Source organism: Salvia splendens, chromosome 4, assembly GCF_004379255.2.
Source record: "Salvia splendens isolate huo1 chromosome 4, SspV2, whole genome shotgun sequence".
Classification (NCBI taxonomy): domain Eukaryota; kingdom Viridiplantae; phylum Streptophyta; class Magnoliopsida; order Lamiales; family Lamiaceae; genus Salvia; species Salvia splendens.
In genome coordinates, this window is record NC_056035.1 from 35,957,012 (window position 1) to 36,029,100 (window position 72,089).

At 35.9% G+C, this 72,089-nt stretch overlaps 4 protein-coding genes and 1 pseudogene across 4 annotated transcripts; 2 read left to right on the forward strand and 3 right to left on the reverse strand.

Annotated features, from left to right (window-relative positions):
* Nucleotides 1-846: 846 nt before the first annotated feature.
* Nucleotides 847-4,918, reverse strand: LOC121799719 (3-ketoacyl-CoA thiolase 2, peroxisomal-like). Its single transcript, XM_042199172.1, has 14 exons — nt 4,699-4,918; nt 3,758-3,834; nt 3,559-3,643; nt 3,332-3,458; nt 3,135-3,233; nt 2,984-3,051; nt 2,794-2,901; nt 2,632-2,709; nt 2,392-2,524; nt 2,223-2,319; nt 1,638-1,761; nt 1,455-1,563; nt 1,217-1,300; nt 847-1,103 (listed from the first exon to the last, which is right to left on the reverse strand). The coding sequence occupies exons 1-14, from the start codon at nt 4,789-4,791 to the stop codon at nt 994-996; spliced, it is 1,392 nt and encodes a 463-aa protein (XP_042055106.1). The 5' UTR covers nt 4,792-4,918; the 3' UTR covers nt 847-993.
* Nucleotides 4,919-6,245: 1,327 nt separating this feature from the next.
* Nucleotides 6,246-10,057, reverse strand: LOC121799720 (probable voltage-gated potassium channel subunit beta). The gene is made up of 4 exons (XM_042199173.1): nt 9,285-10,057; nt 8,691-8,834; nt 7,227-7,391; nt 6,246-6,574 (listed from the first exon to the last, which is right to left on the reverse strand). Exons 1-4 carry the CDS (start codon nt 9,867-9,869, stop codon nt 6,461-6,463), a joined length of 1,008 nt encoding a protein of 335 aa, XP_042055107.1. The 5' UTR covers nt 9,870-10,057; the 3' UTR covers nt 6,246-6,460.
* Nucleotides 10,058-32,423: 22,366 nt separating this feature from the next.
* On the forward strand, nt 32,424-36,616 carry LOC121799721 (probable pectate lyase 8). Its single transcript, XM_042199174.1, has 7 exons — nt 32,424-32,667; nt 32,923-32,970; nt 33,620-33,700; nt 34,547-35,189; nt 35,283-35,386; nt 35,462-35,600; nt 35,695-36,616. The coding sequence occupies exons 1-7, from the start codon at nt 32,558-32,560 to the stop codon at nt 35,914-35,916; spliced, it is 1,347 nt and encodes a 448-aa protein (XP_042055108.1). The 5' UTR covers nt 32,424-32,557; the 3' UTR covers nt 35,917-36,616.
* A 15,513-nt stretch (nt 36,617-52,129) lies between these two features.
* Nucleotides 52,130-52,667, forward strand: LOC121800528 (glycine-rich protein 23-like). The gene has a single exon (XM_042200088.1). It carries the CDS (start codon nt 52,151-52,153, stop codon nt 52,538-52,540), a length of 390 nt encoding a protein of 129 aa, XP_042056022.1. The 5' UTR covers nt 52,130-52,150; the 3' UTR covers nt 52,541-52,667.
* Nucleotides 52,668-58,735: 6,068 nt separating this feature from the next.
* LOC121801073 lies at nt 58,736-61,099 on the reverse strand (annotated as a pseudogene).
* Between the last annotated feature and the right edge of the window lie 10,990 nt (nt 61,100-72,089).

Consider the following 72,089-nt stretch of genomic DNA (forward strand, 5'->3'; position numbering starts at 1 on the left):
ACGCATTAACGTAACAAAGTCGCTCTGACTTTGTTTTGTCTCACGTTCAACCTTTCCATATTAGGTTAATGTAACAAAACCGTTGTGATATTTTTTTTATCACGTTCATCCTTTGAAAAGTTGGCTGTGAACTAGTCTCTCCATCTAATTGTTACTCTTTTCCATTTTAATCCGTCCTAACTTAATTATCTTACTTCATTTTTACCATAACTCACTTTACTCACATTTTATTATAAAACTAATATAAAAAATGGATTCCACATTTCACTAACTTTTTCAACTAACTTTTCTTTATATTTCTTAATACTCCTGCCCACTTCAAGAGTGACAATTAAGTTGGGACATAGGGAGTATTTATTATCAGACAACGCCACCACTTGATGTGTATTTGCTATTCGCCTTGTTCTTTATCCGTTTCAAGCTGGGGAGTCTATATAGGACTTGATGTTTCCTTTCCATCTAGCGATATTCTAAACCTTCGCCCAACTATTGCCACACTTGGTATGAAAAATGATTTAACGAATGAAGTATTTTTCGATAATTTTATATTGAACTGAATTAAATATTGAAATATTAAAAATGAGAAAAAAAAGTAAAAATAACATTATAATTAAAGAAGTAGAAAAAAATTATTAAAATTTTTATTTTTATAATTTTTCGGATACATTTTTTTAATAAGACAAGACAAGACCAGACCAGACCGAGCAAGCGGGCGGCATTGGCCCTACATTTCTTTATTTTTCCTATAAGAAAACGATTAATCAAACTGGCCTCACACCCAACTTTGATAAATACATAGGAAATAAGTTAATCAATACGATTAACCATCTGTAAAATCATCACGAATTAACCATAACCTGTAAAATCATTATAGCATTAAGGATAAAAATGTGGTGAAGGACCTGAGAGCCCTCGTGTCCAGTTCTACATTATTACCATCCCAACAGTTGTTTCTTTTTTAGTTATCATCACAAATACCGAAACTTAAACTGCTCATTTAGCATCCTTGGACAGAAAATTCTGAGATTCGACTTTTCGGGTATTGCAAAGCTCGTCACATGAGTCGCCTCGTTCGAAAACAGCAGCAGCTCCCATGCCTGTGCCTGTAATTGAGATTCACACAGCAATAGCTTGAGAAAACTACACACACATACACATACACATACACATACACATACACATACACACACACACACACACACACACACACACAGACCTATGCACATCGACACCACCCCATAGCGGCAATCTTTGCCTCGCCGCTTCATCTCATGCAACAAGGTAGCTACACATCGAGCTCCTGCACTCAACAACCATGCACCAATAGATATAAGATACAAATCCTTCTGCTTATGAGTATATGTTGTTCGAATTTAATACTTTTACCATCATGCTAGTTACCGGTGAACAAATGGTAAGTTACATAAACTACATCATAATAAACAAATAAACACCTGTTGCGCCCAGGGGATGTCCAATAGCCATCGCGCCTCCGTTCACATTAATCTTCTCAGGGTCAAGTCCGAGCTTATTGCGGCAGTATAAAAATTGAGAAGCGAAAGCCTGAAGAATGTCTTCCAGAATCAAAAACCTTGCAGCAATAAACATTTACCACTTCCGCTTTTTCAGAATGTTACCTCATTTATCTCAAAAAGGTCTATGTCCTCAAGTTCAAGACCAGCAGATTTAACTGCAGCAGGAATTGCGACTGCAGGGCCAACACCCATGATAGCAGGGTCTACACCAACAGCAACAAAGGTCCTACACACGCATACAACGAGAATTAGAGAAGATAAGTCGCTCAAATAGCCTCAGGCCACTTTTACAACTGCAGTCGAACCCCATCCATCTCATGGCACAGCATAAAACAATGGTCCATCAAGAATTTTCATTTTCAATCAAAATGAAGAATTTCATGATAGAAGATGCACGCACAGTTTCGAAGGGATTTATACACTATTCAAACAAACTTATATAAGCCCAGAAGACATGATTTGGTGCATTTGCAGGTTCACAGTCTCTAGATATATATTACTCGAGAACTCGCTAAAATTGGCACAGCAAAACCATGGACATGGGGATAGAAGAATGCATCAAACCAAGTCGTTATTGTAAAGAAAGCAACATCTGGATAATTTTCAGATCCAAGTTCGTAATCTTAGCAGCTACTGCGAATATAGGTTTCCAGCTAACAATTAATTTATAAGATTTACAGCACAAACCTGAATACTCCAAGAATGGGAAGCCCCTTCTGCATGGCAACACTTCTCTTCATGAGAAGTACAGCTCCAGCACCATCACTCACTTGACTCGAGTTCCCTGATGCACCAAGATCAAAATTAGACAAGTACAAATATAGGCTCTACAGCACTCAGCAGCAATAACATTTACCGGCCGTTGTTGTGCCATCTTTCTTGAAAACAGGCTTCAGCTTGCCCAAGTCTGCCACAGAGGAGTTTGGTCGTATACCATCATCAACAGATATTGTGACTTCTTTCTCATCTCCAGATTTTGGGTCCACAATCTTTTTTATTTACAAAAAGATATGCAGATTCAAGTTCAGATCCCCCAGCATGATACAAGGACAGAAGGATAAAGAAAGAAGTGGTACACTAGAATGAAGCTTATTACCTTAGTTTTTACAGGAACGATCTCATCTTTGAACTTTCCTGAGGCGGTGGCAGCAGCTGCCTTTCTATGCGAGTCTACCTAAGGAAAGCATCCCAACAAATCAATAATGCACAGAGTGCGTACACTATGAAATTGTCGAGTGTATGCACATATTCAACTTACTGCAGCCTGATCTTGCTCCTTCCTTGTCACGCCAAAACGGTGCGCAACATTTTCTGAAGTAATACCCATTGGAAGAAGACAATCTTGCGCTTGCACCATTGTTTTCACCTGGAATGTGTACAGTGTTAGCCATTGCCTGTTGAAGACTCTCTTAATGGAAAGAACCAATACACAAGATGAGCAAATTTACCCGTGGATTGACTGATCCTTCCCAAGCCATGGGATTAATAGTCATTGATTCTATTCCAGCACCAATCCCTGATTGAAAATAAGCAGAATTTAGCAGATTGACAGTAGCAGAATTACTATGTTTTTAGGCAAACAGTATATAAACTACACACCTATATCATAAAACCCAGCTCTGATAGCTGCAGCGACATCAGCAACAGCTTGAAGGCCAGAAGAACACTGCCTATTCACAGTTCTAACCGGAACAGTTTCTGCGTGTGAAGTGGAATTTTCATTGTTATCACAAATAGACCCAATAGGATATAGGTGAAACCAGATATATAAATTAACGCCAATTACAACTTTATACCAGGGAAACCGGCATAAAACGCTGCCATCCTGCATTCACTGGCTCTTTGGGAGCCTGGTGCCAGGACCGAGCCTACAACAATATCCCCGACTTCACTTGGATTTACATTAGTTTTTTCCATCACTGCCTGTGACATTCAGCAGTTGCAAAATAAAATATTGTAAATTCTCAACTATATTGTATAATCGAAAGAGACTAGAGTATTAGATGAAGAGGCAGAAATAAACCCTCAGAACAGGAGCAAGTAAATCATCAGCATATGTATCTTTGAAGCCACCCCTCTTCGCCTTGCATAGAGCAGTCCGGTGGGCACTACAGAAGAAGTAGAAGGCCCTCAGGAAACAGCACATCAGTTAAACAAATATTTAACCATGTAACTCTAATATTATAAGGGTAGCTATGAATAAGTGAGGTTGGATCACTTACGCCACTATAACCACATCATCACCAAAGATAGAAGACCTCTGATATGCTGCACTGTCCCCGGCCGAACATATAGATGCCTGGTTAATACAGCAAAAACGTACATTAGTGTAAGGCGGACAAAAGAAAGAGAGAAGAGCAAAATAGATTAGAGATAAAGACAGCTTGTAAGATCATATGTGCTCATTGCATCACATTTGCAATGGCCAGAATGAGAAAATGGCATGCACACATAGAGGTTAAACATTAAATGCATAAGCAGAAGTTACACTATCAGTACTTCGGGTTTGAAAAAACAAAATTTCCTATAAGTTCTGCAAAGTGAGTAAATCTAAGCATAAAACATAAAACTTCAGTCAGTAGTAATATCCAAAAGCTTCAGCTTTCAGTACTGACAAGGTCTTGCATAACTGATTTTGCAATAATCATTCTCCCTCACTACACCCTTCTCCAACTTAAAATAAGCTTCATTTAACTATAATAAGCAGCTTCATATCCTGGATTACCCCAAACAAATCTCTTGATTCCTCTTAAACTCAAACATTTCTTGTTTACATTCCATATAAAGTCTTACAAAATCAATCTTTGTGAATAACAGTCACAATTATTAAAGAGATGGAGTTGATCATTACAGAATTAAGTCCAACCATATCCGAATTGTAATTGTCCTTTGACCACTATCCGCGCTGATAAAGAATAGAATGAGCAGAAACCAAAACCAACTTGTATTTGTTCCAATTCGAAGATTAATCATGAGCTAAATACCTCAATCTTAACAATTTCACCTAAACTCATTTGACACCAAATATTCGTAGAAATGGATTGCAAATATGAATTTCACCTAAAAATAAAAATTTGAGTACATGATTATTCAATTATCCGATACAAGTGTGAATTTCATATCCAATCAATTACACGGCTGACAATTTAGACGGGAAACTCACGGAAATAGAATCGACATCTTCGAGAGAGGAATTAGTGAACGAGGGTCGTAGATGCTGAAGCAAAATCCTCTGCCTCTCGGTTGCTTTGTCCATCGATATATAATCACAGCAGAAAATGGGTAAATGAAGAGTAGACAGTTTTGCGGGCTTGATGGTATTTATATAAGAATGGAGGTTTATAGGGAAGTGTGAAAAAGATAATGATTTAGATCACACACGCATTTGCCGTGTGTTATTATATCATTATACTATTATACTCCATATGGATAAGCTTTCAGATCTACTGTGTGTATGTATATCTATTTCGAATAGTCGTGGACTGGTTTTGGTCGGTGATTGAATATCAAATTGTAATTAAGACCATGAATGGCAAAATTAGGTTACCGTGTTTAACTTGGTAATCCTATTTCTAATCAATTCAACCGATTTGAACTAATTTAATTTTTAAATTGTGGATGGCATTCAGTCGTGGCGAACACAGGATTTTAAACGTTAGGCGAAGAAACTTATCAAGTGTGCTAAGTTACTATTTTATTCCTATGAATATTAATATGTGAAATTGTTGGGGTTTCATGGGTCCCCCAAACAATAAATTTTTAACGTTCTAACTTCAATTAATATGGAATTATATTAGTGTATTAAGATAAATTGGAACTATTTATTCAAATAAATGCCATGATGCTCAGCCAAATCAGTATGTAGCTGCTATAAACACTAGTATGAGATTGGAAAATTGAGATTTTGACACAATTATTTTAGGAAATAGTTATGAATATCAATAAATATAGTGATGTTTTCATTTATTTTGTCGTTAAACACTGAAATTTCTAGTTGCGTGTACAAATTCGTAGCGTATAGATTAGAGATATTAAAATTTGGAAACTTGACATATCTAGCTACTACCATCTACCGATAAAGACAAGCCAGCCATGATATAACTTTCGAGACTAATCAATCTATCAAAGCTCACTTTCCAATCTCTTTCTTGTATTTATTGACTTATTCCATTAAAAAATATTCCATATTATTATTACCAGTATAATACTAGTATAAATACGGGGCTTATATATTCCCGTTTTTTGCAAAGATGTGCGAGGCATATATATTCTCATTTTTCTATAAGCTACAAATTATAAACTTTTGAAGTGATACAATTTTAATGTACAATTAGATAAAGTAAAAGAGCTACTGTATAAAAAAGTATATGAAACATTGTTAATAGATAATAGGCCACACTTTTTTAGAGAAATTTTTTCTATATTAAAAGAGAGATTGAAAAGATAAATGACTTAAGTATTAGTGGATAATAGATCTCACTTGATTAGAGATTCATTAGAGAGAAAAATTTCAAAATTAGAAAGTTCGTAATTTTAAGTGTCGAACTAAAAGATAACTAGTTATAGTAATATTTTTAAGTGACGGATAGAGTATTTTATGAAAACATTATAGACAGTATGTTAATTGTTACTCAATATGAAAGCATTAGTAGTTTCAAAGCCCGAATGCGAAACCAACTGAAAATGAAGACAAAGAACTGAAAATATCTCTATAGTAACAAGTAACAGATTGATGAATTTGCCATGTTTCAGAATGTGATGATGTTGGAAAACTCATGACAATAAATCTCAGTACATATACAATAATCATAGTCTCAAGAATATCGAACACATGTCTATATGGAACAACAGGCAAATAACACAAAAAGCACACGAGGTGCTGCAACGCAGAAACACACACGAGATAGTTGCGGGAAGCATCATATCTATCTGTATGAATCGGGGCGCTTAGGTTTGCTTTGAACGACAGCCTCGATCTTCTCCATTATTGCAGGCGTAAGCAAAGGAATGACATTGATAGCCTTCATGTTCTCTTGAATCTGCAAAGCAGTAATCAAGAGGCAGCTGTTCAGCTTTTGCCATAAAAGTGCGAAGGTTTGGTCACAAGAAGCAGTATGGTGTCACAAGCCAACCCTCTCTCTCTCTCTCTCCCCTGTGCTTTATACTCATTTTTTGATGTTGAAGCTAAAGCTCCAACAAATTTCACATTTCAAAGAGATAAAGTGGACATGTCAGAGAGAGAGAGAGAGAGAGAGAGAGAGAGAGAGAGAGAGAGAATAGTGATAGGTAAGGACCATTAATGATAAAGCAAAAAAGAGAAGAAAAAAGAATGGTTATTTCATTTTCAATAGTTGAATACTTGGATAGTTAAATCAATAGATCTTTATTCGAATATAGATCTATCAATTGATTTTGCAACTCAATCTCATCATGGTATAGTAACTAAATCACTATAATTTCTAAGACTCTATAATTTAATAAAGTAAGGAATTCTGATATTAATTTTTACATTGAACTCAATATGAATAAATCGCACATAATACTCCTAAGGTTTCAAAAACAAACAACGTAAGAAATGTAACAGAAATGAAAACATACTAGCAAGGCTAAGTCTATAGATAACAGAAATGAATCCGGTAACTCAATAGCATAGAGAAAGGATGTGTAAAGGAAATGAGACATGATGCTGACCTGGGACTCCTTGGTGGCACCTGTGATAACCGAAGAAACGTTGGGATTCGAAGCACACCAAGCAATTGCAAGCTGTGATAATGGCACACCGAGCTCATCTGCAATTGGTCTTAAGCCATCTACTTTCCTCAGCACATCATCTACCAAGGATCTGCTCGCAAGATTCTGCATAATTTGCCACATACAGAGTTAACCAGAAGTAGAAGATGACGAAGAACTACAACATGGGAAAATTGTGAAGCACGAGCAAATATGAAGATAAATGAGCTAACTAGACATGACACTAACATAAATTGTTATAGAATTTCATATACAGGAAGGACACACAGGATTCGTTGCAAACTTCCCCACAAAATATAGAACCAATCAAAATGTAGAGGGTTATGGGTGAAGCAATAATACTCAAATTGATCTAAATTCATTCTTCTCTTAACAACTACTGTGTCCTCACTACCAAACTATACAGATATTTTGAGCACTAATTCAGTGTTGTTAGGAGCGGGGCCAGGGGCGTTTCGGTAAAAATCGGGGCGTGCTCCCTACAAATCGAGGTACTCTATCGAGTGTTCACATTAAGTCGTTAACAATTGGTATGAGTGTGAACCTTTCAGGACATAGATATTATAGACTACTAATTACTTTCTTTTTGGAATATCAACTCACATTAACTAGATTAATTAGGAGTGAATTAAGATAAATGACATTAAATGGGTGTAATTTTAAAAAACAGATACTACTCCATTAATTAGTATTCTAAAAAAGACACATATTGTTTCAAAAACCAATTAATGACATTATATGGGTGTAATATTGAAAACAGATATAATTAGTATTCTAAAAAGACACACTGTTTTAAAAAACCAATAAGGGACATTATAAAAGTGTAATTTACGAATAGCACTATTAAATATCATAACCCTTTTAAAAAAATTTACTGCAAACAGAAAATTCCCCATCAGCGCCCCAGCCACCCACGGAATGCTGCTCGCCCCAAGCCCCTCGGGGATGTTCTGGTGGAGACCCGGGCGATTTTAATAACACAGAGGCACTATCAAAGTCCCAGTCTCACTTTACTTCCATACAATGGCTTGTAATTGTTACGAGCTCAGCACAAAATAATAACGAAAATAAAGAACAAACACAAAAGTTGTTCACCAGTTCGTGACTACATGACCATACCTGAGGGAGTGTCAAGTCAAGGAGTTTTCACTAGAATATTTTGAGACACAGATAAAGAAATTACATGGCTATTTATATTAGGATTCATCCCTAATCCAACTCAAAATGATTCTACCAAAACTAACTAAAAAATAGTTCATAAAAAGACCTCATTCAGGCCAAAACTATAGATCTCACAGCAAAAACATCAATGTAGAGACATGCAGGTTGGCAACACAGGCTAGAGAATAAAATGTGAATAAAAAATTCCCATTATAGCTTTCAAACAGCAAATATTTTCTTTACCTTATAGTTTTCCAAAGCAAACCTACTGTCCGGAGGGATATTTCCCGATTTATACTTGCCGGTCAAAACTCCAGACGCAAGTGGACTCCATGTTGTGAGGCCAATACCATAGTTAGTATACAACGGAAGAAACTCGGTCTCAACCTGCGGAATTCAATGCAGAGGACCGCAATATAGGATCAAATACATATCAAGCAACAAAACCATCACAAACAATAAGAGACCAACTCTGACACATTCCCAACCTCCCAAAAAACAGACTTGCAAGAAAAGAAAGCACACTCCCCTGATACTAATTGGGATCGATCAGCAAATCCAAATTAGGGATTCAAAACTCTAACCGTGGATTAAAATCCCCTAATTGAGAATTGATAAACTACTATAAAAGTTTTTGCCGCGAGGAAACTCGATCCCACTGAAAAATCAGAACAGATCTTCCACAAAACAAGGGGCGTAATGAAATTTCAGATCTTTCACCTATCTAAACAGCTACATTTTGCAGATTAAGAAAAAAAAACAGATCTTTACATAATTCAATCGAAGCAATCATTAAGAAATACCCAAACCAAATCTTACAAATCGAAAAACCCTGACCTTATGCCTGGAGAAGAGATTATACTCGGGCTGCTCGACAATTGGCCCAACGAGATCGAGCCTCTGAGCAACGCCCCACGCCTCAGTGATCTGCTGCGCCGACCACTCACTCGTCCCCCAATAATACGCCCAGCCCTTATCAATCACGTGATTCATAGCCCTGACGGTCTCCTCGATGGGCGTGGAGATGTCGGGGCGGTGGCAGTAGATGAGATCGACGTAATCCATGTCCAATCGCTTCAAACAAGCCTTGGTGCCTTCGATGATGTGCTTGCGGGAGAGGCCCTTGTCGTTGGGGCCGGGGCCGCCCCAGAAGATCTTGGTGGAGATGACGATGTCGGAGCGCTTCCAGCCGAGCTCCTTGATGGCCTGGCCCATGATCTCCTCGGCGCGGCCATTGGCGTAGACCTCGGCATTGTCGAAGAAGTTGACGCCGTGGTCGCGGCAGCACTGGAGGATGGATTTAGCCTCCTTGACGTCAAGCTGGTTGCCGAAGGTCACCCACGCCCCGTACGAGAGCTGGGACACCTTCAGCCCCGATCGCCCCAAGTTCTTGTACTGCATTGTTTGGTCTGGGATTTTCATCGAACACTTGGTGGGGAGCGTGTACTGATGGTTTTTGTGGGTTTGGTTTCGTTAGAATCACTGGACTCTATTTTAACGAAATAGTAAGTGTGCTGTAAACCTCTGTCGTTAGAAATCAGTTATATCAAGCAGACATGTGAAGAAATCGAAAAGCAACTGATTTAGTAAGTGTGCTGTAATTGCAACCTCTGTTTCAGTTGGCATTTTATTCTTCTGAGGCGAATATTCGCATTTAAGTTTTAGCTTAATACTTCCTCCGTCCCATAAAAATATGGGCTATGGGCTGATGAGATGACACGTGAATTAAGATAAAATTGGTAAAGTAATAGAGATGAGGAGAATTGTATAATAAAATAAGATAGAAGAGGAGAATAATAGTAAAAGTAGAGTTAGTGGATAGTGGGACCTACGATATTAAATTGATACTATTACTTTCAAAAAATAGAATACATATTTTTATGGGACGGACGAAAATGGAAAGTGCACATATTTTTATGGGACTGAGGAGGAGTAAATTTAGGATATAAGTACCATCCATAAATGATTATATAAAATTTACAAGTATAAATTAGTAACTACAGTATATTATAATTTATTTAAAATAAGTGCTTTAAACTTTATATATTATGTGACTATAAATATTCCTCTGTAGATATTTCCTATTAATTTTACTTACCATGAGAAAATGCTGAATCTAACCATAAAATTTTTTTTAGCAAACCATGGGAAAATGCTAAATCGTAACATGCATTGCTTCTCTTTAAAATTTATAAATTGCGCAATATTATCGAGTTTGAATCATATACAGGTCTATCAAATACGTGGAACAGAAAAAAAATCAACATATTAATGAGTACAATTAATAGAACTAGAAATCCTAAGCTCTAGCCTTAGGGCTCGTTCGGTGATGACTAATTGGCCAGAATTGGGGTCAAATTAGTGCATTAATGACGATTCGGTGTTCAATAACTGAACAAGCATGGCCCTCAATATGACAAGGGCCCGCACTATTCCTTTTGACTTTTGGCAGAAATAATTATTGCAACCCACTTGATTTTGTAAATCTGGTCGCCTACCGTGGCAGCAAAATTGCGTGCAAGATTACCAATTTGCCCCATGAATTTTTCGTTTCCCCCCATCCCCAATTTGTTGTCATTTTGTAGGTACACACTTCCAACATACTTTCTCTCTCTAGTCCAAAAACTTCAGATCTGGTGTGGAGTGTGAAGCACCGTTCTAGTTCAACGGCACGCTCCAGCGATATCTCCGGCGAGCTTCAGCGTCTCGCGAGTGTACCGGATCCGACTATAAATATTCCTCGTAGATTTTTTCACATTAATTTTACTAACCATGAAAAAATGTTGAATCTAGCTAGCCATGAGAATTTTTTTAAATTAACCATGTGAAAATGCTAAATCCTAGCATGCATTGCTTCTCTTTAAAATTTATAAATTGCGCAATATTATCGAGTTTGAATCATATACATGTCTACCAATCACGTGGAACAGAAAAAAATCAACATATTAATAGTACAATTAATAGAACTAGAAATCCTAAGCTTGAGCCTTAGGGCTCGTTCGGTGATGACTAATTGGCCAGAATTAGGGTCAAATTAGTGCATTAATGACGGTTCGGTGTTCAATAACTGAACAAGCATGGCCCTCGATATGACAAGGGCCCGCACTATTCCTTTATACTTTTGGCAGAAATAATTATTGCAACCCACTTGATTTTGTAAATCTGGTCGCCTACAGTTGCAGCAAAATTGCGTGCAAGATTACCAATTTGCCCCATGAATTTTTCGTTTCCCCCCATCCCCAATTTGTTGTCATTTTGTAGGTACACACTTCCAACATACTTTCTCTCTCTAGTCCAAAAACTTCAGATCTAGTGTGGAGCGTGAAGCACTGTTCTAGTTCAACGGCGCGCTCCAGCGATATCTCCGGCGAGCTTCAGCGTCTCGCGAGAGTACCGGATCCGGCTATAAATATTCCCCGTAGATTTTTTCATATTAATTTTACTAACCATGAAAAAATGTTGAATCTAGCTAGCCATGAGAATTTTTTTAAATTAACCATGTGAAAATGCTAAATCCTAGCATGCATTGCTTCTCTTTAAAATTTATAAATTGCGCAATATTATCGAGTTTGAATCATATACATGTCTACCAATCACGTGGAACAGAAAAAAATCAACATATTAATAGTACAATTAATAGAACTAGAAATCCTAAGCTTGAGCCTTAGGGCTCGTTCGGTGATGACTAATTGGCCAGAATTAGGGTCAAATTAGTGCATTAATGACGGTTCGGTGTTCAATAACTGAACAAGCATGGCCCTCGATATGACAAGGGCCCGCACTATTCCTTTTTACTTTTGGCAGAAATAATTATTGCAACCCACTTGATTTTGTAAATCTGGTCGCCTACAGTTGCAGCAAAATTGCGTGCAAGATTACCAATTTGCCCCATGAATTTTTCGTTTCCCCCCATCCCCAATTTGTTGTCATTTTGTAGGTACACACTTCCAACATACTTTCTCTCTCTAGTCCAAAAACTTCAGATCTAGTGTGGAGCGTGAAGCACCGTTCTAGTTCAACGGCGCGCTCCAGCGATATCTCCGGCGAGCTTCAGCGTCTCGCGAGAGTACCGGATCCGGCTATAAATATTCCCCGTAGATTTTTTCATATTAATTTTACTAACCATGAGAAAATGTTGAATCTAACCATGGGAATTTTTTTAAGCTAACCATGTAAAAATGTTAAATCCTAACATGCATTGCTTCTCTTTAAAATTTATAAATTGCGCAATATTATCGAGTTTGAATCATATACATGTCTACCAAACACGTGGAACAGAAAAAAAATCAACATATTAATGAGTACAATTAATAGAACTTGAAATCCTAAGCTCGAGCCTTAGGGCTCGTTCGATGATGACTAATTGGCCAGAATTGGGGTCAAATCAGTGCATTAATGACGGTTCGGTGTTCAATAACTGAACAAGCATGGCCCTCGATATGACAATGGCCCGCATTATTCCTTTTGACTTTTGGTAGAAATAATTATTGCAACCCATTTGATTTTGCAAGTCTGGTCCGCTATAGTTGAAGCAAAATTGCGTGCAAGATTACCAATTTGCCCCGTGAATTTTTCGTTTCCCCCCATCCCCAATTTGTTGTCATTTTGTTGGTACACACTTCCAACATACTTTCTCTCTCTAGTCCAAAAACTTCAGATTTGGCATGGAGTGTGAAGCACTGTTCTAGTTCAACAACGCACTCCAGCGATATCTCTGGCGAGCTTCATCGTCTCGCGAGTGTACCGGATCCGGCTATAAATATTCCTAGTAGATTTTTTCATATTAATTTTACTAACCATGAGAAAATGTTGAATCTAACCATGGGAATTTTTTTAAGCTAACCATGTAAAAATGTTGAATCCTAACATGCATTGCTTCTCTTTAAACTTTATAAATTGCGCAATATTATCGAGTTTGAATCATATACATGTCTACCAAACACGTGGAACAGAAAAAAATCAACATATTAATGAGTACAATTAATAGAACTGGAAATCCTAAGCTCGAGCCTTAGGGCTCGTTCGGTGATGACTAATTGGCCAGAATTGGGGTCAAATCAATGCATTAATGACGGTTCGGTGTTCAATAACTGAACAAGCATGGCCCTCGATATGACAAGGGCCCGCATTATTCCTTTTGACTTTTGGCAGAAATAATTATTGCAACCCATTTGATTTTGTAAGTCTGGTCCACTATAGTTGAAGCAAAATTGCGTGCAAGATTACCAATTTGCCCCGTGAAATTTTCGTTTTCCCCCATCCCCAATTTGTTGTCATTTTGTTGGTACACACTTCCAACATACTTTCTCTCTCTAGCCCATAAACTTCAAATTTGGCATGGAGTGTGAAGCACCGTTCTAGTTCAACAACGCACTCCAGCGATATCTCCGGCGAGCTTCAGCGTTTCGCGAGTGTACCAGATCCGGCTATAAATGTTCCTAGTAGATTTTTTCATATTAATTTTACTAACCATGAGAAAATGTTGAATCTAACCATGGGAATTTTTTTAAGCTAACCATGTGAAAATGTTGAATCCTAACATGCATTGCTTCTCTTTAAAATTTATAAATTACGCAATATTATCGAGTTTGAATCATATACATGTCTACCAAACACGTGGAATAGAAAAAAATCCACAAATTAATGAGTACAATTAATAGAACTGGAAATCCTAAGCTCGAGCCTTAGGGCTCGTTCGGTGAAGACTAATTGGCCAGAATTGGGGTCAAATCAGTGCATTAATGATGGTTCGGTGTTCAATAACTGAACAAGCATGGCTCTTAATATGAAAAAGGCTCGCATTATTCCTTTTGACTTTTAGCAGAAATAAATATTGCAACCCATTTGATTTTGTAAGTCTGGTCCGCTACAGTTGAAGCAAAGTTTCGTGCAAGATTACCGATTTGCCCTGTGAATTTTTCATTTTCCCCCATCCCCAATTTGTTGTCATTTTGTTGGTACACACTTCCAACATACTTTCTCTCTCTAGTCCAAAAACTTCAGATCTGGTGTGGGGTGTGAAGCATCGTTCTAGTTCAACGACGCGCTCCAGCGATATCTCCGGTGAGCTTCAGCGTCTCACGAGTGTACCGGATCCGGCTGTTGATGAGGTCACGAGCTCTGAGCATGAGCAGGAGCCTTGTTACGGATTTCTACATAGAGACATTTTCGACGGAGAATCATTTTCAAGAGAGAAGTTAATGCCCTCTCTGAATGGAATCACCCCTAAATCCCCAAAACGAAAATCATTTTCATCTTTGTGCATCATTTCTTTTTCTCTAGACTCTCACCGTAAGGAAATTTGATCCGAGGCCAGTGTTCTTCAAGAGAGAATGGAACCGCTGCTGGACATTCCTAGTCGGATTCGGAGTCACTGCCAACTGACAAGCTCATATTTTCATAGGTGTAATTGGTAGGTTGAAGTGCTAAATGTCGACTTTATCACTCGAAATTGTCTTTATCCAGCCAATTATTCTACCTTTCGGAGTTTTATGTGTTTGTTAAGTGTTCTAGGAAAAACAGCTGAAAAGAGGAGAAAATGAGGCATATAGTGCTCAGAGGCAGAGGAGCCACGAAAACGAGGACCCGACCGGGTGAATTTACGGTCCAATAATTCAACCCGGCCGGGCAGAGCCAGAGGCCAGTTACGGGTCTAAAAGGCAGACCTGGCCGGGTGTATTTCTAGTGTAATAATTAGACCCGGCCGGGTACTGTGGTCTGACGCGTCTGAAAGCTGAAAACGCGATTTTTGAAGGGAATTAAATAGAGAAAAAGCCTAGGGTTAGGAGGATTCTACACCTACCGCCTCCAACACTCACACACACCCCGAAGAACACTTTGAGAGAGAGAATTGAAGATTGAAGACTTCCAATCGGAAGATTGAAGTTGACATTCCGTAGATTCATTCTTATAGGAGTATCTTAATCTTTTCTTCATGTATTTCGTAGAATCTTTTGTTTCAAACATGGTTTTTATGAAGAACATGAGTAGCTAAACATCTCTTGTAGACTCTTGGTGATGATGCACTGATTTCATAGTTTTTATCCGATTGATTTTGTTCTTGCCTTGCTCTTGTAGTTATTTGATTATTCTTGGGTTTATTCCTTTCAATTGCTTGATCACCAATTGCTTGTGTAGGACTAATTAGATTAATCGGGAGATGAAATAATTAATCTAGAAATAAGAATAATGCACACCTTAATATAATAGAACTCGGGAGAGTTGAGGTTTTGAGTGAGGTCATTGACCTAATCGAGCTTTTGGGAGTTAGGAGTTTAGAATTAGAAGGGGACTTCGATCCTAGTCCCTAATCTACAGGTTTCTCACCTCGGGAGGGGGTTTAATCTATAATTGTGGTCGGCTTAGTAACTCTAGAGACACCAAAAGGTAAGGCAAATCGATTGGATAAGAGCTTGGAATTGTGCATCGGATCCTTGAGTTCTGCAATTTTCTCCATATTATCTTTCCACATCCTTTTCACACCGTGTTTCCTTGTTCTTAATTGTTACTTGCTTACTATATGCTTTTATTAGTTGTTAGAACAAACCAAACTTTTCTTGATTGTCTAGATAGTAGTTGATTTTTGTTCGTGGTAGTTAAGTTGATATAAAATTGTCTATGTGGGATACGATACTCTTGCTTACTAATTGCTACACTAGTCCTGTACACTTGCAGGTATCACTTGTGTTAAAATAAGTTGAGTCACCACCATTGTCACTAAGATGTCCCTCAGTCTCACAGAGGAGGAGGCAACGAAATCTCACAGAGGAGGAGGCAACGAAAATATCCTAGTTGTGCTCTCTCTCTGTTATCGGTGGATGTGTTTGATGTTGATAGGTTCGTCGACTCCGAGCTTTGGCCACAGTCTTGAGCTCGCCGGTAGCGCTGTCGGATTAAGGTGGCAGCGGGGTGCAAGGTGTTGAGTGGCAGGGGCGTCGGGGAGCACCATAAACACGGCCTTGAGAGTTGAGCTGAGAGAGAAAGAATCGAGAGATGTTTTACTCTCAGATGCTGCCGTCGAAGAAGGGGGCTTTAGGCGTCATTTGGATGGCCTCTCATTGCCATAAACGCCTTAAGATGGATTAAGCCCACCATACCCACATTCCTTCTTCTGTCTGTCTCTCTCTGTTCAAAAAGTCCCTAAAAAATGAAGAAGGATAAACGATGGTATTTGACAAATTTCATGGGGGTATAGTTGGAAAATTAGGTGAAATATTAATGGTGATAGCATTGATGACACTCATTTCGGGTGTGCAAATGATGTACACCAAACGATGCATTTTATATCAATTATGTGGGACCCACAACAAATAAATCTTCCAATATTTATACTTGCTCAACTTATTTAGGACGAACCAAGCCCGCCCTAAGGCAGAAACTATATTAATGAGTACAATTAATAGGAAAAAAATATGTGAAATATTGGTTATCATATGGAATAAAAATAGAACTAAGTAGAAAAATAAATAAAGTCCAAATAATATTAACTATAAAATATGGTGCATAATTAAAATAAATTAAAGTTTTTTTAGTATCACAGTTGAGTGATTTTTTTTTTAGATTTACCCCCAAGTACCTTAATTACAATATACTAATGTATGTATTCATAGCCCATATTGGTTCTTTTGTCATTATATTGGTTCTAAGTTTTGAAAAGAATTATGCTGAACATCTTGACCCATCACCTGCAGTCCAACATCATCACCAAGCCCATGCAACCCAACAATACAAGCCCGCCCACCATCTCCTCAACAAACTATCGATCCACAAGTATGGCATGACATCCATGCGATATAAATCAATTTTGTTATTTTATAAATTCCTTCTAGGATTAAGATTTCCTATTTAATAGATTTTTTTTAAGATGATAAATTACTAAAAAATAATATTCAGTCGGTCATCAAACTATAAGTGAGACATTAATATCAAGGATAAGACAGTAATATCAAGATAGAAAATTATATATTCCCATTTCTAATTGTTTGATATCATAGGTAAGCTTAACTCAAAGCCCAACATAATAAATGGTCTGATACAATCTTACCAAAATTATAACTTTAACCATGTTTATAAAATCCACCAATTAATCAAGTTAAGCCAATGTTATCTAATTACACAAATCTATATAATTTCTTTTCTATCAAACAACAACAAAAAAGTCTTATCTACGCATAATCTGACACGAAGCCTGCATTTCTTATCTTGTTTTTGATATCTTTTTATATCCCGTCATTTGAGATGTATCACATTTCAAAAATAGAAACATTACTTTCTTTGTTTTTTTCTCTCTTTTACCCCAATTATAAGTTTGGAGAACTCATTCCCTTTCAACAATTGTTTCTATTGTGCATATACATGGACACATATCTTTGGTTTGGATTACGACATAAATTTTTACCGTAAAGGTAATCCTCGATCTGTATCTTTCAAAACCTAAAACCAGATCAGTCGAACTTCTCCATAAAAATCTTCTCTTTGATCCCACATGGTTTCTCTCCCTTGAACCCTAAGCTCTTGATGCCAATCGCCGGAAAATAAATACAACTAATCACAAATATAAAAGAGATACTCAATTCGATATGATGTACATCTACGTCTAAAGGCTATGCTAAAATAGGAATTTCACTATATAATATTAGGATTAGGGGTGTCGAAACGGGTAGCGGGTATTGGGTACCCGCACACCCGACCCGTTACCCGTCGGGTTTCGGGTACCCGCTACCCGACATAAGCGGGAACGGGTTCGGGTACGGGTATTGAGTTTCAGGTTTTTGCGGGTATCGGGTATACCCGATACCCGCTTATATACCCGTTTAAATATAAATATTCAATACAAACTCGAATTCAGTTTATAATGATTGCAAAACACGTCAAAAATTAAATATCAACAAAAAAAGACATTAATCCAACATAACAAAACACCAGATATAGACTTCCTATACAAAACCAACACATCTTTAAAAAAAATCAGTATTTTAACAATTAGAATCAAATCAAATGTTGATAGGCACTACACATTTTGAATTAGTATAATTAAATTTGAGATACTATGATTTTACTAGATCGTGACGGTTGTAAGCGCGGAGGTATCGCTCTTCTGCGACGGACTCTGCCAGAACCCGGCGTCGTAGAACTTATCCATCATCTGCTTCTCGAGCTCAACGTGATGAATATATTTTAAATGGGTCGGGTACGGGTACCCGCCTGTCGGGTACGGGATACCCGTACCCGACGAGGCGGGTACCCGTCACTGTGCGGGTCGGGTAACGGGACAAAGATTTTGGCTACAAACGGGTACAGGTACCCGGTTCTCCAGGTACGGGTACCCGCGAGTACCCGTTTCGACACCCCTAATTAGGATACAATTTACGAGCAACTCTATATACAAAGAAAATAAAAAAGTCTATTTCTAATCCTACTAAAAACATATTCCTAAAAATAGAATCATACTAAAAACACATTCCTAAAAAAAACAAAGCATACAATTTAATAATGCATGATTAAAACCAAAAAAGACATAGATTATCTATCAATTGTAATGCTTATTTAGAAATTTAATACAATAGCTATAAATATATGAAGGCGTGATCAATTGCTAATTTTTCTAAATTCTTACTTGTTAACTTATAAACGTAGTATATTAAAAATATCAATAAGATGTCATTAACATGTCAACCCATATTTAGTTGACATACTAAAACAGATGTCAACACAAAGACATAAGTATATCAACTAACTTTGTGTTTGACAAACTAATGTCATCGTGTTGACATTTATAATAAACTGTGTTGAAAAGTTAACAAAGTAAGCAATTTTTAAAAAGTTAGCATTATAACGCAACATTTAGTATATCTCTACATATTACAATTAAAAATATTTTATTTCTAATAATTAGAAAAAATTCGGAACCCCTAACCCTTATTATGTTCCGCTTGGAAGCCTAGAAGAATAATCATTTCTTAATTACTACTATTTACATATGTCACTCTTCTTATCTTATTTTCTCTGTCTATGAAAAATAGTCATATTTTGTATTTTAGGCTCTTCATAAGAAATAGTCTTATTTAATAAATGAAAACTTTATCTCATACTTAATCCATTTTTTCTCCTATATCATGTGTCCCCTACAAATCAGACTATTTTTTATCAATGAAGGAAATATTATATTTTTTATAAAAGTACATGCCGCGTTAGTTTAAAATTGAAATTCATATTTTCTCAAAAAAAGAAGATAGAATAGTTGTCCTCCAATGGACTCTATTTTCCCTGTTTGACTGGCAAAGTTGTTGGCCTGTAAAATAGAGATGTGTTAAGCACATATGCGTCAATCACTCAGCAACAAATTTGGCCATTCCACTTTTATTTAAATAAAGCTAAGTCAATATTTACTCAGCGGCGAATCTGAAAGCGTAATATAACCAATTAGCATTATTATTTAATTGAAGATTGTTTGACGATTGAATAAATTGAATGAAAGAATAAAATTTAAGTCTAACAATATTCATTGAGCGGCGGCCATGTGATTTTCTTGATAGGTGTGAGCTGCTAATTGTCGGGGCTATTACTACCAAATAATCAAGAAAATGAACAGAAAAAAGTGATATTGGGCTGGGTTTACGTTGAATAAAATTTATTATATGTACCATTATGATAATCGTGCATTCAACATTGTTTTTTTATAAGCTGAAGTGTCCATCTTTTTGATAGTTGATTTTGGAAATGAATTCTACTTGAAATGTTATAACATAATCAACCCCATACTCTGGTCCACTAGGGCATTCGGAATTGATAAATATAACTTGTAAATAAAATGACCTATATAAGTTAGTGAAAAGTTTTTATAAATAAATGTGAATTGAATTTATGTAATATATGAAAATGGTAAAAAAAATAAATAAAAACTAGAATATTTTTGTGAGATGAGATGAGATGAGATGAGATGAGTACAATTTTACAATCATAAAGCCTAATTTATAGGCCATAAATCATGACAGCCGTTTATTCCAGCATTGCTATTCTATTCCCATTGGTTTTACAGCATATAGAGAGACACAGATTCTCTTAATTGAATATAGCCTTTTTCTATTTTAATATTTGTGCTTGTTTTAGCGTATAAACTTTATTCAACGTAAGAGCATCCACAACGGTGCTCGCTGGGAAGGACAGTGTCCGTGTCGTTGGCGCGGCACCGATGTCGCCGTTGCTGCACTCCCGCCGCTGGCACGGCGCTGCTCGATGCATCGAGCACGTCCGTGCTGCTGAGCAGGCTACGTGGCGCGTTTCTATTGGCCAATGGATTATCCGTTGGAAATTTATTTTTTTTAAATCGAAAATAATACCAAAAAAAAATATCAGATTCCCAAAAATATGGCCATTTTATTACCGTTTTTCTGAAATTTTTTTATAATTTTTTTATTCCCAAAATCATCTATAAATACACACATTCATCATCCATTTTCACATCAAATCATCTCCCATTCATCTCTCATTCATATTTTTTCGTACAACTCATCTACATCTTCCTCTCTCACTCAAACCCTCTCAAATGGATTTCACCGATATCATGGCGGAAGCGGAGCGCGAAGAACAAGAATACTATGAACAATATTGTGTCGCCTATGAAGCCTATGTCGCCGCCACTACCCCCGCCCCTCCTCCTCGACCAACTAGATCAATTCGCCGCTACATCCCTCGTGACCGGGAGGGAGCCAACGAAAGGCTCGTTACTGACTATTTTTCCGACCAGCTGCGGTTTCCGGAAGATTACTTTCGGCACCGTTTTCGCATGTCAAAATGGTTGTTTATGCGTATTGTCAACACATTGTCCGCCCGCGTTCAATACTTTCAATCAAGTAGAGACGCAACCGGTCGGCAAAGTCTCTCGGCGTTGCAGAAGTGTACTTGTGCCATCTGACAATTTGCTACTGGGCAAACAGCTGACCTCTTCGACGAGTATTTGCATGGGTGAGTCAACTGGAATCCTATGCCTTAAAATTTTTTGTGACGACGTTCGTTCTGCTTTCGGTGAGGAATTTCTTCGGGCACCCACCACCGATGATTGTCAACGATTGCTTCGTCTTCACGAAACAGTTCACGGTTTTCCCGGTATGCTTGGCAGCATTGACTGCATACATTGGAAGTGGAAGAATTGCCCGACTGCTTGGAGGGGGAAACACTTAAGCGGCCACAAAAGCGACGGCCCAACACTTATCCTTGAAGCGGTCGCCGACTACCGCCTATGGATTTGGCATGCATATTTCAGTATTGCCGGATCCAACAACGACTTGAACGTGCTCTATTCTTCACCACTCTTCAATGATGTTTTGAATGGTGTAGCACCGACGATCGACTTCACCTTCAACGGAAATGCATACCACATGGGTTACTATCTCGCCGATGGTATCTACCCAATGTGGTCGACTTTCGTGAAGACGTTCAGCAATCCGCAAGACCCGACTCGGCAATCCGCACGGTCCTTCAAGGCCGATTCAACATTGTGAAGGCCCCGTCTCGGCTGTGATACGTTAAGAATATCGCCGACATCATGTACACGTGTATTATCTTGCACAACATGATTATAGCTGACGAAGGACCGAGGGCGGCTAACTTTTACGACGAGAATGAAGTCGGAAGCTCAACCGCGAGGTCTCCCCCACGCCGAGATGTGCATACGATGGTGGGCGAGAGGATCGAAACAAGAAACACAATGCGCGATATCCGAACCCACACTGAGCTACAAGAAGACCTAATCAAACACATTTGGGCGAAATTCGGCCACAAGTAGTGGGTTTTTTTAATTTTATGAATTTAATTATGTAATTTTTAATTTTTAGGATTTTAATTATGTAATTTTTAATTTTTGATGTACAGTATTTTGTAATATTATTCCGGGTATTTTTAATGCATTTTAATTTTGTGGAAATGTTTTTATTTAAATTGAATAATGGAATGGTGGGACCCTTGTGCTCGTCCTTGCGGAAGAGCACGAATGTGGGTGTTGTGCTCGTGCGTAAGAGCAAGTTGAAAAAGTGGGGCCGGGCCCACATCCGTGCTCATTGGCAAGAGCACGGATGTGGATGCTCTAAGTCAAGTTGAGCTAGTATTTTTTGACTTTGTGGTTTACATTTTTAACCTAACTTTGTGATGTTCATATGTATATGTAACTTTTTTAGGCAACGTAGTAGCAACATCCCAATTTTTTTCAACAAATTTGTTGTGCACCCTATGAGATGCAATAATGTAGTGTTACCTAAGAAATACCATACTTTTATTACTAAAAATCGAGAATGTCTAAAATTGGAAAACGGAAAAAAAAGAAGTAAATAATGTTATTAATTGATGTGTTTTAACTTATAAATGATGGTGACATAATAAATTCTAGATAAACATTATTGTATTGTCTCCAGGAAATTTAAGTGGCCTACAAATTTCAATTCGGTAAATAACAATATCTGAAGTTCACTTCAGACAAAACTAATTACTCTCCCCAAGTAAAAATAAATAAATACTCCGTATATATTATTTCCAGCAATTAATAATAATAATAATAATAAATAATGAGTGGTGATCCACGTGCCCATTTCTGAATTTTTGTTATATGTCACCATCTCCCATTTTATATAGGAGTATTTTCACAGACTTGTTGGAATCCCGTTAAGTTAGATGTTGCATGATATTTGGTCCCAAAATAGAGAATATTTATAGATGAAATTGTCATTTTACTAACGGCTCCATAAATAACGTAACGTCCCCAAATTCCAAGCTGTATCTGTATGTATCAATTTTGTGTTTGTTTGGAGAGGAAGCAACATCACACTCGCACTATTATCTCCAACTTACCTTTCATCCACTCAACTCTTATCTCTAATATTTTTTTATCAAATTCTAGTAAGCTCAAGTCATGACTTTCTAAAACATCAATCAAATTTAGTAATTTGTGATTTAAATTACAGTTATCTCTTCGTATTATTGAATGGCATGTCTTGATAAAATTGGTTCAACCCAAATGTGATAGGGATAAATTTATCTAAACTTGCTATATGGAGACCTCTGTTTGCCTTAATATTCTTGTTCTTCTTTTGACATTTCCTTGCCCGATAAATGGTCTTTTTACTATAAAGTTCATGACAAACTAGTAGAGAGTAAACTAATAATTACACCCAAAATTTACTTCTAATTTTATCTTAAACAAATTTATACTAGTTCAAAACAAACATGGTTAACGTATATCAAAAGAGAGTGATGCTCATATAAAATGCCCACACAAGTTATGTAGCATATCATTTTTCAATAGTATATTATTAAAATGAATTACTATACATCATATTATTATTTATCAATCGTACATTAATATATTACTATAGTATAATTGTGTATATTTCCAAATTTTTATAAACCAAAATAACCTTATTAACCATTTTCTGTTTAATTTTTTTTATCTGTTTTATTTTCTAAAAAAATGTGCCAAAATGATACATCATATTATATTTATCAATCGTACATTAATATATTAGTATATTTCAATTCTTTAAATTTTTAATTTACAACATTCACAGAAATCAAAGTTCAACATACACTGTATCACAAATTTATGTTGGTAAAAGAGTTCGTCAAACCTATACTTAATAATATGGACATTCTAACCCAAGGAGTGTGGTCGAGTGACATGTGACTTGTCCATCCTTAACCAAATGGTCAGGGGATCAGATCTTTGCCTTTGGGTATGGAGCAACTTTAAATCCTTGGGCCAGCTGTCCCATCATTTGGTGCCTACAAATCAGCGCGATAAATAGTCATTAGGCCCGTCGGTGGATAGCCTTAGTAATTAAAAAAATAATAAATTGGACATTCTAATTTACTACTTCATGTGGTTGTTCGATTTGTTAAACAAAATAATCATGAGATACAGTCTAGGATTGAATGAGGTTACTATAACTAATTATCACATGATTAATTATTAATCCAAGTTTGAGTTGTGAGATTCAATTTCATTTACCAAACACAATGCATATTTAATTATGAGATAAACTGTTGACCTAATCCAAGCTTCTTAGCTCAAGTGGTTGAGGGGTAAGGATACTGCGCCATCCTGGAGGTCACGTGTTTGACCTCTGATGGCGCATCTTGTGGATTAATTTCCCCTGGGGGGTTCTTGAGTCACTGGCCTGGACCCAGGAGCTGGGGGAGGTAGCCTGTTCATGGCGTCACCTGGACCCGTGCTTGGGGGAGGTTGGTTATACAGACTCGTTCCTTCCCAACCCGACAACGAAGCGCAGCTCGGTGGTAAGACGCTTCACCTCCGACCGTTAGGCTGAGGGTCCGAGTCACTTCGGAGGTAGATGGGAAACCATCGTTGATCCTCCTTTAAAAAAAAGGAAAAAAAAAACCCAACTTAAAATCATGACAAGATTATCCTTTTTCTTTTTCACTCTATTTTACAGTCACGTAATAAGGAACACTACTCCGTATAACCTAAGAAAAGCCCATCAAATATTTGATTTGATTTGAATTGTGGAGGGGAATTGAAGCGGTAATTTTGAAAGAAAAAGTAAAAATAAAGCTTAGAACTTCTATCTTTACCAAAGTTTGAGGTCCGATCTAGAATGGTTAAAATAAAAATAAATTATAAACCCAAATTCCACAGAGAGCTTGACCAAAACCTCCACGTTAGCAAATAAAAGTTGAAGGGTTTAGACCGCCAAATTTCCGGTAGCAAACAAGGCCTACGCAATCTGCCTTTCACTTTTAATTATTTAAAAAGATGTTAATTGAGTGAAAATCTGAATAAAGCTAAAGGCTAAAAAAGCTTCCCCACAACCATCTTCTTGACTATTTTTTTTATTAATTAAATTAAACTCATAGCATATAGCAACATGCTCCATTGCTTGTAAGTCAAGGGTTAGTAATTATTACAAATTTGATGGGCCTATCCGAACCCCCTCTTATTTTGTTTCTACGACCGAAATAATTAACTTTAAATCAATATCGAATTTGGGATAAATTTGTCTGCTTATCCTCTTATTAAGCGCAAAATAAAACACTTCACCTATTTTTTTATCATCGATTATTCTCCATTGATTACTGCGGTCACATTGTTCACGGACCATGTACATTATCCATATTGATATTTAAATATACTATTAATTATATTTGATATCGAACTCTAACATTATAAAGTCTAGACCATATTTGTGAATTAAAAAACAAGTTGCAAATGGACTTCGACTAAATTCGAAAAAAAACAATTCAAAATTTTGTATGGTAAATGGCCACAAATTTTGATGAAAAAGTAAAATTAAAAAAAAAATAGCGAAATGAATATGTAATTATGGGTTGAGATTAGTTCCAGCAGTCATGATTGACTTTGCTTTACCATCACTACCTAAAAGCTTGTATTCTTATAACTACCCATGTTCACTAATTAGCCATCACCAAATTAAGACTTTGGTTGAGAGTTGTTGGTGATGAATAGTTTTCACAAATTTCTATATAGTTTTGGTTCATTATTATTTAACATGGTAATTTAGATGACTAGCTAGGGATGAGTTAGAGGAATATTTTCAATCCTAACCACTTTTATATTTTGAACAAAATTTGCACTTGTTTGATGATTGTGCAAATTACAAGATTTCTTTATTAATTTATCTATTTAAGTTGATTATATGTCGTGAAATTTTGTATTATAAGAAATGATAGTCGGAATTGAGAAAGGCAAACAATATGGTTGAAAAGAAGTTGGTTAATGCTCTTTTTGTAGAAAAAGAGATTCGTTAACGCGAAACAGTTGAAAAGGGAGAAGTAACATTTACGGTATAATGCTAAACAAGGCATCATCAGTTGAAAATCATAATGTATTGCATGTGTATATATCACTATATCTATATGGTGAAACTTGAAAATTACAGTTTTTTATAGTTACAAAGCGTGAAATATAGCTATGATGTGAAGCACTTGGTGGTTGGTTGCATGGAAAACATAAAAGTTAAAATGCCCCCCAAAAGGGCAATTCTCTTGGCTCCATAAGTGCAAAAATTTCAATTTTTTTACTTTATAAATAAATCTACTAGGAGTATAGTATTTTGATACATACCTTATATATTTAAATACACTTTTGACTTGATGTTCTTGCGTTTTTATTCATGAATTTTCTTTCTTTCCTCATTCTTTTCTTTAGGGGATAGAATGTATTTTTAATGTTTTCTATCACAATAATTTCATCATTTACTCATTTGTATAAAAGTAGTAATATACAAATTCGTGATTTTCTAGTGCTTCTCCACGATCACGATCGAAAACTGACTGAGGAAATTATACACCGACAATTTCATGTATTGGGCCCGTAATGTATTTAATTTTTGAAATAATAAAATATAATAATTGAAATATTGGTAAACTTTGGATTACAATCGAAGCATACACGAATCATGGAATTCCATGCAACGCATGCGGAGAGTATTTTAAAAAAAGTTTTGATTAAATTATACAATCTGATATTACAATCGAAAAATTTATATGTGGACTTCACTATCAATGAGTTAAACAATATCGCCTATCAACAAAGAAATAACATCGATGTTTGATAGAAAATATGAGTAATACGACATGTAAGCGGCCATAATTTTTTTATCATGAATAATTGACTTTATGATTTTCCTAGCTGATTTTTAAAATTTGTAGCATGAATCATAATTTGACTAAATTTCATAATTTTTCTATAAATTTATTCTTACTTATATAAAAAAAGATACTATGTCATGCTTTGATAAAGAAATGAAATACTACGGTGGAGTCCGATCAAAATCTACCAAACAAATCAAGATTCATACTGTGTAACAAATGTTGATAGAGTATTTGGTTTCAAATGATTAGGAAAACAAAAGGGGTAAAATAGGAAAGCCAAGTAGAATTGATTGAGTAACATGCGCCGACAGTCCCGGGCGGCGCAAGCCATACCCATACATACTAATATTATTGGATCCAGTAGAAGAATTACCCAAACCCAACTAAATTAGGTAATTAGTTAAATTTAGTGGAAAATTATTCCGTGAAATCAGTCGTGTTCGTACGCCGTCACGGTGGAATCCCTTCTCTCTTTGAACACTTTCAAATCACCTACAGTTGTTACAGTTTAACTCAAGTTTACAGTCATGAAAAATCAGCTAAAATCGACAATAAGGGCTCGTTTGATTAGATGAGTAGAGTAGGAAAAGGATGGAAAATGCTGACGTGGACCTTTCTAACCATCGTTTGTTTGCATTTGTTGTTTTTTATCAAGCCCGTTTGAAAAAACATGGCCCGTTTGAAATTAATGTTAGCTACCCATATTCAATAGGTAACTCTAACCCCCAAAAAAGAAGGTTTAGTGAGACAGAGTTTAATTGTTTAAAAAAGACTCCCCCTCTTCTTCCCCTTTTACCCTCTCTCTCCATCCTCATTATTGCTCGAAGGCCACTGCAAAAACGCAGCAAATACGCCATAGCTGCAAAGAAAACTCCATACAGGTCAGTAAATCCAACCATTTTTGTTGTTGCGTAGACATTCGAGCTCGACGCTCTCCATCGTGGGTAGATGGTTGTTGTTTGCAACATCTATGAATGACCCCCAATTTGATTAGACATGCAAATGAGATTAGATTTGAATTATATGGTGTTTTATTTGGTGCAAGTTCTACAGTTCAATTATAATTAGGATTGTTACTAAATTCTATTATGTTATTCCCGTTTTTGATGTCTATTTGTGATTTGTACATAAAATGAATAATTTTTCCGTTTTCATTAGCAATTTTTTCCGATCTGGTTTGTATCTTGGTTGAATGGGAAAATTTGACTAGTAGGAAGATGTTTTGAAGGTTGATACTCAGTATGCTTGCGTAATGTATGTTCATTAAAGCGGTTTGATTAGTCGCAGTGTATAATATGTGGTAAATTTCATTTTTTAGGACTTCGAATTTTGATGAGAATCTCCCAGTAGATAAAAAGGCATAAGCTAACAGTTACAAATGAATGCAAGTAGTTATGCTTAAGTGTTGTTGGTTGCTCTGTGTTGTAGTTGTGTACAGGCATGGACAGGGAAAATAAAAAACGAAAGGAGATTGAAAATGTATTGGTTGTAGTTGAAGATTTGGTCCGTCGGCAGCGCCAACAATCTTTTCTTCTGCTCAGTTTGGCTGAGTATTTTAGTCGGCGGAGGAGTAGTGATGACGAAGATGATACAACCATGGTTACTGACTTGTTGTGGAAGATACCGGAGCAAATTCGGCGTATGGATAGGCTAATACGTTTAACTGACACGGACTGTGTGAACAATCTCCGGATGGACCGTAATTGCTTTGGACGGCTGTGTCTACTACTACGTGAGCGCATGGGTTTGAAAGATCGAAAATTTGTAAGCGTTGAGGAGCAAGTGTCTATAGAATGATACTTTCAGCCGATAAAATGATACTTTTGCCCGATAGAAGGTACTTTTAGCCTATAGAATGATACTTTCAGCCGATAGAATGATACTTTCAGCCGATAGAATGATAGGTATTTTTGGTGTATAAAATGACATTTTTGTTTAATAAAATGATACTTTTACCTTATAAAATGATAATCTAAGCGGATAAAATGACAGTTAGCTTATAAAAATGATAGTTTAGCTGGAGAAATTGCATATAAGCTGAAAAATGATACTTTAACGTGACAAAATGACATAAAACTGATAAAATGATACTTTTGCCCGATAGAATGATACTTTCAGCCTATAGAATGATACTTTCAGCCGATAGAATGATACTTTCAGCCGATAGAATGATAGGTATTTTTGGTGTATAAAATGACATTTTTGTTTAATAAAATGATACTTTTACCTTATAAAATGATAATCTAAGCGGATAAAATGACAGTTAGCTTAAAAAAATGATAGTTTAGCTGGAGAAATTGCATATAAGCTGAAAAATGATACTTTAACGTGACAAAATGACATAAAACTGATAAAATGATACTTTTGCCCGATAGAATGATACTTTCAGCCTATAGAATGATACTTTCAGCCGATAGAATGATACTTTCAGCCGATAGAATGATAGGTATTTTTGGTGTATAAAATGACATTTTTGTTTAATAAAATGATACTTTTACCTTATAAAATGACATTTTTGTTTAATAAAATGATACTTTTACCTTATAAAATGTTTAATCTAAGCGGATAAATAGCTTTTTTCATCCTAAACTTCGATTAAAAATGATTTGACAAGTCATACATTACATACAATTAAGTTTCATACATTTCGCCAAAATATCAATGGACTTAGCCATCCAAATGTCCTAATTCAGATCATAGTCATACATTACCACAAAAGCAGCTAAAACATGGCAACATGTTCCTCGATTCCTAAACATCTCCCGATGTGCAGGCCACCCCATTCGACTTTTGCCATCCAATTCCTGATGCGGTTTTCGATGACATTTCAATTAGCACCATTTTGTCAATAAATGCTATTGCCTTATTTACGGAGTGACCAGTGCGGGCCTTAATAAAATGCAGGGCCATCCTCATTTATATCAAGACTAGTGAACACCCAAATATGACCATAAATGAAGCATAAACTGTCTATCTCTAAAGTAGTGAACACGTCCTTAGGACGGAGGGTGGAGGACCAAACCCACGGCCATACAAAAAATACAGACACCCCCTTGCCTATAGTTCTATTAGTCTGACATACATGCCTGAACAAAAGAGTAATATGAGTATCCAATAACAAAAGCTAGAGATCGAGGCTATTGCCGAGAGGTTCAGTTATAAGGCTTTTACATACAACCACTTAAATCAATGGATACTTGGAGCTACTAACCATTTGGGTTGTGGCTTTTTGATTCCGGCAGTATGTGAGAGTCAGACATCATTCACACAAGAATATTTGATCTAAGACTACAAAATCTCCAACAAAAAACAAAAATAATGTGACAAAATTGAAGTAATAGCAGAGGGAGCACAAGGTAATCAGTAGTCGACAATGAATCATAAACGACTTTGGAAGGCGTGACGATTTATGAACATACGCCGGAGCCGACGATGACTGATTAAGCAATACAAAAATGCAACGAGAATTAGTAAGCAAATTTACCTTGGTCGTGTGCCCAGTCAAAGACGTCGGCTTGTGCTCGACGGTAATTATTTGCCGGCCAAGAGGTGTTGGGCGTCTCCTTTTGGCGGGACTGCTAAGCAGATTTTAGAGAAGGCGGTAGTGAAAAATTTGGGGTAGATCCAAATTATAAATGCTACTTTTGATAAAGGGCAAATTGGAAATTAATGTAATGTGTTAGGGATAAATATGTCATGCAAACCAATAAAACATGCTTCCAACTAATCCAACCAAACACTGATGTTGCCCACATGTTCCAACACAACTCAACGAACCAAACTCCATTATGCATAATATACACTACCACAAACACTAAGTTAGCAACACAACCCTTCAAAAATTTGTATTTGCTACTCATCTAATCAAACGAACCCTAAAGGTTATTGAGAGTCACCAAAACTAAGAATGAGATATTTAATTTTAGAAAAACAAATTGTGTACTTCCATCCGTCTCAATTAAATTAATTTATAAGTACATCTTTTTCAAAAATGTCAAAGGTCAAAACTATTTTGAGTTTTTCATAAAAAAAATAAAATATTTAATTACTCTACTTAATTTTATCTCCTACATTATTCTTTCTTATTTTTATTATTTCTTATATGTTCTACTTTATTCTTTTTCACATTTTCTTTTTTATTCATATAACTTATTTAATAAAAAAAAATTAATCTCCTTGCCAAAAATACTACATCAAAAGTCAAAACTATTTTGAGTCAATGTTTTTTTACAAAATAAAAAACGTTTAATGGCTTTACTTTATTTTATACCCTACATTATTCTCTCTTATTTCTTTTAGTATTTTATTCTCTCCTATCTCTCTTAATTTATTCTCTCTAATCTCTTATATTTTATTCTTTCTCATATTTTATTTATGTAGCTCATTTAATACAATTTCTTAATCTCCGTACCAAAAATACTACCTCAACTTCGTTGGATGTAAAGAGCATTAAATGACCAAATTATGTCATATTGATAATGTACTATAATAAAAATACGTATTAGTTTTAATTTCTGCTGGCGATTTAGTATAATAAATATATACTCCTGTTAATTTATTTTGAATAATCTCAATATAAATAAAAATCCTGTTGCATCATTTATTTTGAATAATCTAATAATTTACATTTTGTCAAGACAAACGCGCACTACCACTGTAACACAGTTGGTTGAAAAAAATCAATATGTTTTCTTATGATATACTAGTATTTTAATTTATTAAAGAAAACTAGTCACTCACACAGTAACACTAATATAAAATTAGCTAGTAACTTTCAGTTACCTAATCACATGAAAGAAAAGAAACCTAGTATACTGATCCTGACTGATTAAATTATATAGAATTCATTAAGAGTTGTTTAATTTGTACTTTTGCATAACTTTGAATGGTTAAAACCTAAAAGATTAGAAAATCATACTCTAATTAATTTTTTCTAATATATATGTGAGAGATTATGATTCGTTCAATTTTTATCACAAAATAACTCAAAATTTGATGGGGAGACAAGACTGATTCAAGAACTTTCAGTTGTTTAATTATTATTTTTATAAGCAAGAAAAAGAGAAGAAAAGAAAAAAACATGCACGTGACTGACCGACGGTGGCACGTGACAGACACAGTGGATAAAATGCGCAGAACTGCATCAGTTATCAGTAGTTAGTTAAATGGTTTAATTAACTAGCGTTGTCAGTAAAAGAATATGATTAGCAACACTAACCGCGGTCATACAAATTAACTGCAATATTGTTGTGAGCAGGTAATTAAGCTAGATAGGTTTTGGCAGTTAGTTAACGGTCGTTAAGTCTAACGTTTTCTGATCGTTGGCAGTCTATAAAATCAGCAGAGGCCGTTATGTCGGGCCGTAGTGCTTCTTCTTCTTCCTCCTCCTCATTTACATCATAATCATACCCCTTTCTCTCTCTAAACAATTACAGATCGTACTACACATTTCATCTAGAGAGAGAGAGGCTGGAACTGCGGTTGTGAAGACAATGGCGATGGATTCGAAGAAATTGGCGGTGACTCTGTTTTCAGCTATGCTGTTTCTGTTTTTCGTTGGAGCTATGGCTAGAGTTGAGAAATCTCAAACCGCGATACCGAGGTTCGTTTTTGCTCTGCATTTTTGTTTATTGTTTTTCACATTTGATCCCATGGAAAATATCAGAAATGTTTCTGCATATTTACAGCTTTATTTCGCAATGTGGACTGTGTATTTGTGATTCTCTCTGAATTTCCCCTCTTTTTTGCTTCGAGTTGGTTTTAATTTCCAATCGCATTTTTCTCGGAATTGCTCAGCATTACATAATTTTTAAGAGAGAAATGTTTTTTAACTGTTCTAATGATTCTTCTGGTTCAGCGACGCGGAGAAATTGCAGAGCTACCCAAACTCAACAATGGCGGAAAAGTGAGTAACTGAAAAACTGCAATTCTGTTGTTTACTTTCGGAAACTGCATACTGAGTCGACTCACGAGTAACATTTTCCTAGATGTCGCAGCATCGATCCCGGCCGTTAAGATAACATACTTGAATCGATCTCAGCCGTTTATTCGGTTTATACGCAATTCCTCACCATAATCTTATTCCCTTACTTACCCTCATTAAATGGCCATTATTCCACCCAACCATCTCCATGAAAAACGAAATAAAAAATGCCGTTGGTGGCATATTCGTAATTTCCATTTTCAAGCAGTTATCAGTTGATTTCTCTCTCATAAAAATACACTTTTTGAAGATGTTAATGGTGCCTGATATTTGTGTGTATAATGCACGTAAATCCGGGCTCTCTTTCTTCCACTTCCACTACCTTGAGCAGTGAAATGAAACGCCACTACTAGTGCGTGTACTGTGTGTAAAATAATACCGATTGCAATTAATCGAAATCTGCCTAAATAATTCGCCGCGATTGTCGGTCGCCCATGTGAAAATTACAGTAATACTACTTATTTTCCCCATTCCTTTTTTCTAACCAGAAATGGGAAAAACTTTCCAGCCAAAATTTAATTTCTGAAACCATCACGTGACTTTAATTTCACTGTGATGGTTGTTTGTTCAGGTTGGGAGGCATTGATGAGGAGGAGGCCTTGAATGAACATGCTGTGGCTGATCCAGAAGAGGTTGTGAGAATGGTTGAAATGTGAGTGATTTTTTTAATAGTCTTCCTACTTTTTGAAGAATTGCTGGAAATAGCCTTTTTGTGCATTTAATGGGTTGAGTGAGAGCATTAACTGACACAATGAGGTTTAGTAGTAGTTGCTGTTAGGGATTTGTTTCTTGTTGTGGTCCTCCCTGAATGAGTTTCACAATTGGAGCAGACCTACCCTACCCACATGCCTTACTACATAATTTATGAAGTACACACCAATATATCCATCTTATTCTATAATAGTGATTTATTTATTGATTATCCATTTCGTGTATTCACATTATTCATTTGGGAAAGATGGCTCAATGTTGTTGTTCAGATCACCGCACATGCAAGAGGGTAGTCAGTCTCAGATCCACATTCGCAATTCCTTTATTTAATTTAGTGTTGGAACATTCATAACTTCATTTCTGTTTTTAGTCATTGCTTGTTGCTGCTTTCTTTTTAAGGACTACATAAAGTTGAATAACTGACCTTTGTTTTGTTGCTTTATTTAAGCATAATTGAAGAGCTCTGTTTCTTTATGTTATTTTCACGTTCTGTAAAGCTTGTATCATTTCATTCTAGTCATGTGCATGTGTGTAAGCAAGCATTCATATTTTTGGAATAATGAAAGAGTTGTTCTAACTTTTTGCACGTGACAGAGTGCCTAACGTTGTTGCTTGGGTTTAACATGCTTGAAACTGGTCCTGTCAAAAGGGGGAAAGGAAAAGCTCCTAATTGACCCACTAAATGAAAGATGTTGATAAATGTGATAAACTTAATACGAATTATTCTTTGATGATGGAGTTGGGATAATGTAGTAATTGATGATGGTGAGTCTGGGATTTATTACAGGGCAACTCAGAACAGCACGGAGAGGCGAAAACTGGGATTTTTCTCATGCGGAACCGGTAACCCCATTGACGACTGTTGGCGTTGTGATCCCAATTGGCACAAGAACCGCAAGCGCCTGGCGGACTGTGGCATTGGTTTTGGGCGCAACGCCATTGGAGGCCGTGATGGGCGGTTCTACGTCGTGACTGACCCTAACGATGACACCCCCGTGAACCCCAGGCCGGGAACTCTAAGGCATGCTGTTATCCAAGACAAGCCCCTCTGGATCGTGTTCAAGCGCGATATGGTTATCAAGCTGAAACAGGAACTGATCATGAACAGTTTCAAGACCATTGATGGGCGTGGCGCGAATGTCCACATAGCTGGTGGCGGCTGCATCACTATCCAATATGTCACCAATGTGATCATCCATGGCCTCCACATCCATGACTGCAAACCAACTGGCAATGCCATGGTGAGGAGCTCGCCTTCCCATTACGGTTGGAGGACTATGGCTGATGGTGACGCCATTTCCATATTTGGGTCGAGCCATGTCTGGGTGGATCACAATTCGCTCTCTAACTGTGCGGATGGCCTTGTGGACGCTGTGATGGGATCCACTTCCATTACCATTTCCAACAATTACTTCACCCACCACAATGAGGTGAGTTGTCTACCATTGTTACATGTTTCAAGATTGCTGTGAGTGATGTTTACTAATTTGATTGATTGATTCTTGTGTATATCGTTTCAACAGGTTATGCTCTTGGGCCACAGTGACTCCTACACGAGAGACAAGCAAATGCAGGTCACCATTGCCTTCAATCACTTTGGTGAAGGCCTTATTCAGAGAATGCCTAGGTAATTTACTTGCATTTTGGGCCTCCTCAACCTCTTGAATACCAACAAACTTAATGAGAACTCATAAACCTGCAGATGCCGCCATGGATACTTCCACGTGGTGAACAATGACTACACTCACTGGGAGATGTACGCCATTGGTGGAAGCGCAAACCCCACGATCAACAGCCAAGGAAACAGATATCTTGCACCAAGTAATCCTTTTGCAAAAGAGGTACTGCAACAAATTCTGCTTTTCTCTCTGTCTCACTCTCTCTCTCTATATATAAATGTATACACTGCTTGAAATCAATGAATGCTGTGTTCAGGTGACAAAGAGGGTTGACACAAATCAAGGTCAGTGGAAGGGGTGGAACTGGAGATCCGCGGGCGACCTCATGCTTAATGGAGCTTACTTCACCCCATCCGGAGCCGGAGCTTCAGCCAGCTATGCTAGAGCTTCGAGCCTAGGTGCCAAGTCATCCTCCATGGTAGGAACCATTACATCCGGATCCGGTGTTCTTGGATGCCGCCGTGGTCATCAGTGTTAACAACACACCCTATGCATCTCCCTCTTCCAACTACATCAACACAAAAGGCAAAACCAAATCACCTCACCTTATATTTTTACCTTTTTTTTTCCTTTTACCATTTTAGATTATGATTTGACCCCATTGAAGCATCACTCTATCCATATTATAGTGATTGTTGTCTATCATCCATTGAAACTGGCAAGTGTACATTTATGACACATGTCCAACCATATCCCCCTCTCATCTCCTACATCGCTCTCGCCTTCTTCCCGTTGTTGCTCAACCTCGTCCTGCTTCAGTCGAAAGAAAAACAATCATATTCTTGGGAGCAGGTGCTGAAGCGTTGTCCAAACTCTTTTTTTTTAATCATCTTTCAGTCATGGATTCACCACAATTTGCCTATCCATATATATCTCAGCTGTCTGCCTTCTTAAGTCTACCGAAATTGTGTTGGCTTTCATTCTTCATAGGAACTAAATGATATTGTAATTTTCTATTTCTCTTTCTTCTTTGTTTTAGCTTCTTTTGTTTTTTTCTTTTTTCTTGAGTCATACAAGCTATAGTGTGAATGTCAAAACATTGAGTTATTGGGGAGAGAGAAATGAGGACCTTTGTAATACATGATGCATGTTATTAAAGGTTCATTGCCTTTTTAGCTTTCCTCCACTTCTTTTTGCTCTGTCTTTGTCAATGAAAAGCATTATTGCTGGTTTATGTAGATGATTCTTGTGTTTACATTTGATTTTATTCTTTCTCAATAGCTTGCATTCATCATTCTATCAACAGATGCTTTCATTACACTCGTACTCTTTCAAAGATGAGAATTAACTACTTGAACAAGTAAAAGTTATGTCTCCATTCGAGTGGGGAGAGCATAATATGTTGGAATTTTCTTCATCTTGCGACATGTGATTATTACAATAATGTTATCATAGCGTTATTGTTGTGGTGATTTTTTACCTTAATCATTACTGTCTGGTACCTTTGATCATGTGCAAACGATTCTTCACCATCTATAGTCATTGGAGCAATCTTTTTTAATTAGCTTCAGCTTTTGGTGTATTTAGTAAAATGATTAAAAGAGGGAGACATGATATAGGATGCTTATCCCTGCTGGAAGTCATATGCAAATAATTAGCGACCCAATGTTGCTAACATTTCGATCTTTTGTTGGAAAATAATGCTTATAATTATGTTCTTTTTTAAACATGGCACTGCTGTCTGTTATCACGTACGAGTATCAAAACAATTGGTAGTACTATATAATACTGAAAAATTAATTCATTTTAACAAAGAAATTGTTCGACTTATCAAATTTTCAATTACTTCAATTTCATTTTTGTTACTATTAATTTACTTCAACTTTTGACATTCCACTTAATATTTTTGTTAGAGCATTAGCCATGGAGCGCCCTAAGGCGCGCCCTATGCACCGCCACATCATCATTTTTATCCTCCTACCCTCACCTGCAGTGGGACGCCCTAAGGCACGCCCTATATGTTTTACTATTATTTAGTTAATTAATTTAAATATTTTCAAATATATAATGCAAACTAATTAAAAAACACAACGAGTAGCTAAAAACCCCCTCCCAGTACGCGAGCTGCTTCTAGTTGTTGGCGAATATCAGGTCATCCGATATATCCACCCAACACCTCGCCAAGGCCAGGGTTTCATCCGGCTGGTAGTTCGTACGACCGGGGGCGTACTCTTCATTCATTGCCGGAGGTGGCAACTTGTTCGCGCGGTGCCGGATCCGCTTCTTTTTGGCGGGGGAGGCAGCGGCGGATGGGGTGGCGGCGGCGGCGGCGCGGCGGGAGGGGGCGGCGGGTCGGTTTGGAGACGGATCCATGTCAGACAAACCATACGAATCCGTACTGAATTCGGGATCGTACTGCGTGTTGGCGTCGAACGGCCGATATTCGTCGGGTTCTGTACCCGGCCTACGTGCATCACCACTAAACATCGGACTATTGGGACTTGAATCCATTTCATAGTAAATGTGAGTTTCGAGAGTGGAATCGTGAAATGAAATGTTACAAATGAAGCCGGCGTAGGGGGTATATATACAAAATTTTCGAATTTAGCATTTAAAAAAAAATAAAAACGCGTGCCATCGTCCGCGGAGCCCACAATGGTGCCCGATGGCGCGGACGATGGCCTATCGTCCGGGCTTCTTCCGCGCCCGAAGCTTAGGGCGTGCCAACGGGCGGGCACCCACAATGGAGCCATCGGGCGCGCCAGAGGACGATGACACGCATCGGGCGTGCCATCGGGCACCCTATTGTGGGTGCTCTTATAAGTTGAGCCACGTAATAATAAAATATGAGACCGAGTATAATAATTGAGGCCTTGAGGGCATTGGAAATATTGTAAATGGTACTGTACGTAATTCGGAATGAACGAAATTAATTAATCATTTCCATGTTACGCACTATTTATTTTAGTGAAGTACAGTCCATTCGATTCTCTGGAATAAAAGGTACACTATCAAATTAAAAAACCAAGCGTTATTCTAGCGAATCGGGCGATTGAATATATTATTGCTTTATTATTTCTAAGAAGAGAATCAGTACTGCTCAGTAGTTCTCCGAATCATCCATTATCTCTGCTGTTTGTTTATTTTAGAGTTCATGTCCCATTTGATCAATAATTAACTTTTAAATTAGTAGCATATGTTTATAATTAAACAAACAATATTTGGGATCCAGCTTTAAAAATGCATAAAATCTAATGAACATATAGATATTAGGAAAGAATCATATCATATCAACTTATTATTTTTATTTTTAAATGTGTTACATACCAGGACACTTAAATTGAACTGTCTTAAATAATTTATTTTTTATTTTTATATTTATTTTTATTTTTATGTGTATGTGTTACATACCAGAAAACTTAAATTAAGCTTTGTCCTACAATTTAAACAAAGTAGTACGTATGATTCTAATACACAAAAGTTTTATATCGAATAGTTGAATTATTGTCTCTTATCACAAAAGTAAGATGCCTAAAAGTTGTACTACTTATTATACGAAATGGTTCACATGAAAAATTATTGGATACATTAAAAATTATAGTTAATCGGTCATGAAAATTTAGGTGGATGCATCTCTTTCGTTATGGATGAAGGCAAATATGGATTAGAATCATACAACAAAATATAATTTAGTGAAGTTGATTTTCACTGCAAATATAGTTAATTCATTAGTATATTAGGCGCAAGTGTTCTCACATTCTTATAATATCACATCCCTTTTAACCCATTCATAATTTCTTTTGGCCACCTTGACTATAGTAGATAAATATATGAACTTACTTTTATTTATTTTTGCTACTTTATCTAATTCTTGTTGTCAAATTATATTTTCTTATAAAAAACTTGAAAAAAAAACTTATAGTCTTTAATATAACAATAAAAGTTGAGGTTCGAATATATATTAAAACCAGTCTACCCATGATTCAGTTTCTTTCTTTAATTTTGTTAGTTTTTCGAGCTTTAATTCATTCAAATTTCAAATTCATTTTTTTATTTTTAAATTTAAAAACGAAATTGATTGGTGTGATTTTACAATTGAGAAATGAATTTTAAAAACCAGAACAATAAAAATATATTTGATGTGTCAGAATTGAAAAACAATGATTGAAGTGCCAAAATATAAATAGAAAGCAAAGTCAAAATGAACGATAAAATAATTTTAAATTTGCAAAAATAAAAAGATCTAGTTTAAATAATCAAATGGAATTTGAAGTTAGCAAGTCACGTGCGAACGTGCCTAAACAACATACCATGCATGTGATGCGCAGGGACCCACACGCCATGTGCCCCCAATTTCATATCTTTATGACTTTATTTAATCCTCCCCTAAATTTTAATAATAAAATTAAGACAGCTAAAACTTGCATTCTCACTATGCAATACATATATAAATGATCTGGTTACTATTTGCGGTAAAAATGATAATGGAATACTACATTTTAAAATGACGTTATTCTTCAAATTAACAAAAAAATGATGACTTAGACTTGGACAATACAGTCCAATTCACACAAGAAAAATGATAACTTTCGTGTATTAATAATCAAAACAAGATAATCTATTTATAGGTCCAATATTGATAGCTCGAAACATATATATGTGAGCCTATGTTTCTTAAATAAATTTGATAAATGCGCTTTTACTTAAATAGACAGCTAGCACATATAGTGGTTGACATAATAATCAAACCTTGGACTGCTATGGAGCAAGAATTAGGTGAAAAAACCCATGATTGGTGGAAATTAAAGAGTTGAGAGACTTGGGTAATGTGAATATATACACTGCGTTGGATTGATTATGTATGAGATTTATAATTATGTTGGGTGATTCATTTCATTACAGCTGGAGGTAATTTGTTACAAATCTGAGACAATGATCACACCTTTAAACCTAATTAGTTGATTTCCTTTATGTTTACGTGAGTCGTGTGGTAGATATATTATTGTTTTTGTAAATAGGAGTATATTACTTTATTTTGCTACAGGACATATTCATGCTCGCCATTTATGATTTAAACTGACACAGCCCAATGATCAACGATTCAAGATTCAATGACGCACATATTCGCTCAATTGTAAGTAAGGATTGAGCCATAAAGTTCGTAGATGCATGACATGATTTATTCATGAGGTTGGGCTCAAGAATTGTGAAAGATGATTATTGGAAGTGAAGATTTGAGTAGCCCAAAGTAGAGCTGCCCAAGGTTTACCGAACCGGCAGTTAAAACCGAAACCGTAACAGCCGGTTACGGTTCCGAACCGAAATCGCGAGAAATATTCCGAACCGAAACCATGAATTTTAGAACCGTGGTTCGGTTCAGGTTCCAAATTTTTTGAACCGACACCGCGACCGAACCGCCGGTTCCGGACGGTTCCGAACTGCCGGTTAACCGGTGGTTTCATGGTTCTGAACTGCCAATCAATGATAAATTTAAACATAGTTACTCCTTATATTAAAACTATACTCTGTTAAAGAAAACATTGTTGAATGATCCGGTTTTTGAGTTTTATACTTTTATAAGTAACTTTAATTTTTGGAAATTTGAAAACATAAGAGAAAAGATAATAAAATAAAAAATAAACTAAATTACAAGATGGAGTCTATGGAGTATGGACCATTATGGTAATAACTTTATAATACTATTTTCGATTTTATTAACACAATCTTTTACATATGAAGTCTATGGAGTATGGATCATTATTAATAAATACTATTTATCAACATTGTTTAATAAAACTTAGAAGAATTAATTACTTTAAATAAAGCATAATACTCTAATTAACATTGGTTAATGAATCTGTAGTCTTCAAAATTGATTGTTGAGTCTTCAAGTCCTTTTCAATTTTTTTCTTTTTCCCCCATTTCATGTATTTATTTATTTACGTTTAGATGAGTACGACACTTGTAAATTATATCACTTTGTAATTTGTTTGAAAATTATATCACATTGTAATTTGTATATGTAAATTGTAAATTTGATATCATTTTCACCTTACTCGTCTTAATTCAATTTAAACTATCCATTTCCTTGTTCCAATTTATTTTATAATTTCAAACTACATGGCAAAAAAAATGAAGGAAAAAAACTGCGAAACCAAACCTAAACCGCTACGAACCGTCCGAAAACCGACGGTTCGGAACCGAAACCTCCGGAACCGAAACCGAAACCGTGAAACAGCCTCACGGTTCGGTTCCGGTTCCATATATACCAAAACCGGAATCGGTGGTTTCAAACCGAAACCGCCGGTTCATTAACCGTGGGCAGGTCTAGCCCAAAGTTGCAATAATTTAATTATACGTAAATGGAACAAAATTTAAAGAAGATACGAACTTTTTAGTGAAAATTGAAGCCGAAAGTAATCTGATCATAAAAAGGTGATTTCGTGGAAGCTTCCTCAAATTATTTTGGTATTTACTTCATTTCATAGTTCGAAGAATAAGTAGATGGTTAGATATTAATTAACTTTGATATTCTTGTCTTTAGCAATTAGGATTTTCATTCTAGTTTTTTTTGTCCTTTCAATTTAATTTTTCTTATGTTATAGGATTTCCTCATTGTTGGATTGAAAAAAATATCAATAATATGATTGTGAATTTTATCTCTCTGAAGTTTTGTTTTGAGTTTTCAATCCATTAAAACTTTTAACCGTTTTATCAAACGAAATTTTGCATTCGTTTATAATGTCAATCATTTCCTACTCCAATCTTATGATGTTACAGCCCCATTGATGTATATTTATAATAATCGAAGTCTTACTCACAAAGAAAGACAATACAGATTTTAGGAAAGACAAGAACCAAAGTCTCACTATCATTTGTGAGCCAAAGTCTTACTCCAATCTTATGATGTTACTATCATTTGTGAACCAAAGTCTTAGGAGTATATTATACTTTTTCTGTCCTATGAACATAGAATGAATATTATTTTTCGTTCCTTCCATAAAATTAGGTCATATTCATTTATGTAAATCTTTTCTCCTTCTTATTATCATTTGTGAGCCTCATCATCCACTATATTATTTCAACATTTTTTTCTGTTTCTCTTGTACTTTACCCATTATACATTAAAACTCGTATCTTCTTTAATTAGTCTATTCCTATAGATCAATGGAGGGAGTATATTTATATAAATGTTATTTTATCAATAATATTAATTCTTTTGTCCACCAAAAAAATCTCAATATATTTAACATAGATTTTAGTTAAATAATATTGTTGTGAATGAAGTAAAGATCTCACTTTATATTTCATTTTATATTGTAATTATAGATAAATTAAGTATTATGATTTGCGAGGGGAGTAATTAAAACTCAGACGAATGAAAAACTTTGTGAAAATCTGAAAATAGGTACTAGAGGTTAACAAGATGGTGAATTTGTGTTGAACCTGCTACTTTAAACAGGTGTGCTAATTCTATTTTTCACGGACAGATAGAAAAGAAAATTACCAATATTTGTCCGTGATTAACGTCTGTAATGAACCTGTTCTAATATCGTAAAAACTGTATGAAAGTCTCACATAACACTCGAGGAATGCATTTTACATACTATATATCCAATAAAATAGAGATTCTCTAGTAAATCAATTGCAAAAATTATCATATTAAACTCTTTATAGCGATACCCACTAAAAAATATTGTATTTTGGGAGTATTAAAAATTACAGAATTTATTAACTCAACCACAAAACAGTCCCTGTCTCTCTGATGTGCAGCCTGCACAGCATTTAGCTAGCTAGGTGCAATAAAATCCAATTACTTTGTTGGATATTAATTAGGTAGATTCGTAAACTGTGGGTCAAAATTAATAATTTCAATTAATGAGGTCGTTGAAAATTCTATGCGTTTATAATTTCGTATAGTCGATTATTATCTGTAATAACTGTGACTTCACTTCTAAATTCAGAAGATTCTAAGCTGAAGCAGAGATTGGATTCTGATTTACTAGAATCTGAATTGCAATACTTTCACATCATAAGATCCTACAAATCTATAAGATTCAACATCTCTACTACCACAAAACAATCTGAAATAAAATACTTAAACATCACAATTAAGATCGTACAAATATGTAAGATTCAACCTCTCTATTAACACAAAACAATTAAACATCTCTATTAACACAAAATAAACGATACTGTACTAAGTGGTGCACTTTTTACTAGTGTCGAATTAAATTATAAGTGAATAATGTAATTATAGTATGCCAATGATGAACAAAAGTATCATATTCACATAAAAGTGATCTAAATCTAAGCACTACAGCATCAACCAATTTATACTATCTAGATGATAACATAATAGAACTTTCCAAGATTCAATTTTAGAAAATGTATGTGTGCGTTTGAAACGAATCATCTATGCGAATGCATGCTCAATCGAAGAAGCTCGATACGTTTGGGTCAAAGTATGACATCTTGAAGATGGTAACTGAGAGGGATAAGGGATAAAAGGCTAGGAATGGTGAATTGCAGAGAACAAAGTTTATGATTCTCTTACTTCTGTATTTCTGTGTGTTTTACATTGTATACAATGATCTCTTTTTATAGGAGAGAAATACAAGTATATTTGGAAACATATCAATCTATTCTAGGTATAATCACTAATTGGTATTCTCCTAAAATAGATTTATTTCTTTCCTTGATTCTTTCCTTGAATTGTGTCTTCTAGGGTTTGACACTCCCCCTCAAGTTGAGCCGCGGCATCTCCGATGCTCAACTTGCCAAGAACTTCTTTGAACACTTTAGAATTCACAGCTTTGGTTAAGATGTCTGTCAGCTGATCCTCTGACCTCACAAATGGAAATTCTATGACTCCTTTTTCTAGGTTCTCCTTAATGAAATGTCGATCTACTTCCACATGCTTAGTCCTGTCATGTTGCACTGGATTTTCTGAAATACTGATCGTCGCCTTGTTGTCGCAGAATAACTGACTCTTCTGCGTTGGAGGAAATCCTATCTCCGTAAGTAACCTCCGCAACCACATAATCTCCGTTAAACCACTCTTGATTCCTCGGAACTCTGCTTCCGCACTAGATAAGGCAACGACCTTTTGTTTCTTGCTTCTCCAAGTGACCAGGTTTCCCCCTACGAACGTGAAGTATCATCCCGTAGATTTCCTGTCAACTGGATTGCTTGCCCAATCAGCGTCAGTGTATCCATGAACCTCCAGATCTCCTCCTTTTTCTAGGAGTACTCCGTATCCTACAGTCCCCTTCAGATATCTTACAATCTTCAAGGCAGCCTCCATATGGTCTTCTTGCGGTTTGTGCATAAACTGACCGACTATACCAACTGCATAGGTAATATCTGGTCGAGTATGTGAGAGATAGATCAACTTTCCCAACAATCGTTGATACTTCTCCCGGTCTGCTAGCTTTGCTCCTTCTTCTATCTTCAATCCATGGTTGAGTACCATAGGAATATCTGAGGGCTTGCAATCTAGTAAACCAGTCTCCGCTAGTAAATCCATTCTGTACTTCTTCTGTTTCAGGAAGATTCCCTTCTTCGATCTCAAGACTTCGATTCCAAGGAAATATTTCAGTGCCCCCAACTCTTTCATCTCGAACTCCTTAGATAGATTCTCCTTCATATTCTTGATTTCCTCTTCATCGTCTCCTGTGATAATCATGTCGTCCACATAGATGATCAGACATGTCACCTTGCCGTCCTTCTTCTTAATGAACAATGTGTGGTCAGAGTGTGGCTTTGTTCATACTCATGCTTGAACATTGCCTGGCAGAATCTCCCAAACCATATCCGGGGAGACTGTTTTAGTCCATACAAGGTTTTCCTCAATCTGCACACCTGTCCGTCTTCGAATTCTCCAAGAAAACCTGGAGGGGCTTCCATGTAGACTTCCTTATTTTCTTCCAACTCTCCATGTAAAAAGGCGTTAGTGACATCCAGCTGATGTAAAGGCCAATCTCTAGATGCAGCTATAGACAGCAGTGTTCTAACTGTATTTAGCTTGGCTACCGGAGAGAACGTCTCTGCATAATTCACTCTATAGACCTGAGTGTATCCCTTAGCCACCAGTCGTGCTTTATACATCTTGATTGAACCATCTGCTCGTCCTTTGATTGTGAAGACCCATCGACATCCTACTGGCTTCTTTCCCTTTGGTAGAGTACACTTCTCCCATGTTCCATACTTTATTAAGGCATCTATCTCTTTCTTCATTGCCTCCCTCCAACGTTTGTGTTTCATCGTCTCCTCAAAGGATTGAGGAATCTCATCCTCATAGAGGGCAGCCTCAAAAGCTCTAGTCATTTCTGTGAGATGTCTCTGCACAAGATTAGTTACAGAATATTGGGACTTTCGTCCTTTCCAGTCTGGAGAGTATCGCCGAGGAGGAACGCCTCTCGTACTCCTTAGCGGTAACTCATAACCCATGTCTGCTTGTTCCTCAATTTCCTCATTCTCCCTGTCACTATTAGTTTCTTCCACAGGAGTAATATTTCCAGAGTTATGACTATTTACCTCAGGATCCCTGACCGGGGTAGATAGCGAGGTGTCGCCGAACTCCTCGCCCTGCACATTGGAACTTGACGGCCCGCCGTTACCGCTAACTGTCTCTGGTGGACCGACGTTTAGAACAGGTTGACTTGGACTCGTCAAGTTTCCCTCCCCCTGACTGTTGTGATTCTCTTCCTAGTTTGGTGTAGGCTCGGGTATTGGTGTAGGTGTAGGTTCGGGTACGGGTGTAGGTGTAGGTTCGGGTATTGGTGTTGGTAGCCAGCCTAGTGAGTCATTTTCCGGAATTTCTGGTCGACTCTCCCCCTGACCGCTAGGTTGGCTATAGAAGTATTCTCCCTCAACAAAGTCGCAGTTCATGGTGGTATACATGGTTCTTGTTTTAGGATCATAGCATCTGTAGCCCTTTTGATTCCGGCCATACCCTAGGAAAATACATTTAACAGCACAAGGGGAAAATTTAGACCGCTCGTGTTTGGGAATATGGACAAAGACGGAGCACCCAAATATCCTAGGTTCTAGACGAAGAGATGATGGGATAGTGGCTTGGGCAGATAGGATGTCCAAAGGTGTTTTGAAGTCCAGGATTTTGGTAGGGAGACGGTTTAGAAGGTAGACAGCAGTGGCTACGGCTTCTGGCCAAAAAGATTTTGGGATTCGGGATTCGATTAGGAAGGCTCGTGTGACTTCTAGAATATATCTGTTTTTCCTTTCTGCTACCCCATTCTGTTCAGGAGTATGTGGACATGTGGTTTGGTGGACTAATCCCTTTTCAGTGAAAAAAGACTGCATTTTAGAATTGACAAACTCCCCCCATTATCGGATCGAAGGATTTGGATATTGTGTTTGTATTGAGTTTGTACGAAGGTATAGAATTGGGTGAACTTGTCAAAAACTTCAGATTTTATTTTTAAGAAATAAACCCAAGTCATGCGTGTATAATCATCAACAAACAACAAAAAATAGCGAAAGCCCGATCCCCCAGTAACAGGTGCAGGCCCCCACACATCCGAATGAATTAATGAAAATGGAGTTTTCACTCTAGTATTATTTAACTTAAACGAATTTCTATGGCTTTTGGCCAAAAAACATGTTTCACAATTAAAGGTAAAAGAAGAATTCAACTTAGGAAAAAGCAGACGGAAATATCCTATAGATGGGTGCCCTAACCGGCGATGCCAAAGCCAAGCCTGCTTATCGGTCAGTCCGTGAGACATCAACGCAGTACTCTAATGGGCCACCTCATCCACATAGTACAGTCCGTGTCGTTCAGTGCCACGCCCAACTATCGTCCCCGTTTGGGTATCCTGCAGTAAACAGAAACGAGGCTGCATTAGTAACTTGCAGTTCAATTCTTTAGTCGCATGACTAACTGACAATAAATTGTGAGATAGTGACAGAACAAATAAGCAATTCGAAAGTCGAAGGGTTTGGGAGATAGTGATAGTTCGCATCCCCTGAACAGGTGCCAGATCTCCACTCGCAGTTTGAACATGGGTTTTATTTGACTTGGAAATACTTTCAAAATCAGACATATCAAAAGACATTGTGTCAGTTGCACCACAATCAAAAATCCAATTTTTATTCTTTTCTCATATTTCTGAGGTAGATGACATGGCCAAGGCTTCAAAAGAATTTTGACATTTTATTGTGGGATGTATCACAAGATTTTCACAAGGTTTAGGGGCTGGAATGTGTTTATGAGGAATTTTGGGGAGTTTAGAGGAGTTATTTTCGAAGTGGGGTACGGGGTGCAATATGTGAGGAGTTTTGGGGCTGGAAACAATAAGTCTATGGGAATGGGGTAAAAAACGTGATTTGGCAGAACTTGGAGGGTTCAAATGAGAGAACCCCCCTTTACCTTCACTCCAAACCATAGACGGGTCCGCCGCGTTTGCTTCTCCTCCAATTTGCACTCTCGCTGCCGTGACAGTGGCCACGGCTTTCTCCTCCCCGCATCCGCCATAATTTCCGGTGGTGGTTGGAGTACCGAAGCCACCCGCCGCGTGCTCGACGTAGGCCGCTTGGCCTCCGACCGCCGCAGCTGCTGATGCCGATGCCCTCGGTCCGCCGCGATTCGCCGCCCTCTGGAGCTTGGATTTCTTCATTTCATCCCACCATTCGGGATACCCATGAATGAGGAAGCAGGTATCTTTTGTATGCCTCTTTCCTCCGCAATGGCTACAAAACAATTTGCTTTTATCTTCGTCGCCTTTGCGGTGATTGGCTGGATACCGGGACGGCGCCGGTGGTGGTGGTGGAGGCTGACTGGTCCTGTTGCGGTCGAATACGATCAGTCCCGCTCCAATTCCGGAGCCTGGTTGTTCGGTAGGTTTCAATATTCGCGCATTGTCGGCATTGCGCCTCACCATCGCGTATGCCTCTCGAGGAGTCGGTAATGGCTCTTTGTTGATGATCTTCTTCTTGACTGATTCATACCGTTCATCGAGTGCGGTAAGAAACTGATACACCCTCATCCTTTGGGTCCGTTGATTGTCTTTCTCGATTGACGGAGGATGGTCAATCGTGCTTGGATCTCGGGCGTGTATGAATATCCACAGATCCTGTAATTTTTGTCACAATGCTTCCAAGGTCATTCCTCCTTGTTTAATCGTCATACATTGTCTGTGTAGGTCGTACACCTGAAATGGATCTCTCCCGCTGTCATACGTGATTGCCAGGCCCTCCCAAAGGTCCTTGGCGGTCGCGTATTGAGAAACTTCGTTTACAAGGTCAGATTCGATGTTGTTGATAATCCAATTGAAGGTGCAGTGATCTCTCTGCTACCACCTCGGGTAATTTGGGTCGGTTATCGGCGGTTCGGGGTCTGAAACTCCTATTATGTGAGAGGTCAGCCCTTTACCGCCAATAGCCCTCTTCATCAGGTTGGCCCATAGGGGATAGTTGTTCCCGTTGAGTTTTGTTTTGATGGTTACTTCCTCCATCGATTCTGGCTGGGTTGAGGGGTTTTTCAAGCTCTGCACTGATGAAAATTCCTTAAATTTCAGGAATTCGGCAAATTGTGCTGCGAAATCTGGTGGAAAATTGGTTTGGTTTGAAGTGTTTGTATTATGTGGATCTGTGTTTGAACTCTCGGTGGTTTCTGACATTTTATTTGCTCACAGGGTTAAGGACAGACGGTCGGGAAAGGTAGCCTTGGGACGGTGATGAACTCTCTCTGAGTCCCCACCTTAATAACCTGCTCTGATACCATCTTGAAGATGGTAACCGAGAGGGATAAGGGATAAAAGGCTAGGCATGGTGAATTGCAGAGAACAAAGTTTATGATTCTCTTATTTCGGTATTTCTGTGTGTTATACATTGTATACAATGATCTCTTATTATATGAGAGAAATACAAGTATATTTGGAAACATATCAATCTATTCTAGGTATAGTCACTAATTGGTATTCTCATAAAATAGATTTATTTCTTTCCTTGAATTGTGTCTTCTAGGGTTTGACTACTTCACTCTACATTGGGCTTTAGGCCATCCACAACGCTGTTCCCCCACCGTTCCTAAACCGTTCCTTAAACTACTATTTGCGGGCCCCACTGTACTTTTTTATTCCATTCCTTAACTAAGGAACGAAACCTGCAACCCTCTGTTTCTTATCCATTCCTTAACCGTTCCTTAAATTACTATTCATTCAATTTCATTTTTTATTTTTATTTCCAACCCAATTCAATTAAAACAAACACACTTCATTAAAATTAAAATAACATTACAACTTAAAATTCAAAAAAATAGAAAAAGACATAATTAAAATCCTAAAAAAATAAAAAATGACATAATTTAAAATACAATTTTATAGAGACAACCAAGAATGAGTTTGTCCCACATCGAAAGTGGAACATAAAACATTCAAGGATGTCTCTATAATATAGAGATAACCAAGAATGAGTTTGTCCCACATCGAAAGTGGAACATAAAACATTCAAGGATGTCTCTATAAAATAGAGATAACCAAGAATGAATTTGTCCCACATCGAAAGTGGAACATAAAACATTCAAGGATGTCTCTATAAAATAGAGATAACCAAGAATGAGTTTGTCCCACATCGAAAGTGGAACATGAAACATTCAAGGATGTCTCTATAAAAGAGAGACAACCAAGAATGAGTATCATAAATTCGCAAGCCCATCAAATATATATGGGCTAATACGAATTTCTAGTATTAATTTATTTGTAAAAATTATTTTTAAATATAAAAAACAATTTTTATAAATAAAAAATATTTTTTAAAAAAATCATTTTTAAAAAAAAATGAATTTATTGCGTCAGCGTGACGACGCCCACTCGCTGGCCGGCGAGTGGGCGTCACGCACGACGCAGGGCGAGCCACGTCGCCGAAGCGCGTGGCGGCACGGACCGTGCCGCCGGTCGTGCCGTCGGCACCCGGCACGGCTTGGGAACGACACGGAGACGGAACGCACCTCCGCAACGCGTCGCGCGCCGGTTCCGTTCCGCCGGCACGAAACGCGGAACGCGGGCGGCCGTTGCGGGTGCTCTTACAAGCTCTGTCCAACCGGCCATGAATGCAATCAATAAAATTATACTACTACTGAAGAAACCTAATTAATTGTTGTTTCATCGAAAAGTGGTAATTAATTTTTGATTTATAATAAACTCAGAAGATGCAAAAGAGAAAAGAAAATTCGTAGTATTAAAAAAATATGTAAAATAGTAGTGTATCATTTTGTTAGAAATCGTGGAGCTTTTAAGATATCAACTGCATGTAGCAGCTATCATATGTGAGGGTACGCAAATGGGCTACGACTGGTGGAGGCCATGGTCAAATTGATAATGGACAATTGGACATGTTTCGATTTAACGATTCAAAATCCACCGTAAGTCGAATTTTTCAAAAGTACAATGTTGGTTGGGCCAAACTAGTTTTAAACACCAAACGCCAAACACATCATTATATAATAATGCGGAGTTCATTACAACTTTATTTATAGTTCATTATAGGGAATTCTAAGATTTAAAAACAATGACATCATCATGCGTAATTTAGAAATCTGAAGTTCATTATATGTTTGTTATTAGTTCATTATAATGAACTCCATGTTATCATATAATGATGTTGTTCGGCGTTTAAGGTTTAAGAGTGGTTCGGTATTGATCAGAATCCTATATTGTTCGGCGTTTAAGGTTTAAGACTAGTTTGGTATTGATCACAGTCCTATATATATATAATAATCACTCCATCTGCCATTTTATTTATAGTGTCATTTTGATTCTACACGGGTTTTAAGAAACTGTCTTACTTTGTTAATAAATTAAAATGAGCAAATATGTTAGTGGAATGTGAACCCCAATTTTACATATTAAGTTTATAATAAAATGTGAGAGTAACGATTTAGGTGAAGGTAGTCCACCTATTTAAAATGGAAAAAGGTAAATGAAACTTTAAATTGCCGACACGAGTATTATTTGATGGGTGCATGTAAAATTAAGGATAGCCTAAGCCCTAAAGCCCAACCCGATTGTTACTTCATTGTTTGAGACTTTGAGCAATGGGCCACAAACTTAGAAATGAGTATGAAAATAAAAATAAAAATTATAGTACTCCTTCGTTTATATAATTTGCACCTGCATGTATATATACATATAAACATAGTTTGGGGAGTTTTAAGTAAAAATTATGAGTGATACTGTATTTGGTCCTATTGGGATTTCAACAAGCTACTGGTGTAATATAGTAGTACTATGTATAATATCTTTGTTTAACAGAAAAAGAATTTTAACTAGATTATGGAAATGACTTTTTGGCTGTTTCACTATTCTCTCTCTTTCATGTAATTAAGTGTTGTCGACAATAAGACTCTCGTAAAGAGATTGTAGATACACCCCCTGCTATGGTCTGTGGATGTATACAACACACAAATATACTTGACTGTTAATTCCTCAATCAAGAAAAAAGCAAAACTCAAAGTGGAGACGAGGCTCGCTCCAACATTCATTAAATATAGCTCTTCCTGCATTCCCAACACGCGTTTGAAGCAGAGTTTGCATGCCATTCAATTGGAGTTTAAAATTACGGAAGACAAACCTTCATCATAGCGTTGACCATCTTCAATTCATCTCGTCTTTTTATTCACCTAACTCTGCATATTTTTAATACACCGCTTCAAACCCTAGAAATTATCCCTATAAATTGCTCAGCCCTAATTCCATCACCTCAAAACATCCCACCTTTCCTTCATAATCTCTGTGCTTAAGGTAAGTGAGATGGCTAAGTTGTATGCAATTGTGTTGATCGCACTAGCAATTGCGCATGCAAGTGCAAGAGATGTTCCAATTGATAGCACAAAACCTATTGAGAAAAAGACGGTGGTGAAAACTGCTGATGCTCCGGCTGCACACAGCGTCGGTGACGAGAAAAACTTCATAGCTTATGGCGGCGGCGTTGGTGGCTGGGCTGGCATTGGCTACGCCGGTGGGATTCCGATGATCGGTGGCGGCATTGGCGGCGCAAGTGGAATTGGAGGGGTGGGTGGGCTAGGCGGTGCTGCCGGTGCCGGTGGATTAGGTGGGCTAGGCGGAGTTGGAGGCGCCGCCGGTGCAGGTGGTGTAGGCGGAATTGGAGTTGGCGGTGCGGCCGGCCATGTTGTACCTTGAGCTTCATCACATGTACTTTGTCACATGTTGTTTTAGGGTTTGTGTTTTGAGGATTTAAGGTCTAGCTAGCTATGATTTTCTATTTTCGTTATGTGGTGTTTCGTAGCAGTGTTGTAATTTCCCTGATTTTTTTTTTGTAATTCTCAATGTTTTGGAATGTTGTAGCTGGCTAAGTTTGGTGGTGTGATGTTATGATCTTCGTTTATCAATGAAATATTTTTATGTTTTCTTTTTTCTTTATCTGTAGAAACATGACTAGTTATAGCTGAATTGGATCTTCTTAGTGCATAACTGGGCCATAATATCACCACATACCAAAGAAATCTATCGATACACAACTTTTTTTTTTGTAAACTATTAAACGTTAATTAATTGAAATTTTAGATGATCCTGACCAATAGTACATAAATGCACATGACAATTTTTATCTTAAAGAAATTGGTAATTCACGTAATACATATAGGTAGATTTGAAATTTTATTAAATTTTGGTGGTTTGGCTACTTCACGCTCAACTTCTGTAGAAAGTAAAATATAATGTATTCCGTATTTACTTATATATATGTTTTGAGAAATAAATAGTAGTATTCCGTACTACTCCTAGTATCTATTTTGGATTTTCTTATGGATTCCGAGAGAAAGAATTAAATATAGTAGGTTGCTGGGCCGGTGAATTTTAAATAGAAAATAGGCCCAGTATTAAAATGGAGCGGCGGCTTGGCCTAAAATGTTTCCGTCACTAGACACGTGTCAGGAAAATTCTGAGGCAACTTAAGTTTTCATTGCTGCTTGTAAGAGCATCCACAACCGTGCTCTTGCCAGCGGCACGGTTGTGGGCCCGGGCGGTACTATTCATGCCTGCTCTCTGGCAAGAGCACAACACCCATAACTGTGCTCTTCCGCAAGGACGAGCACAATTAATATAAAATTCAATTACACAAAAACATTTCCATAATATTAAAATTCATTTAAAACCCACAATAAATATTACAAATGACAAATAAAATTAAACATTGCATAATTAAAATCCTAAAAATTAAAAATTACATAATTAAAATCCTAAAAATTAAAAATTACATAATTAAAATCCTAAAAATTAAAAATGACACTACTCGTTGCCGAATTTCGCCCACATGTGGTTGATTAGGTCTTCTTGTAGTTGATTGTGGATTCGAGTATCGCGCATTGTGTGTCTTGTCTCGATCCTCTGGCCAACCGTCGTATGTTGTTCGTAGTATTCTTGTTCTTCGCGTTCCGCTTCCGCCATAATATGGGTGAAATCCATTTGAGATTTTGAGTGGGGGATGAATGTGTTGATAGTTTGTATGAGAATTATGAATGAGAGATGAATGAGAGATGATTTGATGTGATAAATGGATGATGAATGTGTGTATTTATAGATGATTTTGGGGGAAAAAAAATCAAAAAAAATCAAAAAAATTCAGAAAAAACGGGAAAAAAACGGCCATATTTTTGGGATTTGGAAAATATTTTTTTTTTATTTTTTAGCATTATTTATAATTAAATACCGATTTTTAAAAAAAAAATATAAAAAAGTTTAAACACAACGGCTATGCCGTTGACGAATGGGAGCGCGCCACGTGTGCGTCCGCTGGCACGGACGTGCTCGATACATCGAGCAGCGCCGTGCCAGCGGCGCGGCTGCAGCGGCGGCGGTCCTGCGCCTTGCCAACGGCGCGGACGGCGGTGGCGTCTTTCGCCACCGCTGCGGATGCTCTAAAATGCATAAAATTTCGCTGCTCGTAAGGTATAGACCAATGTTTTAAAAACCGGACCGGACCGGCCGGTTCGACCGGTTCAACCCCGAACCGGTATGTGGTCCGGTCCGGTTAGCACTATAAAATCAGTGACATGTTCAACCGTCATGAACCGCCGAAAACGGCTGGTCGGACCGGTCTGGCCGGGAACCGGAAACCAGTTCAAATGCTTTTCAAAATTTTATTCTAAAATTTTGGCCTTGATAGGGGTCGAACTCAAGACCTCCCGGTGAACTTACCAACAATTCAACCACTACACCACAAGGACTTCTTGGTAGTAATTTGAACATAAATTATTTTCATATGTTAAACACGAAATATTTATCTATACAAACTAATAATCCGTGTTTAATATATATATATATATATATGTATATTAAGAATATGTGATTAATTATATTAAAAGTTTACTACTATTTGATTATATACTAGGAGTATTTACTAAATATATATTTTTAATTTATGTTTATTCATATATCTTTGTGTATAATGTTATTTTGCCGCATTACTTTTTGAAAATAATACTATGAACTTATTTATTTTTATACATAAATATTAAATTTTTTATTTACAATAACTTACTACTAGTATAATTTATATATTTAATTATATTTATTGATAAAAAATGAATAAAATTCTATCATTCACTAAAATATATTCTTTTTAATTTTATATTCTTTTAAGATAATTCATTTTAATTTTATATATTATTTTAAGAAATTGTTAATTTTAATATATTTCTTATATTTTAATTATACTTTTACAATCACTAATGTTTTGTAATATAGGATTTTATAATTATACATAGAGTTTAATACTAGTTTTTAATATTGTGTATTATAATTTATTATTGTATTTAAACTTAACGTCATTAAATATTCTAATATAGTAGTACAAGACTTGTTTTCTATAATAATACTATTAAATGTATAATACTATAATATTTATTGATAAAACATTTGATTAAATTTTATTATTTACTACTAAATAAATAAATATATATATAAACAGTATTCCGATTCAACCAATGGTTCGACCAGTGAACCGGTTGAACCAGTGAACCAGTAATGACGCCGGTTCGCTTGCCGGTCCGGTTTTTAAAACATTGGTATAGACAACTGGTGTTGCTCGAAAAACTTTACTCGCTAAAGCCCGTGTTTTTGTTTGTGGTGATGTAATATAAGAGCTCGTTTGGTAGCTATGTCATGTTTCGACTAGACATGATATTTTACATATATTGGGTGTTCGGTAGATTAAGATAATTGTGAGTTATCTTATTATAGTGTTTGGTACAATAAGTCACAAGCAAGGATTAAAATCATGATTGCCAAATTATACTTATTAATTTAAGTTAATTACTAAACTATCCTCATTTAGTCCTAATATTGTAAATTTTGTTTTCATCATGTATGAAGTGTTTTGTTTTGCCTAATACTTCCACTACTCCATATGTGTTCTACTGTCCCTATGAAAATTTTGCTGATCTTTGGATAGCAATTTGGCTCCAAATATTGACACATGCTAATTCATAAATTTATGATATTCATTCTGAATTGTAGACATTTGGCAATAAAAATTAACATCTTTTCAAGATAAACTCCTTATCAAATGCACGGTCTTTCAAGATAAACTCCTTACAAAAATTAGCATCTTTTCAAGCTAAACTCCTTATAAAAATTAGTATATTTTCAGGCTAAACTCCTTACTTATCAAAAAATGTATACTCCATTTTGGTATTCTATTTTTGTAAGCATTGATTATTTAGGTCAAATTTTATGAATAAGCATTGATTATTTCAGACAAATTCTATATGAAAATATTTTATCAAGTGCAAAATTTTGTACATTCAAATTTTTTGAAGCTTCAAGCGTTTATGGATTGAACAAAATCGTTTATTTTTGTTTAAAAAAAAGCAATTGCCTTCAAGTATTACGTAATTATAATTAAAATATAATATAATGAAAATAAAGTAAGAACAACAAATTGACATCAACAAAAATTATAACATGATTTTGTGAAGAACGGAAATGTGTCTGTGTCCATATTTTGGTTTAGGGTTAGAAATTTTGATGGGTAAAATTGTATTTTGCTAAAATTAACTAGGCTTCCATGATAAATAACATAGGATTTTGAGTAGTTACAAATATGAGTGAAACATAGGATTTTCAGTGGGCTTTGTGCGGGCTGGATACAAAACACGGGCTATTAAGTTTGGTTACATAACTACCAAACACACAAATAAACTCAGATTAATCCCTATTTAGGCTTAACATAGCTATCAAACAGCCCCTAAGTATTTTAAAACTGACGAAAAATGAGTGGAATGCCATATTTCAATTGATCAGAGTATATTATTTACGTACAAGTTTTATATTTTATTTGACATTGAGCATAATATTTTAAGACTAAAGACCCATTTTGGTCCTTAACATATTGCGATTTTACGATTTTGGTCCAAAACATTATCTTTTGAATTATTCGGTCCATTACAAATAAAAATGAGTCACATTTGGTCCGAATTTGACGGAACCGTTAAATATTAATGGTCAACGTGGATTTACCCGATTTTGACCCAATTAATCATTTTTAATTAATTCAAAAATGATAATAATTATTATAAATAAATAACTTTTATATTATAAATAAAAATATAAAGCCCCCAGCATCTCCGCCGCCAAGCTCCGCCGTACCATCACCTCGATTTCGCGGCACCCTCATTTCTCCTCGAACATGCCGGCTTCCGACTCCCAGTGTTCTGCCGTTGCTGCTCACCGTCAATTCGTCGTCTCGTCTCGCCTCCTCTCTCTCTCCCTCACCCTCGACCCATCCATCGACCACCTCCCCCTCGCCCTCGTCTAGGCACCCTCCGCTACGGCTGCCTCCCCCCTCCGTAGTTCCACCTCCTCCTCTCAAATCGTGGCTGCGGCAACACCGGAAGGCGTCGTCGTCGCTAATTTTGTCGGAGATGAAATCGATCGGATACACCCCCGATTGCAGCACCTGCAATTACCTATTTCTGACTCTTTCGAAAATCGGTCAATTAGGGGAAGCGGTGGAGGTGTTGAAAGGGATGGGGACGGTGGGATGCGTCCTCGATTGCGATAGCTATGGGGGGATTGATTGCTGAGTTGAGCGAGGCGAGGAAGGTGGACGCCATGGCGGAGGTGGTGAGGGAGATGATGTAAGGAGGGGGTGAGGCTGAGGGATGAGACGGTGACGACCGAAGGTGAGGCTGAGGGATGATGGAAGGTGGACGCCATGGCGGAGGGATGATGGAAGGTGAGGTTGAGGGATGACGGAAGGTGGACCGAAGGTGATGGTACGACGGAGCTTGGCGGCGGAGATGGGGGGTTTTTATATTTTTATTTATAATATAAAAGCTTTTTTATTTATAATAATTATTATCATTTTTGAATTAATTAAAAATGATTAATTTGGTCAAAATCGGGTAAATCCAAGTTGACCATTAATATTTAACGGTTCCGTCAAATTCAGACCAAATGTGACCCGTTTTTATTTGTGAGGGACCGAAAATTCAAAAGATAATGTTTTGGACCAAAATCGTAAAATCGCAATATGTTAAGGACCAAAATGAGCCTTTAGTCATATTTTAATTGGTACTAATATTTTTCGCTTATATTATATCCATAAATTAATACTTTATCCATCTATAAAAATTTTCTTACTTATTCATTTTGGTCCGTCCATCAAAATTAGTCTCAGTTCTAATCATGAAAATTTTCAAATTATTTTTATATATTTTTCTCTCCTATTTGATCCATTTTTTTCTATAATAAGTATTTTATCAATTTCCGCAAAAAAACTCGGGTCGTCCACATTATCTTTTTTTCAATAATACAAATTACTACTACAAATTAAAACTTGTTTCATCAACAAATTGTGTTATATTTCACCCGTTCCAAGGTAGATTTGTGAACTAGAAAAACTTAAAAATAGGAACTTTGGAAAAGACACAGATTTTAATGTAAAATTGGTAAAGTAAGAAAGATGAAAAAAAAGAGTAAAGTAAGAGAGATGAGTAGAAAAAGTAGTGGAATTAGTGTTAGTGGATTGTGAAGTCCATTTTCTAAAATGGAGAGCTTATATTTTTAGGAAACGGATCAAAAAGGAAATAATTTTTATTTTTAGGAAACGGAGAGAGTATCAAATTAAGTGATTAAGTTCAAACCAAATATCCCCCTCCCACAAAAACATAAAAAATAAAAATAAAACTAAGAGCAATATATTCATTGATGGTGAATTGTATGCTTCGACACAGGGACGGATCCAGGAAATAATAGTAGGAGGGGCAAAAATATTAATATACAAATAAATAAATATAAAAATATAATAAAATATAATATATTATAATAACAAGGACAAAAGTTTATCGACCGTTAACTAAGGTTACCTAACCATTACAATTGTTCTCGATGGGGTCTCATATCCTGAAAACTATTCAAAATTCTTTCACGGTCAATCTTACAAAATATGTCTTTCTCAATGTAGGTAATCAAACAATCATTCATCCAAGAGTCTCCCATCTTATTACGAAGGCGAGTTTTCACAATTTTCATAGCTGAAAAAATTCTCTCCACTGATGCCGTTGCAACCGGTAATACCAACGCCAACTTCACGAGCAAATAAACAAATGGATATACAATATGTTTTCTTGTAGCAACCAACTTCTGAGAAAGATCTCCGATACTTTTGAGACTTGAGAACTCTTTATGTGAACTTAAATCACGAATGTAAGTCTCAAGTTGTTTACCAAGCAACCGAAGATCAATCTCTGTGAACTCCGATGGATAACAACGGGCAAGCTCTATCAATTTGGACTTATCAAAAGCAGCAAAAGAATCCTTTGGGCTTAAACAAGCCACACATAGAAGCAAATGTGTATTTACCTCGTTGAAGCGATTGTTGAGCTCCTGAAGTTGCCAATCGATAATGCTATTGAAAAGCTCAAACCGGAAGTAATTCAAATTTGTCAAAACTTCTCCTTTCCTTTGAGGTCGTCCCGGAGTCACATATTTGTCATCCATATTTATGATATCAATATCATTTTTCATAGAAAATGCAGATATTTCACTCAAGAGAGACTCCCATCCTTCATCCCTCATATCTTGTAAATGTTGTTTTGCCACCCTAACTAAATCCATAGCATTCACAATATCTTGATCTTTCCTTTGCAATGCTAAAGATAATTGATTAGTGATTCCCAAGAGAGTCATCATCAAGTGCAAAATGAATGCAAATTCATAAGTAGGTATAACACTTAATATGGAAAATGCTTCACCTCTCTGACTAGGCTTAACACCATCTTCTTGAATAATTTGGAGAACCTCAATAACCGAAGAGAACATAATAGACAAATTTATCAATGACCTATAATGAGAACCCCATCGTGTATCACCTGCTCTTTGAAGACTTCTCTCTTGATTGAAACCCTTTCCAACTAAGAGTTCACCACTTTCAAGTGCTTCTTGAAGTTTGTTAAGTTGTTTCTCTTGGAGTAGATCTCTGCGTTTGCACGAAGCTCCAACCACAGTAGTAATATTATTCACTATGTTAAAAAAAACAGCAACTTGTGGTTTTTTCTTAGCCACGGCAACGAGAGCTAATTGGAGTTGGTGAGCAAAACAATGAACATAGTAAGCAGAAGAGTTCTCTTGCTATATTAGTGTCTTTAGTCCATTAAACTCACCTCGCATGTTACTTGCCCCATCATAGCCTTGCCCTCGTACTTTAGACAAACTCAAATTATGCTTCAAGAATAAACCTTCTAAAGCCACTTTTAATGAGGAAGCCGTGGTGTCTCTCACATGAACAATACCAAGAAATCTTTCAACAACGCATCCTTGGGAATTGACAAATCTAAGAACAGCTGCCATCTGTTCCTTCACTGAAATATCACGAGATTCATCAAGCAATATCGCAAAGAATTCATTACCTACCTCACGAAGAATAGCATTAGTAGTCTCCATAGCACAAGCACGAACAAGATCTTTCTGGATACTAGGAGCTATCATTTTATGGTTTCCCGGTGCATTACTCAAGATAACCTTCTTTATATACTCATTGTGATCACCAAGAAAGTATAGAAGCTCAAGAAAGTTTCCATGATTTTCAGACTCTTCAGATTCATCATCGCCACGGAATGCCAAACCTTGACATAAAAGAAATCGGATGCAATCAAGTGAAGCAGTCAAGCGAATGCGATAATCATTTCGTGCTTGTGTTGATTGCTTCATAAAAATAGATCGGATATGTTGTTGTTGATTCATCAAATCCTCACAATTCCTCCATGCTTTGTTATGTGCACTATCTGGACCTCCAACATGCTCTTTGAACTTCTCTTTTTTCTTCCAATTAGTATAACCCTCTGATACAAATACATCACCACCTGCTTGTGCTCCAATATCAGGCCTATAAAGATAGCAACACAAACAAAACGCAGCATCATTCTCAATGCTATACTCCAACCAATTTCCATGCTCCTCAAACCATTTTGGAACAAATCGTCGATATATGTTGCCAATTTTTTTCTGAGGAAAATCATGTCCCTTCGGTTGACATGGACCTTGTTGCAAATAGTGTCTTCTAATTCTATCACGATCATTAGGATGATAACTGGAAATTCTCTCCCTGAGCCCAGGATCAGAAGGTAGAGCATCCAAATTGATTTCCACATGTTGTCTTTTTGAAAGATCATCACTTGCTCTATTTCTGACTGAAGATGTTCCTTCCACCGTCAATTTTCTTTTCAGAAATTTATCCATCTTCTACTAATAATTCAAAATATTTGATTTATTTAGTGAGTCAGTTATACAATCAATTAAATAAAAAATTTTAGATAAGTGCAATAAATAAGACTAAAACTATAGTCTATAAGAACTAACAGAGTTACAGAGAATACCCAAACAAACATATTTCATATAAGAACAATTGAACAAGAATGAACAATTAATACCATTATACCAATTACCAAATACATCAAATTTTGTAATAAGAGTTACCTATGAGAGAATGGAAGAATGATATCAGGGGTATTACTTGAAGCTTTTGAAATGGAAGGGAAAACAGAGGAAGAAGTTGAAAAACGGCGGCTGGCTTCAAAAGGTTCATATACAGCCAAATTAGGTATTTTTCTAATTTATAAGGCTTTGGGTAAAATGTTTGTGTATTTTAATTTGGGGAAAAGAAAAATAAATATTTTATTGTAGTGGAAAGTGGCGTGACTTTTTGGGAGAAGGGGCAAATGAGTTTTTTTTTTGTGTGAAGGGGGGCAAAATTGTGTTACAATATATTATAATAATATATATATATATATATATATATATATATAGGGATGTATTCATTTCCTTTTCCTATATTTCCTCCTTTTTCCTTCTTAATATCAGCCATTAGATTAGAGAAATGGACGGTCATGATCAACATTGGGTAATTAATCCCGTGTTGCATTATTTATCCTATTTTGTGCATTATGAGGGTACAATAGTAATCTAATAATGGCTGGAAACCGCTACGAATAATGCACCACATGGTCACGAGTAATGCATATAATTGGCTATATAATGCACAATATGTGAACTGCAATGCATACGAACAAGATGTGCTGTGTTATGATGTTTGACACATGTTTCTTGTTTCCCCTAAGGGTTTAATAAGCTTAGGGGCTAGGGTATAGTACGTAGACATGTATGTAATCTTCACATGGTAACGAGTAATGGATATAATTGACTGTATAATGCACAATTTGTGAACTGCAATGCATACGAACAAGATGTGATGTGTTATGATGTTTGACAAACGTTTCTTGTTTCCCCTAAGGGTTTAATAAGCTTAGGGGCTAGGGTATAGTACGTACGCATTAATAACAAATTATAAAACGATACGAATAATTCACCAAATTGTCACGAGTAATGGATGTTATTAACTATATAATGCACAATATGTGAACTGCAATGCATACGAATAAGATGTACCATGTTATGATGTTTGACACACGTTTCTTGTTTCCCCTAAGGGTTTAATAAGCTTAGGGGCTAGGGTATAGTACGTAGACATTACTAAATGCACGTATGTAATCTTCAATCCGTTGATTAACCCATATACACAATACCTCTAATAATGCATAATATACTGAGATAATGACAATTAACAGCTACATAATGCACTACCTAAACCAAATAATGCACATACGTATATTCCAATAACAACAATTTGTTAGTAATGTCTACGTACTATACCCTAGCCCCTAAGCTTATTAAACCCTTAGGGGAAACAAGAAACGTGTGTCAAACATCATAACATGGTACATCTTATTCGTATGCATTGCAGTTCACATATTGTGCATTATATAGTTAATAACATCCATTACTCGTGACAATTTGGTGAATTATTCGTATCGTTTTATAATTTGTTATTAATGCGTACGTACTAGACCCTAGCCCCTAAGCTTATTAAACCCTTAGGGGAAACAAGAAACGTGTGTCAAACATCATAACACAACACATCTTGTTCGTATGCATTGCAGTTCACAAATTGTGCATTATATAGTCAACTATATCCATTACTCGTTACCATGTGAAGATTACATACGTGTCTACGTACTATACCCTAGCCCCTAAGCTTATTAAACCCTTAGGGGAAACAAGAAACGTGTGTCCAAATATTATAACATGGTACATCTTATTCGTATGCATTGCAGTTCACATATTGTGCATTATATAGTCAATTATATGCATTACTCGTGACCATGTGGTGCATTATTCGCAGATACCAAAATGTGGCAGTTACTTTTCCGTCAAATGTCAATAATAACCCTGTAATGCATACAAACACCTTCTATAATGCAACACGGAACCAGTTTTATAGAATCAATCTGATCCGTTGATGCCTTAGATCTAACGCGTAATATTAAGAAGGAAAAAGGATCTAAGATGTGAAAAGGAGAATAACGCTCCCCATATATATATATATATATATATATATATATATATCAATGAAAAGTTGAGGTGGGTTGTTAGAAGCGCATTGTATTAACTTGTATGCATACACATATATGAAGGTAGAAGAAGAAATTCTGGGGAAGATACAAAAGCTGGTGAAAATATTGTTATAAATCCCCAAATTCCGGTTTATTAAATGGCATTTTCTATAACCACTACTATAGCTACCTCGGTAGGCATAAAAAGAAATAAAGAAAGGGAATAAGTAAATAAAATCTTGTAAGAGGCATAAATATATTTAGATGAATCCTACAATAATTTTTAATCTTTATCAATTATACTCATATTCATCATATATAGATCGATGTGTTCTATAGTGATGTTTGAGACTTATCAATTTGATCACACATTTTTACTCCGAAATAAGTTGTGTATGAAGAAATTAATATCGGCGATTATTTACTCCAAAATTAATTCAACACGCAAAACGCGGTAAGTAACATGTGGTTGAGGAACAACATTTTATCTTTTGATGTTGTAAAAATAGAATAAGAACAAAGTCTCCAATTATCCCCATGAAGTTGTGCTCCTCACCCCCACCTATATATATGTGCACAAATCTAAAGATTAACTCACTCCCAAAACATCCAAGAATTTAAGTCATTTAGAGTCATGTCTCATTTTCATTTTCTTAGCTTGGTACTATTTGTCATGATCATGATAATGAGCACCACTTCACTTAGCCAAGTCGTACAGTCTCCACCGCCTCCTGTAGCAGCCACCCCACCACCTCCTACCTCTTCTGGGGGTGGAGGCGGAGGCGGAGGAGGTGGTGGTGGAGGTTCAGGAGGTGGAGGTGGAGGCGGTGGGGGAGGCGGTTGGGGAGGTGGTCCCAATTGGCATGGTTCAAGAGGAGGGATGGGACTTAGAGGTGGAGGTGTGAGCCTCGGAGGCCGTGGTGGCGGAGATGGTCGAGTTGATAGCATTCCGGTGAATGGAAAGAGAAATTCACCAAGTTTTAATTAGAAAGGCATTGTGGCATGCAAATGTATCTTGCTTAACTAGGGCTTCTATCTTCTATTTGCATGCTAAATAATAAAAAGAAACTACAGTTTCATTAAAAGAGTGCAGAATTTTATCAAGCAAGCATGCAGCAACTGATTTTATTTACGTACAATGTGGTTTACTAAATTTTACTACTAACTTTTGCTATGATTTATTTTACCATATTTTTTGAAGATGTTCATAATATATTAAACTGCGTTCAATTTTAAAAATCTGGAGAAAGAAGACAAATTAATGCAATGATCATCGAAACGCATATAAAAAAGAAATCAAGATCGCCATAAGGAAGGATAAATTTGCGAAACTTTGAATTAAACAATCTTGAAATTGGGGTGGGCATCTTTTCTTTACTTTTTTTTTTACTTTAAATAATGTGAAAATTATCAAAACAATTCTTCTATCTTTATTAATGTAATGTCTACATGTCCCTTAAAAATATGAACTTTTGAAGAGACATAGTAAAACACAATTGTTTAAGTAAAAGAAATTTAAAAAAAATATTATAAAATGTATTTTTAGTAGAGAATGTGCCATACCTCATTAGAAAATGGAAAGTTTTCAAAATTAGAAAATTCATAATGGGCTATGTTTAGAATGTTCACTCTACTATAACTAATTTAACGTAAGAACTTTATTGGCTGAACAATAAGTTGCTCATTAGCCCCAACCCTCTTTGTTGATTTTTTTTTTGATAAAATAAAGGCTCGAACCAAAGAATGATGAGCAAGAGTCCAATAATATCATCGTAACAAGAGAGCAATCCAGTCAAGATCAATTATCGTTCTTCGTTGATTTCTCCATTGGACGGGCACAACTTCACAGCCATCCTCCAGAGACCAGAGTAGAATTGCAAAACAATATAGTATGAGTTATTTTGATCGCCCAAGATTCAAAGTTTTTGCTTTATACCCAACACTACATAATCAATTAAAGTTGGATAGGAGAAAATAATACACTATTTTCTTCCACAAAAAAATGCAGTAATAACGTACAGATACGAAACCTCTTTTGATTTTTTTTAACAAACAAGTAAAATAATTAACTAACTCAATGCAAATTGGTTTAATTTCCCTCTAAACCGCAATTCATGTAGACGAGAAGTGACATTCAAGAATGCTTCTTCACTGCATGGGATTGTAAGACCTCCCATGGGATGCTCAAATCCATATTCTTCCTCTGAAAACCTCAACAAATCTTGAAATAATTGAGTCTTTAAATACCAAATCGGAACTATAAATCGACTCTTATCCTTACTCTCTCCTACATAAACCGCCAAGAAACCCCTCGGTGCACATGATCTCGATGAGTAACTATGATCAACGTGACGACTCCTACTCAAGAAACACCTTCCCATTTCACAATTTTACCTAATGTGTGTGTTTATATTTGTTTGGGTTGTGAAAATTTGAGAAAGATTTGAAGCATTGGGAGTTTCTGTTTAACTGAAGCTTATTTATACAAGTAATGTATATGTAAGTGATTATCACTATCCCCATTTTTTAGGATTGCCTATGCGCCCATGGTTTTGTTGGGGAGATTTTTATAATTTTATTGCTTAAAAATTAAAATTAACAACAGACACAGCATTTCAGCAAATCTTCTATTTTCGTTTTTCTTGTTTCAACCTTTTTTTCTTAATTATTATACAAAATCTTATTTATAGGGATGTAGTACGTTATCAACGTATGGGCACTGAATTTTTTTGAAAGGGGAGCTATTGATACTTTTCCTACATAATGGTTAGTTAAGTTGCATGATTATGAGATGTTTATAAGCAATTAGACACTTAATTATAAAAAACTTATATAGATGCCTAAGTCATTATTCAACTTTAATTTTGTTGGGTCGAGAAGAATATTTAGTGAGACCTACCCACCTCATAATGGAAGGACAATTATATTATTTAAATTATGTCCTCCCATTCATATTCAAAAGTTTGTTCACTTTTTAAATATGTTTTGGTTTAAAATTGTCTCATCGTCGACAACTGGAATATTTAGGATCGCTTTGATTAGGACAGGATATTTCGTTACGTACGTACCATCTCGAACTATTTATTCTCTGATCTTTATTTCACAATTATCAAAATAGTTTATTTATTTAATATAATTATTATTGATATTCTTTTTATTAATTAATATTATATCATGTTGTACCACATGTGAGATGCCGAGTTAAGACAATTAAGCTCACTACAACAAACAGCCAATTTATAGCAGATAATTTATTGTTATATTGACAATAATATTTGATCAAACAAATCAAAGAAAATTAAATAATAAGAGTATATTACATTGACTCGATATTCTTGATCAATTTTATAGGATATAGTAAGATAGTTATTCGAAGATAGTAGTTTCGGGCCACCGGTAAGACAACGTCAAGATAGAAATTTTATAATGCTGTTTGGTTGATTAAGATAGTTCACAAATTTGTTTTATAGGTAAGATGAGAAACCACAGAAATATCCTTATGTAAAGATTACCATATATATTTCTGGATTATTAACTAAATCAGTAGTTAATTTGTTGATTATTTAGAATATAGTAGTTAATTTTATCAAGTTTAAGCATATTTATCATTGATTAAAGAAAACTTATGTTAATAATCAAACGATCCATATTTGATGTGAAAATCAATGAAATTGTGAAGATGAAATAACCATATGACAAAATCATTGAATCCATAATTTTTGAGAAAAAAGATTGCGAACTACTAACCCAACACCAAAAGTTTTTAGCAAGAACAATTAATTTTATTATGACGAATAAAAACAATTAAAAAGCAACAAAACCCAACACCAAAATTTGAAGAATTCAACACAAACTAATGGCGAACTGCATTGAAGAACATAATTTTTTTTGCAGACAAGATACATAACACATCAAAATTTATAAAATAAAGTAACACAATTTTTTTTACAGAAAATATCTGGATTGAAGACATGCAAATCAAAATAAAATATTTAAAAGAAAGAGGTTCGGATCCTGTTTAGTTACCATCATCTCAAACATTGATCCAATCGAAATCTCTGGAAAATCACTCAAATCCAAGAACAATCTTACAAAGAAAAGAATTTTGAAAAAAAATGGCTCCGATTTTATAGGAGATGAGAGCCGAGAGGATAGAGGAAGTAGAGAGAAGTAGAAAGAGAGGGATAATAATGGGAGTGAGAAATTTTACCTCCACTAACCTGCTCTATCGCAGGGGGAGGTGGGAGATACATCTCTACCCTAAACAGTGGAAATCTCGCGATTCGAGACGGGCCACAGATTAATAACACGGGCTGCACTTTAGGGTATTTTGCAAACCAAACACTTGAAATACACTGTTCCGACAACATTAATTTTCTCTAACCAGAGGTAACCAATAAACCAAACACGTCCTAAGTGTTCAGGCAGAGATTAGGAGATATTTTGGCTAGTTTGAGTTGGATACTAATTAAGGAATGTGAGTCCTTAAACTAGCTAGTTGATCTCAGTCTTTAAATACTAAAACAAATATTTTTCTGCTTAACGTCTGCAGCTTAGTCATTATCTTTATTCTTTATGTATACAGACCCTTTTAATATTAATTGACTTTGGACGTGTTAATTGCATCAAAAACGATATGCTACTGCTGATAATATATTAATGTTATAAAGAATAAATTTATGTTATTTATGAAACTAATAGTAGAACCTAATTAATCAACTCAAAAAAAAATCTTACTTTATTAAATTCATTTTAATGTACTCGTGTAAAATGCAAGTGGGGGCTGGATTACGTGACGGTTAATTAACATTTAAAAAAAAAATCAAATTTCAATATCCTTAATTTTTTAAAATCAAATCGTGTCTTTAGTTCTGTTTGTTCTTACTTTGTAAAAAGTGGAATTTTGCGATTATATTGCTAAAAACTTAAAATTAAAATGATATATAAAATAATTACACCATTTTAACACAAATGCGATACAGCTTATAATATACTCCAGGGATATAAATAATAATAACACCATTTGCTGGACCCAAAGGATGAATTCAACAATAATTAGCGAGTAATAAATTCTAAATTTCTAGGGAGATGTCTAATTAATACTAATTTTGTTTCTTTTAACAATTAAACCTTTTAAAATCTTGAATTAAAATTGGACAGAATTTGTTCACTTTAAATATGAAGTTAATCATCTCATCTAAGAATATTTTAGAAAGCTTAGTTAATTAAACGAAAAATAAAAATTAGTATTACCTTCCAACACTGATTTCCGACATTCATACATATTTTATTGATTCAAATTAGAAAAACATGCACTCGTGGAAAATTCATTTACTTTGTTAGTTTCTTTAGTAAAATGTTGAGATTATGGATTCATACATATATATATTTAAGTAGCATATCACAGACTTAACTTTTAGCATTGTCGTATTTGTTTAATTTAGATTATCTCACAGCTTAGAGTAGGTAATCGCGATATGGTAGTATATAATTTAGCTCACCCAATCGCCCACCGTTTTCTCAAATATTGTATTAATTTTTAAAAATTTTTGTCAATTATTATATACAGTCACAGATATACTCTAGGAAAAATACTAAAATATGTGCAATACTTCTTTGTTTTAAATAATATCCAAAATCCATCGTATCCAATCCACATCACATATATAATTACATGGCATTGAACAAATACCAAGTATTTGGCTGCAAACTGGTTCTCGGCCGATTTGGAGGTAAATTAGTTTAATCTTGTTTACGACTTTGAATTAGTTTAATTACTTTATTGTCCATTTCGAATTTAACATACTGGACCAATTTTACTGATAATAATAAGAACAAAATTACGTGCACGCACACACATGATTAGGAGAATATACATATATTTATGATTTACCATCTCAATAAATCGGATATGCTATGGTGATATCCATATATATGTGATTGAACAAGCAATCCATGTAATACGAACCACAAGAAATGCCTCTTTATCTTTCCACAAATTCAGACGTGACAAAGACACGATGGAGAAAGAATACAAAACAATTTATGTACCCAATTTTCCCAATATATAGTGTGTACTTCTTGTTAGATTGAGATTCTCATGCATATATACTGCTAAAACCAAGAATTAGAGTTAATAACCTATTACTCTTCCCGTCCCACAAGAGTATGCACTCTTTTCCGTTTAGTCCTGTCCCATAAAAAAGCATACACTTTCTAATTTTGAAAATTCTTATTTTCTCTAATGATTTTGTATAGGTATTGTTGTCAGGGACGAAGGGACAATGGGGCCCAGGGGCTCCTCAACAATTCTGAAAAATCACAGGGGTATTTTAGTAATTTCATAAATATTAATTTTAATTAATAAAAACCACACTTGAGAAGACACTTGATTCTTTGTTATCGACTCATTGTTTAAGTGTATCAAGTTTGAGAGGTCAAGGATATGATGGTGCAAGTAACATGAGAGGAGAATTCAATTGGGTTGAAAAGTTTGATTCTCAAGAGAAATCCTAGTGCTTATTATGTGCATTGTTTTGCACATCAGCTTCAACTCACAATTGTTGTTGTTGCTAAAAAAACATACAAGTATTAGGTCTTTTTTTAATTCTGTCACCCGTTTGTGTAATATTGTTGGAAGTTCATGTAAGTACAGAGATGTGCTACGAGAGAGTCAAAGAGCGAAGGTTGTTGAAGGGATTGCAAGTGATGAAATTAATACCGGAAGAGGATTAAATCAAGAGAAGTCATTGACGCGACCCGGAGATACTCGTTGGAGTTCGCATTATGGTACTCTCATCAACTTGATGCATTTATTTTTTCTATTAATGATGTTCTTAAGTATGTTGGGGAGAATGGTTATGAGGATGCACATAGGCTGAAGCTTTGGATGTGCAAGAAATTCTAAATCATTTTGAGTTTATCTTTGTGTTGCATCTTATGAGGAAACTCTTGGGAATTACACATGATCTCTCTCAAGTTCTACAAAAGAAGGATCAAGACATTGTTAATGCTGTGAATCTTGTCAAAGTAGCAAAAACACGTTTACAAATAATGAGGGAAAAAGGTTGGGAGGTTTTGCTTGCTGAAGTTACAAAGTTTTGTAGAACAAATGAGATTGGTGTGCTTGATATGGAAGATGAGTGTGTAGTTAGAGGAAGAGGAAGGCGTAAAATTGAGAAAATAAAAAATCTCCACCATTATCGAGTTGAGTTGTTTTGTTCAGTCATTGATATGCAAGCTCAAGAGTTGAATCACCGTTTTAATGAAGTCAACACAGATTTACTTCTGTGTATGACATGTTTTGATCCTAGAGACTCATTTTCTGCATTTGATTCAGAGAAGCTGCTTCGCCTTGCCAAGTATTATCCATCTGAATTTTCTGAAGTTACTTATGAGCTTGAAAGTCAGCTTGATAACTTTATTTTTTATGTGCGCACAGATGAAAGGTTTTCAAAAGTATCAGGAATTGCAGGTCTTGCTCAGAATATGGTTTCTACAAGGAAACATGAGAATTTTTCGTTGGTTTATTTGTTAATTAAACTGTCATTGCTCTTACACGTTGCCACTGCTTCAGTAGAAAGAGCTTTTTCAGCAATGAAGCTCGTTAAGACTTCTCTACGGAATCGTATGGGAGACCAGCTATTGAATGATTGCTTAGTTCCTTATATTGAGAAGGATGTGTTTGTTAATGTAACTAATGAAGCTATTATGCAGCGGTTTCAGAAGATGAAAAGTAGAAGAGGAGTGTTATAATATCATTGTATGGAACTATATGTTTACAACATTATATTTATATTATGTAATATTATTTATGTTTCATTTTATTATTTGAATTTTTTATTTGGACCCCCCAACCGTAAAATTCTGGCTTCGTCACTGATTGTTGTAAATTGTAACAAATGCTAGTTTTGTATATCTACATCTATTATAGAGAGCATTCTTATATAAAATTGGATTAATTTATTATATACTTATTGTAATTTAATTTAGGTATACGACTGTAAAACGATTATCTATTTATTTAGTTCACATAATTTTGTAATTTAATGCATATACATATATTTTAATTTTTTCTCTAAAATTCTTGAATTGGGATCATTTTCATAAATTTTTTAGTATTTAAATCAAATCAAATACATGTACTCTCTAGAGTAGTATTCCCTATGTCTGCCAATAAAAAACGTATTTTGATTCGACACAAGTTTTAAGAAATTGTATGATTTTATAAAGAAAAATAGCAGTACTAAAAAAATTAATGGAGTATGAGTCTCATTTTATATTATTAATTTTATATAGAATGTGAGTATGATGAGTTAGTGGAGTAAAGTGTCTACTTACTAAAAGTGGAAAAAAGGTAAACATGTCTTTAAATGATGGACACTCTAAAATGACAAAATGTGTCAGTTTTGGCGGACGGGATGAGTAGGAAAAAACAACAAGCGATGGTATTTGGATTTTGTGAACTCTAGTCTAAAAAAATTGTCACAATTAAGAATGTTTACATTTTTTAATTGTAGCCAAAAATCTTGAATTCGCAATATATACAGGGCATTTATGTTATGAATACGGAGTATTATTTATATTAATAAATGGATTTTTACTTTAAAATATGACATTTTCATTTTCTCTCCGTGTAAAAAAGATCGTTAGATTAATATTTAAGTGGTCATTATTTTATCCGTTCACCCTCAGATTATGTTCTCTATCCTGAATTAATGATTTATTGCTAACCCAATACCCATGGATTGTGAATTAAAGATCTACGCTCCAAGAAGAAG

What these genes read in the sequence shown, in the direction of transcription:
- LOC121799720 (XM_042199173.1), bottom strand. Translation starts at nt 9,869, where the DNA reads ATGAAAATCCCAGACCAAACAATGCAGTACAAGAACTTGGGGCGATCG. An exon ending in ATCTCTTCTCCAGGCATAAG is followed by an intron (nt 8,835 to 9,284) that starts GTCAGGGTTTTT and finishes TGAATTCCGCAG; the next exon opens with GTTGAGACCGAGTTTCTTCC. An exon ending in TTGCTTTGGAAAACTATAAG is followed by an intron (nt 7,392 to 8,690) that starts GTAAAGAAAATA and finishes CAAATTATGCAG; the next exon opens with AATCTTGCGAGCAGATCCTT.
- LOC121799719 (XM_042199172.1), bottom strand. Translation starts at nt 4,791, where the DNA reads ATGGACAAAGCAACCGAGAGGCAGAGGATTTTGCTTCAGCATCTACGA. An exon ending in AGGAGCAAGATCAGGCTGCA is followed by an intron (nt 2,710 to 2,793) that starts GTAAGTTGAATA and finishes TGCTTTCCTTAG; the next exon opens with GTAGACTCGCATAGAAAGGC. An exon ending in ACATCCCCTGGGCGCAACAG is followed by an intron (nt 1,301 to 1,454) that starts GTGTTTATTTGT and finishes TGTTGAGTGCAG; the next exon opens with GAGCTCGATGTGTAGCTACC.
- LOC121799721 (XM_042199174.1), top strand. Translation starts at nt 32,558, where the DNA reads ATGGCGATGGATTCGAAGAAATTGGCGGTGACTCTGTTTTCAGCTATG. An exon ending in TCTCAAACCGCGATACCGAG is followed by an intron (nt 32,668 to 32,922) that starts GTTCGTTTTTGC and finishes CTTCTGGTTCAG; the next exon opens with CGACGCGGAGAAATTGCAGA. An exon ending in AACTCAACAATGGCGGAAAA is followed by an intron (nt 32,971 to 33,619) that starts GTGAGTAACTGA and finishes TTGTTTGTTCAG; the next exon opens with GTTGGGAGGCATTGATGAGG.
- LOC121800528 (XM_042200088.1), top strand. Translation starts at nt 52,151, where the DNA reads ATGGCTAAGTTGTATGCAATTGTGTTGATCGCACTAGCAATTGCGCAT.